The following is a 72,089-nucleotide window of genomic DNA, read 5'->3' as shown; positions in this document are numbered from 1 at the left end:
GGCATTAGCCTAGCTCACAGCAACCTCAAACTCCTGCAATCCTTCTGCCTCAGCCTCCTGAGTAGCCGGGACTACAGGCATGCACCACCATGCCTGGCTAATTTTTTCTATATATTTTTAGTTGTCCAGATAATTTCTTTCTATTTTTGGGGTAGAGACGGGTCTCGCTCTTGCTCAGGCTGGTCTCAAACTCCTGAGCTGAAACGATCTGCCCGCCTCGGCCTCCCAGAGTGCTGGGATTACAGGCATGAGCCACCTCGCCCGGCCCCTCACCACTTTGTGTTATTGCCTCTTTTTGCTAAAAGCCATTTTAACTGGGGTGCAATGATAGCTCATTATAGTTTTGATTTGCATTTCTCTGATGACTAATGTTGTTGAGCATTTTTTCATATGCCTATTGGCCATTTGTATGTCTCCTTTTGAGAAATGTCTATTCAGATATGTTGCCCATTTTTTAATCAGATTATTTGATCTTTTCCTATTGAGTTGTTGGAGCTCCTTATATATTCTAGTTATTAATCCCTTGTCATATAGGTAGTTTGCAAATATTTTCTCCCATTCTGTGGGTTGTCTGTTCACTTGACTATTTCCTTTGCTGTAAGAACTTGTATTTTTAATAAACTACTCAGATATGCTGAGAACCACTGATAGAAGATAATTTAAAATAGTCACTTTACTCTCCAACCAGTTTAAGAAGTAATCTCTGCCTGGTCATAGCTCCCTCTCAGCCCCAGAGGTAATCACTAGCCTAAATTTGGTGTTTATCATTCCCATCCAAATATCTAAACTTTCACCAAATGCATATGTATGTCTGCAATTATCTCCATGTTTGGGGTATTCTCTTCCAGTTTTGTTTTCAAGCTGTTAAAAAATTTAATTGGGAGTCCATTAGGCTGTAATGGCTCTGGTGTCTTAAGTTCCTATATAAGCAAAGTAAGACCCAATCAGAGTAAATGGTCATCACCTAGGAAAATGAAACTTAAGCTTGATTTTTTTTTTTTTTTTTTTGAGCCCTTCCTTTTGCTCTCCCTTTGCTGTGGCAATGGCTCTGGTCATCATCTGTGGCATAAGTATCATGCCCTGTAAACCTATATCTTGCTCTTACCCTACAATCCTATCTTTCTCTCAATAAACCTTATTTTTGTGCTTGCTTAAAAAAAAAGAAAAAGAAAAAGAAAACTTAAGCTTAAACAAACAGAAACCACCAACTAACTTCTGAGTAGGGACTCTCCACTTTAACCAATCAAATATTTTCTTGGTCTTACTTCCCTGGACACTTTATAAAAATTTTCTCCTTGTGCCCTCTTGGTGGAGCTCTGGGCCACTTGCAGTCGGGTGCTGCTTCATGCATGAATGGTTTGTTTGTTTGTTTGTTTATAGAGATGGGGTCTCACTGTGTCACTCAGGCTGGAGTGCAGGGGCATGATCAAAGTTCACTGCAGCCTCAAACTCCTGGATCAAAGGATCCTCCCACTTCAGTCTCTCGAGTAGCTGGGACTACAAGTGTGTGCCACCATGCTTGGCTAATTTTTAAATTTTTTTGTAGAGACAGAGTCTTGCTATGTTGTCCAGGCTGGTCTCAAACTCCTGGGCTCAAGCTATCCTCCTGCCTCAGCCTCCCGAAGTTCTGGGATTACAGGTGCAAGCCACCACGCCCAGCTTCAAATAAACTCTTTAAAATTTTGATGTGCCTGTGTTTACCTTTTAACAAAGCTTATATATTTTCATAGTGATAATCCAATTATAGCTGAATTTTTGGCTTCTCTTTTTAAATTTAATATTATATTATAAACTTCTTTCCATGTTTTCAGATGTGATTCAACAACAATAATTGAAAATACCATACTTATGTTGCCTCACCTCTTTACTAAACCTGTCTTCTCATCTGTGAAATGGAAGTATAATAAAAATAGTAACAACAAGCAGCACAACCACATTTTTGCAGTCTTTATCATATTCTAGGCACTGTCCTAAACACTTTACATATACTAGCATTTAATCTTCATAACCCCATGGGGTAGGCATTATTATTTTATATAGCTAAGGAACTGAAGCACAGAGAGGTTAAATGACTTGTCCAATGTTTATAAGCTAGTAAATGGCAGAGCCAGAAGTCTAACTCAGACAGTCTGGCTCCAGAGTTTATGCTCATAATTGCTAAATAAATAAGATAGTTCGTATAAAACACCTAGTACATTGCCTGGCATATAGTAAGTGCTCAATAAACGCTTGCTATTATTGTTATAATGTATTTGGAAAATCCAACAGAACTAGTATAGGGAATGGCAGGATTTAAAACCTCTAGAAAACAGGATCAGTGAGTGGAAGTTCAGGGAAGCACTTTTGTCTCAGTGGTAGGAGTGCGCTTGTGGGCACTGGCCATGAAGAAGAGGCTGAATGGCCACCTGTCAAGAACTTTGTAGAAGTTTTTGCATCAAGTAGGTGGCTTACCTAGATGACCTCCAAGGCACTTTCCAACTATAGGGTTATATGATTCTAGGCCAGAATCTTTTCTTTTTCCACACAGTAAAGCTTCATTTGTTTTCTTTAATATTGGTTTCAGTTTATAAACTTTGTTGATGTTATTTTCATTTTAGTTATCTGAATCATTTGCCAAGGAGAATGTGACTTTGTAGTTTTCGTAAGTCTTTGTCAGTCCCTCCTGTTGTGATAGTTGATGTGTTACAACACCTATTATAATGACAGGTGCTGGGGAAACTGACATGTAAACATGTAAATTACTGCTCTGTGGTGGGTCAGCCCTCTCTAGCAGCTACCTACAGGGTTACTGTCACTTGGCTAAATATCATTTGGAATCTATTGTCTTTAACTATTTAGAACATGAAGGCCCATGAAATCATCATATGAGGCTTAAAGTTTACTTTTTAAAATTACGGGATCATGATTGTGGATGTGAGTTGATGTCACGTTTATGAAAACATTGTTTTCAAGTGACTCAGGGGAATTCCAGTGAGTTTCCTGCTGGGAAGGGGAATTGCTCCCTTGATGAACTATTAAAATAGTTTTGCTCAAGTTTTGGGAAACTCCACCTGATCTCATGATTTGCCTTCCCTTTGTATTTCAGCCTAGGCAATTATTTGTCCTTAACATTACATCTTGAGCAATCCTTCAGGATAATGCACAATTTTACACATTAACTTTATGCCATTTCTCCAAAAGGGTAATTTAAAGGGCACAGTTGATTCTTTTTTTTTTTTTTTTTTTTTTTTTTGAGACAGAGTCTCGCTTTGTTGCCCAGGCTAGAGTGAGTGCCGTGGCATCAGCTTAGCTCACAGCAACCTCAGACTCCTGGGCTTAAGCGATCCTACTGCCTCAGCCTCCCGGGTAGCTGGGACTACAGGCATGTGCCACCATGCCCGGCTAATTTTTTCTATATATATTTTAGTTGGCCAGATAATTTCTTTCTATTTTTAGTAGAGACGGGGTCTCGCTCTTGCTCAGGCTGGTCTCGAACTCCTGACCTTGAGCGATCCACCCGCCTCGGCCTCCCAGAGTGCTAGGATTACAGGCGTGAGCCACCGCGCCCGGCCTACAGTTGATTCTATTACAAAGATGCTAATGATAGAATTCATACCAAATGTACCAGAATGACTCAGAGAGTCAGTGCTTAGAAAACGATTTCTTCTTGGCTATATGCTTTTGCCTTTGGTCTAATGTTTTACAGTGTTCTGGATGTGTAGTTACTATGGATCCAAATGAACATAGGCATTGGTTTGGGTATCAAACTGTCAACAAACTTGCTATATAAAAATGAGATGTAGTGTCAGAAGGAAGGCCAAAGGCTTTCAAAACAATATTAGAAGATTTAATCTATGATGTAATGGGGAATGAGAAGACCAGCAAGCAGACAGAATTTTAGACATCAGATTCTCCAAAATCTTAAGACAAGGAAGTTGAAATGAGCATTTTTAGATAACCATCACTGAAAAACACAATTTTCCTTATAAGGAAGATAATCTCCTTTTATTTGGTAGTATTTGACTATTTTCAACATTAGTAATAATTGTCTTAAAAGTACTTACATGTTGATTTCTATTTATAAGGGTACTTTCATGCCAACAGCTTATGTATCTATGTACATATCCTGTGTTCAACTTAGAAACACTGTAACTCAAATTTAAAAAATGGGCTGGGCGAGGTGGCTCACGCCTGTAATCCTAGCACTCTGGGAGGCCGAGGCGGGAGGATTGCTTGAGCTCAGGAGTTTGAGACCAGCCTGAGCAAGAGCGAGACCCTGTCTCTACTAAAAATAGAAAGAAATTAGCCAAACAACTAAAAATAGAAAAAAATTAGCTGAGCATCGTGGTGCATGACTGTAGTCCCAGCTCCCCAGGAGGCTGAGGCAGGAGGATGGCTTGAGCCCAGGAGTTTGAGGTTGCTGTGAGCTAGGCTGACGCCACGGCACTCTAGCCCAAGCAAGAGAGTGAGACTTTGTCTCAAAAAAAAAAAAAAATTAAAAAAAAAAATGAACAAATGCCATTTTATTCTAAGTTAAGGTTTGCTTTGTAATCTGACCAACTAATAAACAACTGTGAGCACACATTCGGAGCATTTTGCTCCTGGGAACTTCAAAGAGGGTGGCAAACTGTCAGTAATTACAAGCGTCATTATCCTTGTTATTCATGATGAATTCACTAGGATGAGGGCAGTGCCTCCAGTCACTCAGGAAACGTGAATTAGAACGCTCAAGATGAAAATGAGAACAGTGAAGCAATCAGAGTCACAGCTTTTATAGAATGTAAGTAGCATTACTAAAAGGAACATGTGTTATTTACATACACAAAGTAAACATTGAAAGATTGGCTTAGGCTAAAAATACACAAGGTAAGATCGTAGGATTGGATACTGAAAGAATGATCTCCTATTGTGGGCTTTCAAAGGAGAAAAAATTCTTTTTTATCATGTCTATCTAAGATTAAAGTCAAGTTTTTGTTTTGTTTTTGAGACAGTCTCACACTGTTGCCCGGGCTAGAGTGCCATGGCATCAGCCTCGCTCACAGCAACCTCAAACTCCTGGGCTCAAGTGATCCTCCTGCCTCAGCCTCCCGAGGAGCTGGGACTACAGGCATGCACCACCATGCCCGGCTAATTTTTCTAATTTTAGTAGACACAGGGTCTTGCTCTTGCTCAGGCTGGTCTCAAATTCCTGAGCTCAAGCAATCCTCCAACCTCAGCCTCCCTGAGTGCTAGGATTACAGGTGTAAGCCACCATGCCCTGCCTCTGGTTACTTTATTAAGGTGGCATAAATTCCTCCTACAAATGGACTCTTCCAAAGAGGAGGGAACCTCTTTGCTAAATGCTCACACAACTCAACAAACCACGTAGGTGACTTAATACTCCAATCCAGGGTTAGGAATTTGGGCCTGAATCAAAGGATTTAGAGCTGGAAGGGACTTTAAGGACTTAAAAAAATCCAGCTTTCCCATTTTACACATCAAGAACTGAGATCCTTTGAGAGCCACCGAGCAAATTAGTGGCAGAGAAATGGGACAAGGACGTGAGTGTCTTGACCAGGATTCTTATTATAAATGGAAGAGCAGGTCATTATCTCAGGAGAGCTGGCGGTGCTGCCCCAGACCTGTGCTCGTTCCAACGTGTAGTTACGAAGCGGTCTTGGCAGGAAACATAATTTTAGATGGGGTGATTTGGTGCTTCATATTTAAAGAAATGAATTGTTGTGAGTCTGTCGTGTGCAAACAGTGCCAAACAACTCTCTTCACACTGTTTTATAAAACAATCATACACGCCACAGCTTTTCCTTATTGGGATGTGCCCTTAAGTGAACTGACACACATTTAATCCTTTGTCTTGTATCCATTTGAGTGTCTCACTCACACACTGAAGAAGCTAAACTTGAAATCCTGAATTCTCTGGCCCGTATTTAGAGATAATTCTCTTTCTAGAAGCTATTCTTTATTTCAGCCTTAAGAGTAGACAGCTAGGTGTCTATTTAATGGAAAGACCTATACTTTGTTTTTCCAAGGAATTCTGCCCAATTTACAAAGTGGAAATGCTTGCAGCTCTTTTTTTTTTTTTTTTTTTTTTGAGACAGAGTCTCACTCTGTCGCCCTAGCTAGAGTGCCGTGGCGTCAGCCTAGCTCACAGCAACCTCCAACTCCTGAGCTCAAGCGATCCTCCTGTCTCAGCCTCCCGAGTAGCTGGGACTACAGGCATGCGCCACCATGCCTGGCTAATTTTTCTATTTTTAGTAGAGATGAGTGTCACTCTTGCTCAGGCTGGTCTGGAACTCCTGAGCTCAAGTGATCCTCCCGCCTCAGCCTCCAGAGTGCTAGGATTATAGGCGTGAGCCACCATGCCTGGCCTCAACTCTTTTTTTTATTTGGCTTGATATGTCTTGTGTGGTCACAGTAAAATTACACAAAGCAAAGTTCAGGAAGTAGAAACAGACAAAAAGAAACACTTCATTGTTAGCAAATTACATTGCTTTGGTCCTGCTCTCCACAAATACATAGAGGGACAGATTGTAGATACTGGCTCCATGAAAGTTTGAAAGCAGATGAATTTTTACAAAATTGTGAACCTACTATGTGCCAGGCATTTTTTTTTCATGTTTGTTCTTTCATTCAAGAAAATGCTTTCTGTTCCTCTTTGTTGCTGTCATAAAATCTTATTCATGAGGAAGGATTTGATGTTGGTTATTTATATTTTAGTGTATGAATTTATTTACCCAATAAATATTGCTTTTTAATAATTTTTAGTTTTTAAAAAATTTTGCTTAAAGAAAGTAACTGATGAGATTTTAGGTTGTTTCTCTGTATGTAGTAGATTGCAACCAAGGCCCCAATTCTTTTCCACTCTCTATAGTCCTGTCTTTTGTCATGTACCAAATAAATATTTCTTGACAGCTCTGTGTACCGGACACTATTGCTAGGTGTTTGGATGCAACCAGGAGGAAAAAGTTAGACAAGATCCATGTCTTTATGGCTTAGCCTAGAGAGGGAGACAGTATAATAACACAAATATGTGTTGGATATGATGCGACGGGCGCTGTGAAGGAGAGGTACAAAGTGCTAGCAGAAGGCCAGGCATGGTGGCTCACACCTGTAATCCTAGCACTCTGGGAGGCCAAGGCGGGCGGATTGTTTGAGCTCAGGAGTTCAAGACCAGCCTGAGCAAGAGCGAGACCCCGTCTCTACTAAAAAAACACAAAGAAATTAGCTGGACAACTAAAAATATATATAGAAAAAATTAGCCGGGCATGGTGGTGCATGCCTGTAGTCCCAGCTACTTGGGAGGCAGAGGCAGGAGGATCGCTTGAGCCCGGGAGTCTGAGGTTGCTGTGAGCTAGGCTGATGCCATGGCACTCACTCTAGCCTGGGCAACAGAGTGAGACTCTGTCTCAAAAAAAAAAAAATTTTTTTTTTATAAGATGGGGTCTTGTTATGTTGCCCAGGCTGGTCTCAAACTCCCAAACTCCTGGCCTCAAGGATCCTGCTGCCTCAGGCTCCCAAAATTCTAGTATTACAAGCAGAAGCCACCATGCCTGACCTATAGGATATATATATTTTTTGTCTTTGTTTTTGTTTTTTTTGGAGACAGTGTCTTGCTCTTTTGCCCTGGCTAGAGTGCCATGTGTCAGCCTAGCTCACAGCAACCTCAAACTCCTGGGCGTAAGCAATCCTTCTGCCTCAGCCTCCTGAGTCGCTGGGACTACAGGCATGTGCCACCATGCCCAGCTAATTTTTTCTATATATTTTTAGTTGTCCAGATAATTTCTTTTTATTTTTTTATTAGAGATGGGGGTTTCACTCTTGCTCAGGCTGGTCTCGAACTCCTGACCTCAAGCGATCCTTCTGTCTTGGCCTCCCAAAGTGCTAGGATTACAGGCGTGAGCCACCAGGGCCAGCCTATAGGATATTTTTTATGCTAAATTTCTTTTTGAAAACCTTCCACATCCATGTCTCTGTTCACTGCTAATACCATGCTGTTCAAGAAAGTGTTTTTATATTTACTCTTTATTGATCTAAGGACGCCATAGTCACATGGCTGAATTAGTGAAGTCACATCTGGGGGAAAGTACATAGCATAAATATTATTTTTAATGAAAATTTCAGCTAACAGTATAAGCAGAACAGTTGTCAAGGAATAACGAAATCTTGCAGTCACCCAATCCAGCTTCCCTGCAGTGATCACAAGCCCCTGGTACAAAATGTTTGTGAAACCATCTAGAAAAGATGTCCCTGGTGATATATGTCTTTTTGCTCACAAAATAGTGGACTGGAGTAAGAAATTCGCTCCTTAAAAACAGTGAGGCTAATAAGTTTTGCCTAATAGGCAGGTTTACACTTATGTGTGCCTGCTACATTAGCACATCCCAGCATGGTTATTCTGGCCTTGGCATCTTTAATTCCTGCAGCGGCTGTCTCATCAGCTGTAGTCAGTGTCTTGCTGGGGCAATAACCCCAGAACAATGGTGCTTCATCAGCATTATAGACTGTTCTGGTATCAGATTTTCATTAGTGATGACTTTTGCTAACTCATCAAGGAATTTCTCTGCTGCTTCATGATCAGCAGATGTTTCATCACAACACATCTTTAAAATTGTAATGCTGTGTCTTTTCTTAAATTTCTGCAACCAGCCTGTTGAGTATTCAGCGTTCCCTTCAATTTTGAGTTCATTAGGATAGATCTTGGCTCGTTTCATGATCAGCATACCATTAAGTGGCACGTGCTCACTATAATATCGATGGATCCACTCTTTCAGTACATTACGGAGATCTTCGTTTTTAGTTTTATGCAGTGGTTTTCTGTTTTTCATTAACTTCTGTTCGTAAGACATTTCACACTTACACCGCTGTCCAATTTCTCCAACAGCTTGACTTTCTGGGCTATAAACATAAATGCTTCCTCTTTTTTATGGTTGTTACTCATAGGGATATCTGAAGCCCTTTTTGACATTTTCAACAATGTCTTTACACCACAGAGTAGAGAATAAGCAAAAACACACAGTGAGTAATGCACGCGGGTCTTGGCCCCGCGTGCGGCATTGTGGAGGACCTCCCATTGGTGCATCTGTCCCGCACATGTGCCATTTTATTGCCCTTTGTGGGTGTGCTCGGAAAAGATACGTGACTGCTGACGGGGGCTGGAAGGGTCTTATTTCCCTTGGGGATGCTGTATAAACTAGGTGTTGCGTGCCTGCATTTTGACTGTGATTCATTGCATGAGGTCAGGTGTGGAATTTTCCACTTGTGGAGTCATGTCGGCACTCAAAACCTTTCAGATTTTAGAGCACTTAGGATTTCTGATTTTCAGATTAGGGAGGCTCAACCTGCATCAACATTTTGCATTAGTGTGGTACATTTGTTATAATTGATAAGGCAATATTGTTACAGTATAGTTAACTATAGTTTACATTAGAGTTCACTCTTTGTGTTGTACATTCTATGGGCTTTTAAAAATGTATAATGATGTGCATCCATCATTACAGTATCATACAGAATAGTTTCACTGCCCTAAAAATCCTCTGTGTTCTACCCATTCATCCTTCCCTCCCCACTAAACCCTGACAGCCACTGAATTTTTGTTTTTACTGTCTCCATAGTTTTATCCTTTCCATAATGTCATATAGTTGGAATCATATATAACAGCATGTAGTCTTTTCAAACTGGCTTCTTTGACTTAGCAATATGCATTTAAGGTTCCTCTGTGCCTCTTTGTTCTTGGTAGTGCATTTCTTTTTTACCTCCATCAATGATATTTTAGCATACAGACGTACCACTGTTGGTTCATTTCTTCACCTATTGAAGAATATCTTGATCGTTTCCAAGTTTTGGAAGTTATGAATAAATCTGCTGTAAACATTCATGTGCCAGTTTTTGTGTGGACATTATTTTCAACTCCTTTTAGTAAATATTAAGGAGCATAGTTGCTAGATTGCATGGTAAGTGTATGTTTAGTTTTGTAAGAAACTGCCATACTGTTTTCCAAAGTAGCTGTTCCATCTATTTAGCATTCCCACCAGCAGTGAATGAAAGTTCTTGTTGCTTATAGCACTTCTTAAAATCAATGCATAAGCTATTTGTCTATGAAGAAGAACCATTTGTTACAAATGGAGCAAAGCTCCCACTGCCCCAGCTTATTGACTGTACTTTAATACTCTTTTTCAGCTAATAGAGTTTTACTTTACAGTGAAGGCTCTGCCTGTAGTTAAATTCCTCCAGAATTCTATTGTTTTTTATTTATTTTTTATTTATTTATTTATTTTTTTTGAGACAGAGTCTCACTCTGTTGCCTGGGCTAGAGTGCCGTGGCATCAGCCTAGCTCCAGCAACCTCAAACTCCTGGCTCAAGCAATCCTACTGCCTCAGCCTCCCGAGTAGCTGGAACTACAGGCATGCGCCACCATGCCTGGCTAATTTTTTCTATATATTTTTAGTTGTCCAGATAATTTCTTTCTATTTTTAGTAGAGACGGGGTCTCGCTCTTGCTCAAGCTGGTCTTGGACTCCTGACCTCGATTGATCCTCCCGCCTCAGCCTACCAGAGTGCTAGGATTACAGGCGTGAGCCACCACGCCTGGCCCAGAATTCTATTGTTGATGTTGAATGCTTTGAATTCTTAATGGTAACAATAATCAAGTATTATTTTCTAAGTTTTAATAAATGTATATGTTGCACACCACCACCTAGAATATAAGTGACATTTTGCTATAGCTGTTACACAACAGTAGAATCTCTCACCAGTCAATTTTGTTGCAGGCATAATTCACTTTAGTGTGTAAAACAACTATAAAGGCTTTGAGTGTATTCAGCTGAGTTATTTTTAGGTTCATGCAAAATATTTTGTTAATGTAATTTTCAGATAACTTAGCTACACATTCAAAAGAAAGACAATGAGACCTTTAACATGGTCAGGGCAAAGCTCCCCTGTCCTTCCTTGCACCTATACCTAGGAACTCTCAGACTGTACCACAGAAGCAAATTAATTTAATTATTGACTCCTGAGCTAGAAGGTCTCTCGGCCATAAGCCTGACCCAGTCTAAGGCACATCCTTCGTAGGACACTTGCCCACATCTTCCACAATTCCAGATATTCTAGCTTTACTGAAGAAGCAATGTTCCCCAAATTTTTCTTTTTGAATATATTCTTCCTCAGGCCAAACCAAACTTCTTTATGTGGAATTAGAAAATTATTTCATTGTGTTCTTTTGTTTTGAAAACATCCATGAGCATTTCTTTTAAAATAATTCTTTTTATTTTTTTTTTGGCAGAGTCCCACTTCTATCACCCTGGCTAGAGTGCCATGGCGTCATCCTGGCTCACAGCAACCTCAAACTCCTGGGCTCAAGCAATCCTTCTGCCCCAGTCTCCCAAGTATCTGGGACTACAGGCATGCGCCACCACGCCTGGCTAATTTTTTCTATATATTTTTAGTTGGCCAGCTAATTTCTTCCTATTTTTGAGTAGAGATGGGGTCTCGCTCTTGCTCAGGCTGGTCTCAAACTCCTGAGCTCAAGCGATCCATCCGCGTTGGCCTCCCAGAGTGCTAGGATTACAGGCGTGAGCCACCACGCCCGGCCTCTTCACTTCACTGATTGTTTCTTTTGCTGTGTGGAAGCTTTTTAGCTTGATGTAACCCCATTTGTCTATTTTTGATTTGGTTGCCTGTGCTTTTGGGATCTTGCACAAGAAATGTTTGCCCAGATGTCCTGGAGAATTTCCCCAGTGTTTCCTTCAAGTAGTTTCATAATTTGAGGTCTCAGACTTAAGTCTTTAATCTATTTTGATTTGAATTGTGTGTATGGTAAAAGATCAGGGTCTAGTTTCATTCTTCTGCATATTGTTATCTAGTTTTCCCAGCACCATTTATTGAAGAGACTGTTCTTCCCCCACTGTATGTTCATGGCACCTTTGTCTAATATAAATTCATTATAGATGTGTGGATTTATTTCTGGGTTCTCTATTCTGTTCCATTGGTTTATGTATAATATCCCTTCTTATGCCAGTAGCATACTGATTTGGTTACCATAGCTTTGTAGTATATTTTGAAGTCAGGTAGTGTGATGCCACCAGCTTTGTTCTTTTTGCTTAGGATTTCTGTGGCTATTTGGGGTCTTTTGTGATTCCACACAAATTTAGGATTGTTTTTTCTTTCTTTCTTTCTTTTTCTTTTTTCTTTTTTTTTTTTTTTTTTGAGACAGAGTCTTGCTCTCTTGCGCCAGGTAGAGTGCAGTGGCACCATCATAGCTCACTGCAACCTCAAACTCCTGGGCTCAAGTGATCCTCCTGCCTCAGCCTCCCAGAGTGCTAGGATTACAGGTGTGAGCCACCCTCTGGCGTAGGATTGGTTTTTTTTGTTTGTTTCTGTAAAGAAAGTCATTGGTACTTTGAAAGGTATTGCATTGAATATGCAAGTTTCTTTGAACGGTATTGTCATTTTAATGAATTAATTCTCTAATCCATGAGCATGGAATAGCCTTTCAGTTTTTTGTGTCCTCTTCAATTTCTTTCATCAATATTTTATAGTTTTTCTTATAGATCTTTCACTTCTTTGGTTAAATTGATTCCTAGGCATTTTATATTCTTAGTAGCTATTGTAAATGGGATTACTTTCTTTATTTCTTTTTTAGATTGTTTTCCATTGGTATATATAAAGGCTGCTGATTTTTGTATCCTGCAACTTTACTGAATATTTACTGATAAATCAGTTCCAATGGTTTTTTGGGGACGTCTTTAGGCTATTTTAAGTACAAGATCATGTTGTCCGTGAACAAGGCTAAGTTGACTTCTTCCTTTCCAATTTGGATGTCCTTTATTTCTTTCTCTTGCCTAATTGCTCTGGCTTCCCCTTGCTTTTGTGTCAGTATTCTTAAATGCGCCTTTGTGTTTCTGGCTTTTTCTCTTATTAATATTATTGAACTACATACTTGGAATCCCTTCAAGAACCATCAGAGACAAGAGTTGGCAAACTTTTTCTGTAAAGGACCAGATACTTTAGTCTCTGTCTCAACTACTCAACTCTGCTGTTGTCTGTGAAAGCAGCCATAGACAATACGTAACAGATGGGTGTGGCTATGTTCCAATAAAACTTTCTTTACAAAAGCAGGCTGCAGATCCCTGATGGAGAAGATCACCGAGACTTCTAAAACAAACTAGAATGCAATGTAAAGAGTGCTCTACATTAGCAGTATAAATGTGATAAACAAACTATATTAGCAGTATGACCAACTTGCTCTGAATGAATACAGCATAGGAAATAATTCATTTTGCTTGGGGGAGGTGAATAAGTTTTCCTTTAGGAGGTGACTTTTAGGATTTAAAGAAATCTAGGAGGAAGAAAGGATTTCAAAAAGAGAATTCCAAGTAGTCTGGGCAAAGGATGCAGGCATGAAAGAACATGTCATGTTTGGACAGTTTTGAGCTCTCCTTTTGTGGCTAAAACATGATGTATTTATACGGGAAGACGTGGGGGAAAGTTATGCTGGAGCCAGACTCTGAAAGGCCCAGAGGAACTGGATTTTAGCTGTAGGCAAAGATTGGGACATTGTCAGATCTGTTTAAAAACTAATTCTGGAGGTCCATACCATATGGAGGCTAATTTAGAGTAGGGGAGAGAAGAGGTGGGGAAATGCCTTTTCTATTGTCCAGGTGAGACAGGGTAAGGGCCCGAACTGGGGCAGAGGCTATGGGATGGAGGAGACACTGAGAGGATGAATCGACAGGCAGGTCATGGTGACTCAATGGTTGGTTCCAAAATTCTGAGATGGTCAACTGGTTGGCGGGCATGCCAATTATTTAGCTCTCAGATTTGTTTTCAGACCCATTCCCTGACCTTTCTCTGCTCTGGGGAGCTGACCCCTGCAAACCACATTTCCCAGCTGCCCTGCAAACTGGCTTCTGGTTGGGCACAGCCAGAAAGGAGGAGGGAGGAGAAAAGCCAGGTATCTCTCCTTGACTCCCAGTGTTTTCACCAGCCGTGGCTGAGCCTCCTGTGTACATCCAGCTCCTGCTGTGGTTCAGTGTTCCAACACCCACTGGGTAGCCTTGGCTCTTGGGTGCCATAACACCACCGCCTCTGGGATGCCTCACCTTCCTCTGTTTTCTCTTTCAGTTTTTCTGACACCTTTGTAACCAGTTCCCCAACGTTAAATTCCTTCAACTGAACTATCTGGTGTAGGTTCTGTTTTTCTGAACAGACCCTCACTAGGAGATGTAATGACCTGTAAAAGAGTTGGGCCGTGCAGGAGATGAAGATAGGGAAGGAAGATAATTCAGTTTTGAATCTGTTTCATAGTTTCATATAAGGTGCTTCCTGTGTCTATAATGGCCTTCACTCCTGTGCCCTCTAGTCCATTCTTCACAAAGCTAGTCAGAGTAATTTTATTAAAACCTTAGTAGCTCATATCTTTCCCTGATTAAAATCTTCCAGTGGGGTTGGTGCAGTGGTTCACACCTATAATCCCAGCACTTTGAGAGGCTGAGGCGGGAGGATCACTTCAACCCAGGAATTTGAGACCAGCCTGGCCAACATAGGGAGACTCTATCACTACAAACAGCAAAAAAAATCAGCTGAATGTCATGGCATGCACCTGTAGTCCCAGCTACTCAGGAGGCTGAGTTGGGACGATGGCTGGAGCCCAGGAGTTTGACATTACAGTGAGCTCTGATGACACCACTGCACTCCAGCCTGAGTGACAGAGCAAGGCCCTGTTTCTAAAAAAAAAAATGAAACAAAACCAAACCAAATCCTTCCAGTGGCTTTCCATTGCGACCTAGAATAAAATCTAAACTCCTTACTAGGTATATAAGCCTCTGCCTGAACCTGTCCATCATCCCGCCTCATTTACCCTGTGCAACCACACTCACCCATTTGCTATTCCTCCAACTCACCAACTTCATCTCTGCCTCAGGACCTTTGCACTTTCTGCCCCTTCTGCTGGGAATGCTCTTTCCTCAGATCTCCATGTGTTGTCTTTATGCAGGCCTCTGTGTTTGTGCTACCTCTTCAGAGATACTACCACCATTCATCTCCTTATTCTGATTTGTGTTCTTCTTTCCATATATCACTCTCTGGAGTTATATCCTTTCTTTCTTTTTTTTTTTTTTGTTTGTTTTTGTTTTTTGAGACAGAGTCTTGCTCTGTTGCCCAGGCTAGAGTGAGTCCCGTGGCGTCAGCCTAGCTCACAGTAACCTCAAACTCCTGGGCTTAAGTGATCCTACTGCCTCAGCCTCCCGAGTAGCTGGAACTACAGGCATGTGCCACCATGCCCGGCTAATTTTGTTTTATGTATATATATATATATATATATATATTTTAGTTGGCCAGATAATTTCTTTCTATTTTTAGTAGAGACGGGGTCTCCCTCTTGCTCACGCTGGTCTTGAACTCCTGACCTTGAGCGATCCACCCACCTCGGCCTCCCAGAGTGCTAGGATTACAGGCGTGAGCCACCTCGACCTGCCCTTTCTTTCTTTTTTGAGATGAAGAGTCTCGCTGTGATGTCTAGGCTGGTCTCAAACTCCTGGGCTCAAGCGATCCTCCCACCTCCGCCTCCCAAAGTTCTGGGATTGCAGGTGCACACCACCACTGCCAGCTTCTTTCTTTCTTCTTTAAAGTTTGAGGCCAGACAACTTGCCTTGTTCACCTTTTTATTCTTTCTATTCCTGCACCTAGGACAATATATGGCATATATTAAGGACTGCAAACTATTTGCTGATGAATAAAGGAATAATTTCACCTTTACAAAATGCTATGTAGCAGAGGTGCTTTATATATTTTATTTTTATTACTTTGCTTTTTTATTTTTATTATTTTACTTCCATGATTTCTCTTCCTGAAATACTCTCTCCCATCCTCACTATTCATTTTTCAGAACAGCTGGAGTCCTTTCCTCTCTGAAACCTTCCCTCCCTGCTCTGCACAGGAAATTAGCTGCTCCCTCCTTTGGGTTCTGTTGTACCTCAGAAAGACTGACATTTCATTGCACTTATTTAATATTTATCTCCTCTTCCTAGCTGGAAGTGGAGATAATGAATTTTTCACCTCTACAGCTTCAGTGTCTAGAATAGTGCCTGACACATAGTTTCATTTGATAAGTATTTATTGCATAAATGAATGAGTGATAGATACAGGAGGTTTTCCAGCCCCACATTTCTAGTTGTTTCCATATACCATGAGTCACTGAGAAAGAAATATAGTTTTATATCTGTAAAATAGTGATAAACCAGGTGTGGTGGTGTGTGCCTATAGTTACAGCTATGGGGGAGGCTGAGGCAGGGGGATCACGTGAGCCCAGGAGTTGGAAATTGGAGGTTGCAGTGAGCTATGATGACACCACTGCACTCTACCTGGGGTGACAGAGCAAGACCCTGTCTCAAAAAAAAAAAAAAAAGAATGTTTTTAAGTGCCAAAGGCCTTTTTTTTTTTTTTTTTTTTTTTTGGTCTAAGGCTCTAATTCATGACAGAAAGTTGCTTTTTACTCAAAAGTTCCTCGAAGACAAAGTGATCCATTAGGACACACCTTGAGTGAACCTCGGGGTGAGGGTGGGAGAAGTGGGTGGAACTGGAGGCCTCTATGTGAAACTGATTGTGGTTCCAGAATTTAAAATGAAGGCATCATCACGTGTCAAGCTACCGTCTCCCTTTGTGTCATTCCTGCTGCCCTTTCTGATGGGGATATTACCATAATTTCAGACTTTTTAGTTGAACACTTTAAAAAAAAATCTCAGTTCTGTTAAAGCAGGTATTGATATTTTTGCTAATGCACAGAGCCAACTTTTAAAAGAAACCCAAGTTGACCTTAAAAAATTAAAAAGCGTTAATCACTTGCTTCCCCCAACTCCCTGCCTTTTAAAAATGAGGTATTCTAAGGAAATATGTATGAGCGTCTGGCACGTTAGTTGTTCTTCTCTGTGCTCCCATATTTCTGTTCCTTTTTCTCTCTCTCTCTCTTTTTGATAGCATATTGTATTTAATTGCATGTGTCCACCTCCATCCCCTTCATTAGACTTGCGCTCCTCTGGGGCGGACCTGGTCTCACCCATCTTAGATTCATCAGTGCCTACGAGTGTGACTAGTGAAGAGTTATTTTTCAAAAACTTTTTGTTGGACGAATGAAATGTCATTTTCAGCTCTTAGCCTTTGCTTGGCTTTCAGCCAAACTAGGTAATTTTTAATTCACAATAAGCACTAGCTCTTAATCAGATCAAATCTGCTCAGGCTCACTTTTTTTTTTTTTTTTTTTTTTGAGACAGAGTCTCACTCTGTTGCCCAGGCTAGAGTGAGTGCCGTGGCGTCAGCCTAGCTCACAGCAACCTCAAACTCCTGAACTCAAGCGATCCTCCTGTCTCAGCCTCTCGAGTAGCTGGGACTACAGGCATGCACCACCATGCCCGGCTAATTTTTTCTATATTTTTAGCTGTCCATATAATTTCTTTCTATTTTTAGTAGAGATGGGGTCTCGCTCTTGCTCAGGCTGGTCTCGAACTCCTGAGCTCAAACGATCCGCCCACCTCGGCCTCCCAGAGTGCTAGGATTACAGGCGTGAGCCACCGCGCCCGGCCAGGCTCACTTTTAATAAAAGAAGTACAAATGAAAACTCTACTGAGATACCAATTTTTCATCTATCACATCCTTGCTGGTAGTTGTGTAAACTAATAGCACTTCTAGGGAAGGCGTTTTGACAATATCTATCAAAATTCCAAGGGAACATATCCTTTGGTGTAGCGATTCCAATTCTGGGAGTTTGTCTGATAGTTATTCTCCCACGGGTGCCAACGATATGTGTAAGAACATTCACTGTGGCATTGTGGTAGCAAAATGACATAAATACCCACCTATAGGGGACTAGTCAGGTAAATAACAGTATTTCCATACCAGAGACAATCCACTCCAGAGGAAAGAGACAATGAGGCAGGTGTGTATGTGCGGATGTGGGATGATTGCTAAAATACATGGTTAAGTTAAAAAACAAAAAGATTGGAGACAGTGGGCACAGTATGCTATCATGTACTATTACAAGATGAAAAGACAGAGTTACTTGCATGTGTATGCATAACTATCTCTGGGGAGATTTGTAAACCCTAGTCATATTGGCTGCCTGTGGTTTAGGGAACTGGGTGGATAGGTAACAAGGAGCTGCGGTTTCTATCACTCCCAATACAAACAGTTCTATGTGACCCACTTGTTTAACCCTTTACCATTTCCCCAGTCCTTTTAGGATTAAGTTTTAAATCCTTACCCTGCGCTGCAAGGTGCTTCGTGACAGAACCCCTGCCTGCCTCATCTTCAGTCCCTCTCCCTTTTTGGTTAATCTTCTTTTGTTCCTCAAAGACCACTCTTTCCCATCTCGTGGCCTTTGCAGATGCTGTTCCTCTGCCTGGAATACTGCCCCCCTCCACCTTCACCTGGCTAATTCCTAGGGGTCCTTGAGACATCAACTTGGAGGCCATTTCATCAAAGCGACCTTTACAAATCCCCAGACTAGGGTAGTGCCCTCATGGGTGCTCCCATGGCTTCCAAACTCCTCTTTCAGTAGCAAACACCACAATCGCAATCAATGAATTATTTGCTTGATGTCTGTTTTCCCTGCTAAGCTGCAGGCCGATATCTGTCGTGGTTGCCTCTGTACCTGTGCCTAGCACAAAGCCCCCCACCCGCAACCCCACTGCAAACATTTGTGGGAGGAAGAGAGGAAGGAAGAAGAGCAGGGAGGAAAGATGAAGGTGGGAGGGAGGGAGAAAGCAGGGAAGGCAGCTGGTAAGGGACAAACTACCAGGACTGCAAAGCCGGTGGTCAGGAGATACCCCTGTGTGTGTCTGTTGCCCATTAGTGATTAGTTCATGGGCTTAGCGTTCTTGGATGTACTTGAAAATTATATTGTTAAGTCTGTGAACTTAGAATTTACACTTTGCAGAAATTGGGTATTTGGGGTTTATTTTTTAGTCACAGATTTGTCAAGGCCAATGGACTTTTGTTTTATTTGAGAAATCATGTTATTCTGAATTTTTTTTTGTTAAACCAATGAGGAGCAGTAGCTTTTCACAAAGAAGCAGTGATTTCTATCTCTTATGAGTGGGAAGATGTTTCAATATATATATGTTAGGACTTTAGGCTATTTTTAATATTCCACCTTTTTTTTAACATTTTAAAATGTGAATCAGATATGATCATTTGGTTGTGTTTGGAATGAGATCCTCCAAGGGCCCAGTGAGCTGGCTGTTGTGTCCTCTCTGCTCCAGCCACACTGGCTTCTCCAGCCGAGACCCTCAGCTCCTTGTCCCTTCAGCCCCTGGCACTTACCTCCTCCTGGAACGCTCTGCTCTTTGGGGTCAGCAGCTCAGGAAGGGCTTTCCAGATCCTTCCCTCTGGAGCAGCTCCACCTAGGGACCGGACAGGTTTTGTGGAGGCTGAAATTTATGTAATTTGAGAAAAAGAATACAAAATTATGAATATAAGTCATATAAAAGTGAGCACTTCTTTAGAATAAGAAATCACAAGGTACAAAATAAAAAAGCTGACAAATACCCCAAACATCCGAAAAGCCAGAAAAACAACATGCATTTGTATTAATTAATTGCCTGGCATAATACTTTTTTAACTATAATTTTGGCCACATATTCTTTGATCACCTCCTCATATGAAAATGATTGTGTAATATTTTCTATACAGCAAATAAAATGATAATTCAGTCTGTAGCATATTATCATTGATTGAAAGGTGTTTGTTTGTTTTAAGAGACAGAGTCGTGCTATGTTGCCTGGCCGGTATGCAGTGGCTACTCACAGGCACGATCATGGCACACTCCAGCCTCGAACTCCTGAACCCAAGGGATCCGCCTGCCTCAGCCTCTCCAGTAGCTGATGCTGCCACCTCACCCAGCTGAAAAGTGTTTTTACAATTTGACAGTTTAGAAAATTTGCTTTGGTTTCATTCCTCATTTTTGTTAATGTCATGTTAATTTTTAGATTGCTGTAAAAATTTGAGAAATCTCTATTAAGTTTCTTTATATATGAGCTCTATGACTTTAGGTTGTCAAAGTGTTCTGGTTTTGGTTGTATGGTGTATCTGTGTAGCATGTGCTGGGGTGTCTCTGTGTGTGTGGTGTGGAATGTAGTATGTGCAGGGGTGTGCGTGCGGTATGGTATGTATGATACGGTGTGTCTGTGTGATGTGGGTGTGGGGTGTGTGTGGTGTGTGTGACCTGTGGTGGTGGGGTGTCTACGTCTGTCTGTGTCATGTGTGTATGCACATATACATGAACATTCACCCTGGGGTGTGAGCATCCCTCCTGGGCCCTTGAAAAGGGCCTGTACAGATGAAGAGCTCTGAAACTTAAGCTTCAGGGTGGGCGTGGTTGCTCATGCCTATAATCCCAGAACTTTGGAAGGCCAAGGTGGGAGGATCACTTGAGGCCAGGAGTTCGAGACCAGCCTAGGCAACATAGTGAGACCTCATCTTTACAAAAAATAAAAAAATTAGCCAGGTGTGGTTGTGCATGCCTGTAGTCCCAGCTACATGGGAGGCTGAGGCAGGAGGATCTCTTGAGCTCAGGAATCAGAGTCTGCGGTGAGCTATGATTGTGCCACTGCACTCCAGCCTGGGTGACAGAGCAAGATCCCGTCTTTGTTAAAATAAAAACCAACAAAACTTAAGCTTCATTAGCTTCACAGTAAATCCTACTCTTGTCTTCACTCTCCAATTACTTGTTATCACTCCACTTGGTTTTCATTTCCCTCAGCACTTCACCCAATCTGAGATTGTTTTAGTTATGCATTTGCCCATTTGCAGACTGCCTTCCCCCCCTGCAATGTAAGCTCCCAGGGAGCAGGGCCCTGTGATTCAGGCTGGGCTCCCAGGGCCTCCCACTGTGCTTGCCTAGGAGAGGGGTTCATTAATGCGTTGCATGAGTTAGCGAATGAATGTTAAATGGGCTTTAATGTCAATCTCCAGAATTTGTTCTTGGGATTTATGAATGTCGATTTTTTTCCTAAGAGCCATTTTAATTAAACTTGATTGCATATAAAATGTTATGAGCATTAATTGTACTAATAGGATAATTCTCTGAAACAGTCGTTTTTAATCTGATATTACAATGTGTTCATTTCTTTGACTAGAAATTTTGAAATAGTAAAAGATTTTTTAGAGCTTGTAGGAACCTCAGATCTTTGATAACAGCAGCCTTTAAACGTTCTTGCTCCCTTAGCTTTCATAATAATTTAAAAACAAAACACTTGACACCCTCATACATTTTCAAATTATTAATTTTTTAAGTCATAAATTTAAATTAGCCAAAATAGAATTTCTCACTTAGTGTAAATTGACACTTAAAGAAGCCAATTGTTCTTGCTTTTACCTCTTGTTTCAAAATTAAAAAAGAAAAAAAAGCCAATTTTTTGATGTGCCCAGGCTCTATTATAAAAAAGCCAATTGTATTAATTGAAAGCAAGATACCAAATCAATTTTATTACTGCCTTCATTCCTTTAAAAAATACATTAATGAGGTTGTCTTTAACAGTGGAAAATAACCCTATAATAGTGTTCGGTTTTCTTCCTTAAACTTATTTTTTTTTAGAGATGGGGTCTCACTATGTTGCCTGCCCATTAAAGTTCCAGGCTCTTAAAGTCCCAGGCTGGACTTTAACTCCTGGGCTCAAGAGATCCTCCTGCCTCAACCTTCCAGGTAGCTGGAATTACAGACCTGTACCACTGCACCTGGCTAAACCTGTATTTTCATTCCATTTCTCCTCCTTCTCATAATATCATATATTTTTATGCTCAAAAGTCTTCTATGGGTAGAACCATCAAACTTTTCTGCAACCAAAATGTGTATATACATTTAAATTTAAATTTTTAAATATTTTGGTAATCTCACGTCTCCAAGTCTTAAAAATTTCTTCTGGACTGAGGCATTATAATTACTATTAGTATACACAGATGATCAAAAACAAATGTATGATATATTTTGATATATAATTATGAAATGAACAGTAAAGTTTTATTAGAAATACATGTCTTAATTAGACAGGTGGAACTATTTTTCAATTAGCTTATGTACCCACAGGTGTGTTTCAAGCAGATTAATTGTAGGAAACAGTCTCTCCAAGTGGACATTGATTCCTTTTCAATGACCTCTGTCTGTGTACCCCAGAGGAAAGTCTTGGAGTCACATGGCAGCTGGAACACTATTCATTCTGAACCGATTCCAGAATCAGGTGCAGAGGTGCACTCTTCGCTGGTCACACCACTAGCCCATAGCAGACTTGGAATGGGACCCAGGCATCCTAGGGCCACACACCTTCCCCGGCCCTTCACTCTAACACAAAATTAATGTTTTTCTTTAAAATAAATAAATAAATGAAACTTTCAACTTCAGTTAGCTTGTTAAGCTCCAGCAACTTCAGTAAAGACCAAAATCTGAATAATCTGTAGAGGGAAAGGAGTGTTAAATTCTGAAATCATACCGCACACACTTCTAAAATCTGCAACTTAGTCTTCAGACCTATTTATCCAAGAGGGTTCAGGTCTGACAACTGTAGCAGGATTATCAAGGGCAACCAACACAGTATTTACAAGCAATTGGTATGATCATGATTATTTATGATCACATCCACCAGAGTAAGTAGGTAATACACTCTTTTATAAAAACCAAAATTAAAATACAAATCTGGTGATTCAGTTTCAATTCATTTAGCAAATATTTATTGAGTCTACTGTGTGCCAAGAATACACTGGCTGCTAGAGATTTTGAAATAAATTCTAAACTAATTAGCTTCTTGCAGGAAGTTGTACATCCAGTGATTAAGAGCAGCAGATGCTGGTGCTATCTCTGGCTTAACTCTTGCTCTATCCTTTTTGTTTAAGTGGCTTTAAGCAAGCCTCAGTTTCCTCTTTCGGCAAATGGAAATAATAATATGTAGTGCATTCTCTTAATGTGGGGCTCATGGAGATAGTCATGTAATAAGCACTTAGGAAAGGGTAGTTATTATTAGTATCATCATTTTTATTCCTCCTTCCATTTAGCACCTGAAACGGCATCTGCACATAGGGGTAGACACTCAATAAATGCTACTGAGTAAACAAATGAATGGGTAAATAACAAATAGCAATAAATATTTGAACATGCCACTCCATTTGTAGACAAAGAAATTATATTGTTGGCAGAACAGGTTATTCTCAAAAGCACAGTTTCATTTACAATATTTTGTCCATTCTAATGTTATAAGTCATTTTAAATGTTTCCTCTTCCTTCTGCTATTTAATGGAGTCATGGGTCTCACTTTCAGAAAGCTTTCTGTATATCCAAACATTTTCAGAATTATTGTATGCTCTTTTAAAATCATACCAAATAGTTCCAGGAAATCCAAAAGCTTCCTAGAAACATAATATTCTAGTAGGAAAAACATTTTAGTATGTTCTTTATATTGAGCTGGATTGTATTTTTGACTTAATTATTAAATAGGATATTGGATTATTAAAATTTAGAAGCAAATAAAGCCTAGGAACTGGATCTCAGGCTTGTTAATTAATCACTCCCCCTGGTTCCATTAATCCAGTCCTGAGTGTGCTTGAGGAAATATGGTTTAAAGTTTCCTTCAAAATAAATGTCATTATTCCTAATTATACATCCTTTTACATGCAAAAACATTTAAGCTATTCTTTAGGTTGTAGCAGCACTTTAGATGATGTTGTTACTTTCCATCTCTTATCTTGTTTGGAAACTTAAGCCCAGCTACTGAATTGCACAAGCAGTTAAACAAAAGAATTAGGAATTTGTTTTGTTCTCTTTCCTAGCTCTGTTTTTCATTCCCTGCACGCCTACTCCTGCCCACAAATCCAAGGCTACAGTCTTTCTCTTTAAAACAGATTTCTGCCTACAGTGTACTCGCTAGTTAATTTACTCAGCTCTGATTCATCTTGACAGTCATATGCTTCCGACAGGTGAATACCTCTGGGCAGTCACCTGGAGACACTTTTCTGTAATAATACATGTTTCATGTTGGTACCACCCTTATTTTCCAGGCATATACTGTGACAGATAGAATTCCGGTTTCTTGTCCTATAGACCCTTAAGTTATCTGCACTTTTTTATGTCATCTGCTCATGTGTGTCCTGGCCATTGTTCTCAGTTTTTCTAATCTTCTCAATGTTCCTCCAGATATTTTATTGTCCCTGTGTTGTTTTTTCTCTTCCAGCTTGTAATACAGTAATATGTTGCTCTAGTAATATATTAGTCAAAGATGATTTCTGTGGGGCCATATAAAGTAAATAATGAACTGTGAAACCTGCGGACAAAAATGTGGAAGTTACAGGAGGAAAACTGTTAACCAAGAAGGAATAAGCTCGGGCTGGCTAAATTTAGATAGGTATAGTGTGTCTTTCAGCTTCCCTTTGTCTTTCTTCTTCATTTCTTCCTCCCTACCTGCAATATTCTTTAGCCTCTCAGAGGCTCAGCATTCTCATGTTTGCCATTTCCATTCAGGAAGAAAAGCAGCCTCTGGAAAACAACCTTTGGAGCGGCGGCCACGCTCACCATATTCCTGCCTGTTAAGCCTCTTTCATGGGGTGGCTGCCTGGTGGCCGTTTTTATACTAGATGTCCCACCCCCAGTCATGGTTGATTGGACCAGGAGTCAACATCTGATCCAAACTGCCAATCAGATTCATTATTCACAAATCCTGATTCCTTCTAAAACTTCTAGTTCATGTTTGATTCAAAGCTCTCCCTGTTCCCTCAGCACATACTAGGCTTGTATCTGTTGTGACTCATGCATGATTTTGTGTTTGTATGTGTGAGTGATGGGGTGTGTGCCCTGTTCTCTCACGAGAGCCTGACCTCTTCTATCACACATCCTGCTAGCATGGAGAGAGAGGGGAGAGAAAGGGAAAAGGTGTCTGTCTGCAGAGGTGAAGTTGCAGTTGGCACTGTTATGGAGCTCAATGTCTCTGAGCTATAAGGGTGGAGGCTCTAAAGGGATTCAAACCCGCACAATACCAGGGCCAGGCCTTTGAGAGATCTGGTGAGTCTAAACTGGAAGCCTCCCACCACCTTCCTCTAGGTGCCAGAGCCTCTTTGCCTCCTTCTGTGATAGCGCTTGGTTAGGCTGTGGCCTCCAGTCTTACATATCTGGGGCTTAAGAGGAGGAGCAGGCTTGTGTTCTTTACGTCTGAGGAACTGCGAATTTGAGGGGGTATCAGGTGGCCCCTCTTTTTCCGATCACACCGTTCCACCTTTGGCCTCAATGCTCATTCCTCCACTGGTAGCTTGAGGTAGAGTGGCAAAAGCAGTGCTCATAAGTCACGCAACCAGAGACTGTGATGTAAGGCTTCCCTCTTCCCAAACTCGCCCACCATCTTGGAGAGGTTCGGTTGAGTTCCTCTCCCTCAGCTTTGAACAAGAGGCCAATCCAGGGATGAGAGCCTCTTTTTTTTTTTTTTTTTTTTTTTTTGGAGACAGGGTCTTGCTTTGTTGCTTGGACATGAGGGCAGTGGCTTCATCATAGCTCACTGCAACCTCAAACTCCTGGGCTCAAGTGATCCTCCTGCCACAGCCTCCCACGTAGCTAACACTACAGGTGCATGCCACCACACCCAGCTAATTTTTCTATTTTTTGTAGAAATGGGGGGTGGTCTCACTATGTTGCCTAGGTTGGTCTTGAACTCCTGACCTCAAGCAATCCTCTTGCTTCAGCCTCCCAAAGTGCTAGGATTACAGGAGTGAGTCACCACGCCTGCCTAGAGTCTCTGATTAAACCTTGTCTTTCTCCCCAAAGAGGAAAGCTCTTCCCTTAGACCTTTTCGTGATATTAGCTGACAAACCAGTCTAGTCTGTCCTGGAAGTACAGGAATTTCTAGTTAGCAACTGGGTCCTCTGTATTCCAGCTCTGAGAATTTCATAACTTTTTTCCAATGCAGCGTTAACCTGGTGCTATTCTGGTAACAAGAGGGGCAGAACTAGCTCTCAATCAGGAAGTAGAAGTCAATGTGTGTCTCAAAGGAATGATCTTGAATTCATGGTGTTTTCCTAATACCATCATGTTAGTGCCTTATGTAAGACTCACCCTCTAGTGAAAGCAGACAGTGTTGTGATTTTCCTCCGGCAGAGCTCAGCAGCTTCCATACAGGAAGAGAGAAAGTGTGCAGTGAGATTGCGCCAAGGCTGAGGGACTTTCGGGGAGCGTGTAGCAGAGAAAAAAAGAATAAAGGAGCGAAGGTGCTGCTGGGAAAGTGGTTAAAGTGGTGAGCCACGGATTCCTGGTTGCCAGGTGCTGTGGTTCTCCACCTTCGCTCCATGCTGGAATCAACTGCAGGAGCCATAAAAGCGCTGATGGCTCAGTCCCTCCCCCAGAGCACCTGACGTAATTGATTAGGGTGGTTTAGTCATCCTGAGTCACAAAAGCTCCCCAGGTGATTCTAATATTTAGCTAAGGTTGCAAACCAAAGCTGTATGTCAGGAAAATAAGTGAAGAAAGGGGCTGATAGATTGAAAAGAGAGTAAAAGGCTAAGGGATTGGAGACCTTAGATATAGGAGGACTCACTGAGAGGAAAAAGAGGATGGGGCGGAAGTTGAAGCTGAACTTCAATGCAGGTCCAAAAATGCCTTGGCCAACCTGGCGGTGTTTCTGGAGAGAATATTACCTGTCAGAGCTGTCCCTGTCAGGCCAAAATGCCAGGCTTTTATACCCACGCTTTGCCCAGACATCGGATGCAGGCTGCCCTGGGAAGGGTGTGACCTTGAACAAAGAGCCTGCAGCTTTGACCTTGAAGGAGCTGGAAGCTGGAGGCTGTGGTCACATAACCCACAGACAAGCAACCTATCTTTCTGGAAAGGGGCATTTGCGCGCATGACTCCAGATCGGTGACAAGAAGCAATGGGAAGGTTTTGAACTGAGGAGTGACATGACCTGACTTAATTTTTTTTTTTTTTTTTTTTTTGAGACAGAGTCTAATTCTCTTGCCTGGGCTAGAGTGCTGTGGTGTCAGCCTAACTCACAGCAACCTCAAACTCCTGGGCTCAAGCGATCCTCCTGCCTCAGCCTCCCAAGTAGCTGGGACTACAGGCATGCACCACAATGCCCAGCTAATTTTTTTCTATTTTTAGTTGTTTGGCTAATTTCTTTCTATTTTTTAGTGGAGACGGGGGTCTCACTCTTGCTCAGGCTGGTCTCGAACTCCTGAACTCAAGCAATCCGCCCACCTCGGCCTCCCAGAGTGCTAGGATTACAGGGGTGAGCCACTGTGCCCGGCCCTGACTTAATTTTTAAAAGAATCATTCAGGATACTCTCTGGAGAATAGATCCAAAGGAAGAAGTGGGGACACTGGTAGAAAAACTTACTGTGCAATTACTGGAATTTGTGGAAGTAACTTCCAGTGTGATTACTTACTGGAAGATTGGAGTTGCCACTTTCTAAGATGAAAGATACTGTGAGAAGGGCAAGTCTAAGCAGACAAGGGAAGATCAGACCTTGTTTTCAGAGTCAAGCTGGGCTGCTCCTGGGGGGGGAGGGCCCTGGGAAGATATTTTTATAGAGCAGCTGTCTATTTAAACTATTTATTTATTTTTATTTTTCATGATTTTATAGAGTCGGGGGTCTTGCTATGTTGCTCAGGCTGGTCTTGAACTCCAAGTGATCCTCCCGCCATAGCCTCTCAAAGTGCTGGGATTACAGGAATGAGCATTTAAATAATTTGATTTTAAAATGTATTTTAAAATGTATCTTTAAAAATTCATGGGCCTATGCGAGGTGTAGTGACAGGTCCATGAGGATTTAGAATAATGGGTTGAGAAGAGGCATTTTCTGCTGTCCAGTTAGCACATGCGAAGATTCTTCATAGTATCCAGACTCCATCTGTCCCTATTGAGGAACAGGAACTATCTCTTCTTGTTCTTTGTCACATGTGCTACTTTTGTATCTCCCACTGTGAGAAAAAAGATAGCAATGCTATTATTGCTCACAATGCCATAGTTCTTTGGAACCTGCTTGTATCGAAACAATAGCGGTCTTGTTTCTGTGGCTCTCTCATACCATTTATTTAAAGCTGGCTGCATCATTTCTCCTGATGCTACACCAGCCACGGTGCCACTTCTGAATGCTGGCTTCAGGTGACCCTCTGAGAGGTGGGCGCTGTGCTTTGTAGGTGATGGTCACAAGCGCAAGTCTTACCAAGAATATGTGGGAACATGTCAATAATTCATCTTCCAATAAATTTCTGTTAAATTCACCACTAGCAATTTTGTAATGTAAATGTAGAGGAACACATCTTCGAAGTATGTCTTGAGCTCTTCAGGCCACAGTGAATGTGACCTCTTTGGATGGCAGCCGTGCTCCTGCCTCCCACACACCTCTGGGCAAAGCTAGAGAGAGGCCATCCGTCCCGTGAGGGATGGAGAATGTCCATCTGTCACCTTGCACAACCTAATGCCAACCTGGAGACCACAGCAACACCACATCTGTGAGAGGCTGAGGACATTGACTGGTGTCATGTGTTGGCACTGAAGCCCCCAGAGGATGAGACACAGCCACCCCTAGAGGCTGGCCCAACACGTGCAGGGGAGCCTGTGGGTGCAGAACACCTGTTGCCAGCCCCGTGAGTGCCGCAGGCCACAGGTGGTGCTGCAGTCAGAGCCCCACAGGTGAGAGCCCACACAGGGGCCCACGTATGCTGCTCGAGGCAGGGGCCAGCAGTGGACCTTTGGTGGCCAGAGCCCTGAACTTGTCCTGTGTCTGATGTGAGTCACCTAAACTCGGGGAGTCAGTACTATACTGGGCAGCCCAGTCTCACCAGATTTTGGGACAGAAACACTGTGCCTGCCAGTGGGAGCCATCCTGTCACCAGGGCCCCCTCCTGGAATCAGGGCCAACATGAATTCTGGGGCTTCTTGGGGCACTTGGTCACTCTAGGAGGGTGGTGGAGGTGAAGGACATGGAAAGGGGATGTAGAGGGTCACTGAGCACCCAGAAGGGGACAAACCCCAGGACTGGGTCCCCTGCTGACCAGTCCAGCTTGGGGTGCCCCTCTCAGACGGCACAGCTGGCCCTGGCCAGTCCCAGCCACTGAAAGGGGACTTAGAAAATTTTGAGGGAAGTGCCACTGGCAACCAGATTTGGAGCACCATGCCTGGACAGCCATGCAAAGGGCTGAGGGCCCAGGCTGAGACTGCCGGCTTGGGTCTACAGGCCAGACTGATGTCACATGCCTATGTTCTTCAGAGTGGTCCAGGCGACGGACATAAAACTAGGAGTCATCAAGCTGCCAAGAATGGCTTTATAGAAGGAAAAAATTCTGAGGCTTCTAGTTCCCAAACTCTACTACTTATTCTTAAAATGTGAGAAGCCAGTTCTCTCCCTTCCTAGGTAGATGAAGGACTCTAAACCAAGAGTTACCCGCTTGACGGTTTTTAGAACTTCTACAGCTTAAGCAAACCTATAAAGAACTCTGAGTCCTGAAAATAGAAACAGTTCATAATATGAAAATCCACAGACTCAAATCTCCGTAGCAAACAGTACCTGTGGGGACAAATGACATTTTCATTTTTCAGTGCCAGGCTGAGTCTAGGCTAATAACATTATCCTTGCCCTCTGAACAGTGCTATTTGTTTTAGTCCGCGTCTGTTTAGCCAGGGGAATAATTAATGAACAATTAAGTCTGCTGGCAACACACTGCCATGTGGCACTCAGTAAATATTTATTGACAATGATGAGGCTATTAATTATACCATCAAATTGGAAACAAAATTGTGGAGTTTTTCAGCAAGGCATTAGAGATTTGTCATCCTACACATGAGTAAACCAGAAAAGCAGGGTGATTTACCCTGTTTCACAGGGTGGTGGGGCAAAGCTAGGACTTGTGCCCCAAACTCTTGATTCTAAATGCATTTCTTGCTTTCTCTACTACGTTGCACTAGTATTTTTGAGAAATGGCTGAATTCCATTAAGCTACTTCAGGTGTTTGATACTTCAGCCTTTCCAAAAAAAAAAACAGTAAAATCTCATTAAGTCCAAATAATTGGAAGAATGGCCTGGCTGAACTGAGGAAAATTTTGAACTATTTAAAAAGATATTCAGCTTTTTCCTTTCAAGGCCATGCAATAAACTGGTGCAAATAACCACAGAATGGGGCTAGGTAGAGGTCTTGCTGAACCTGCTTAAAGGAACAATCAGGAATAATTGTAAACTTGCTTTTAAGTGATGACTGCTATAGATATTTTAAGCATTTGGGGAAATACATTTTCATTAAAAGTAAGCTAAATGTTTCCCTTAAACTCATTTTATGTGAAAGTTTACATAGGAAACTTTCACAGATTTAAACACAAACATCAAACCACAAGTTAAAATGATCATGTGCTTGATTTGATGGCATAGAAATGAACTTGCTTTTATGCCAGTGGAGAGATTTGGGAAAACTCTACTTGTTTGGCATGATTTCTGTAACTCACAGCGGCACTAATGATGACATCTGTCTCTCTCACTTTGCATCCTCTATCTATCCAATGCCAACAGAATGCCTCCAGCTGCTTGCAAACCGAAAGCATTTTCTGGCCATTTCTTCCCTTCACCACACTCCCACCAATTTCGCCAAATGATCCTGCACCTCCTGTCACTGTGAGAAGTCTTTGCATTTAGCTGTCTTCAGTTGCTTTCTGTCCGGACACTAAACAGTGATTCCTGAAGATGTTTAGAAATATTGGCCCTTGTTATCTCCAATTCTGTCGTTTAACACCCCTTCGGGGATACTACCCCTGAAGCAGTTACCTCTGGCCTCTCTATTTTTCTCTCTTCGATTTGACTTCTTCCTCCTTTCTTGTCTAAGAGTCAAGGTTGTTGACCTGGCAGGTAACACATGGGAGGTTCCTACTGGCTGAGCGGATGGTATTGACAAATAGCGGAGGCTATTTGGGGACATAGTCTGCGATGCCCTCCAGCCCATCAGTGAGCTCAAGGATGGGGGAAAAGGCCTCTGGGGAAGATGGGGATCTGGTTGGAGACACATAAGGCTTTTCTTATTGGGCAGGTTGTCCTGGATGGGATTCAAAGATCAGTATGTCTTAGGGAAAAAAACTGATCAAAACAGAGGGCTACAGGTACTTCTGCCATTTAATGTTACTGCCTATCTGATGACACAAGTTCAAAGTAAGGCTACGCTCGCGTTCCCTGCTGATGCCCTGCTGCCCCCCTCTGGAGAAGTTGGGAACTGAAGCTTTTGGTCGGTCCTCTTCCAGTTCTTGTCTCCAAAATGGGTCTGCATTGGCTTGGACGTCTTACCCGGAGGGGCTTGGCTACAGTGCCAAGAAGTGTCAGCCATACACCGCAGTTTATTCAGTGAGTTTATGTGGACTCCGAGTGACACCAATCTCTTTATTTTATTTCCTGGCCGGAGGATGACTCCATAGTTTTGTGAACCATCTGTTCTTGTTCCCCCCTCCTTCCACCAAGAGGCTAAGCTAAAGCCATCTTTCTTGGCAGCCTTGGACTAGCAAGAAGTTCTTCCTGACTTGGCATCCTGCCTTAGCAATCTTATCCTTAAAAGGGAGAGTCTGGACTTTTGATCTCCTAAGGGCCTTTGGCTCGGAGTCTTTAAAAAATCTTTACCAGTGAGAAATGCCTATTTAACATAAACAAACTCTTAGGTATTAAATGAGCTTTGTCTTTTTTTTTTTTTTTTTTAATTTTCTCCCCATCCCCTTCAATAGAGATAGATATCATTAAAAGGTTAACTTAAAAACAAGAACACAAAAATGAAAAGCTGCGTTTGCAATACATGTACTGGTTTGGACTTTTAGATCACATTTCTGCAATCCTCTACCTAGCCAGGGAAAGTAACACGTATGCAATTTGCAAAATAGAGTGAAGGCTGGCTGCCGAAATGTGGTTATATACTCATTGTTGTATAGTTAACCTCTACTTCTTTTTAACCAGTTATTTTTAGAAAGCAGATCTACTTAGTAATTGTTATTGAATACTTTTTGATTGGTCACAGCATTGTGATGTCAGATGGAATCTAGTAATTTAGATCAGAGTAGGTTAAGCATATGACACCTCTATGAAGTCACTATGTATATATAAGAAAATTATTTTTATCATTTGCTCATTTGTGTTCCTACTGCAAGCTATTTGTTAATATTTGTGTATATGGAGCAAAGAAAACAGTATGTGTGCTTAAATACACACATATATAGACTCAGAACAATTATATATAAAATACATAGAAACCTGGCCTATAGTAAGCCCTCAATTAATGTTAGCTGTAATTTTTATAATTCTCATTAATATTACCTCCCAAAGGTTCTTTATAGTGTCTTGACTCAGAAGCACTCGAATTCAGACTACTGAATTTCCTGCCCCCCACCCCATCTTTAGTATACATTTCCCCAAATCTTATTCTTACACAACTGGCCACAAGGTAGTTGTTGGACACCCATGACTCTCCTACACTGTTCAAATTGGTTTGCAAAAACCCCAAATAGCAAATCTCACGGGTTGCAAAACACTGACAAATGCTTAATGCCTCACCCTCATTTTTCCTGTCTTTGTCCATGTGCCCTGCTCCTCGCTACTAGCAGAGATGAATTAGCCTTCCTAGCTAATCACAGATTTCCCATGAACCTAGAAATCTTCGTTCGTCTAATAATAATTCTACTCAGGAAACTCAAGGTCTGAGGAGAGCGATTTTCTTCATCCAGAGTATACATGAGACTTCCTACGGATTCCCCTACAGGACAGAATTACTCTACTTATCTCTTTGGAGCTGTCTCTCTTTTAAGGCTCGAAAGACTAGATACACCTCACCTGAAAGGTGAACGTACCGAAACCGGGAGCATGGTACACCCAAAACTATATCTACACGATCATTGGACAGCGACCTTTGGGCCACCCTTGCTGCTGCGCATGCGCCACAACTGCCGCCCGCGTCTGCCTGGAAACCTGGTTCTCTACCTCTGAGCTTTGTCTTTTAATGAACAAGATTTCTGGAAATACAATGAATATGCTTGGAGGAGGGGCTAAATTAAAAAAAAATTTCAAAATATGAAATAGACCACTAGAAGGCAGTGTTGACTATAGTTTAATTGAGAATTTCTTCAATATAGTTCCTTTTCAGGGAAATACTTTTATTTTCTTATTTTTGAGTCTTTAATTTTTAGTTTTTAAATTAATTATTTTTGGGGGAGACAGGGTCTCATTCTGTCACCCGGGCTAGAGTGCAGTGGCATCATCATAGCTCACTGCAAACTCAAACTCCTGGGCTCAAGCAATCCTCCTGCCTCAGCCTCTCCAGTAGCTGGGAATACAGGTGTGCACCACTGTGCCCAGCCTTGAGGGAAATATTTTTTAAATCAATGGATATAAGAATGATTAAACATCACAATATTTTGGTCGCAATAAAGTTCTGAAAAAGAATATTGAAGGGACATGCGGTTTGTGGAGTAATAGAACAGCAAGTCCAGTAAGGTTTCTATCATCTATGAGTGAAAGTTTTAAATATTGAACTTGGTTTGACAATATAAGAGAAATGGTAGATGGCAATGTTGAAGAAAAAAAGTAGAGTTAGTTCTCTGTTATTTCACCTCAGCCATATTCTTCTGAAAGTTGTTCTGGAAATTTCTTTTTCCTTTAAATGCTGACACCTGCTCCTTTAAAATTCTAGCATACTTATGAAGTAGATTATTATTTTGGTAGATAGAGAAATTGAGGTATAAGACTTCATACAAGACTTAGCAAATTATTGAACTAAAATAACAAATTCAACCAAAATGGTCTCATTGTTCTTCTTTTTTAATAGCTGGAAAAAAATTACAATTTAAAAATAGCTCAACCAATCCAAGAATGTTTAGAAAGCAGCTTGAACTCTTTTCTACTACACTGAGGGTAGCCATGCTTATTCTGATAGTCTTGTATCTTCAGGATTGAGCTCTCATAGGAGAGCAGATATTAAATAAGCAGGTAAAAATATCACAGTTTTCAATCTAGGAACCCCGGCTAGATTTGGAGAATCTACTTTTTTCTTATTATACTTTTTTTTTAAGCTACAAAGTAACACAAGTTCACCTTCCTCAGCCTTATGGACTGGATGGATTAGGTGGATCCAGTTTTGACCAGGATGGAGAGGGCTGAAGCAACAATCTCTTCTTCCTCCCTATTGTTCTATGTTTCTTAGTGGTAGAAATGGGTCAGGAAATAGAAGAACTCTGAGACTCTGGGCTTTAGACATATTGATCAGGTCCCATATGACTAATCTTCTTATAAGAATAAACTTAAGTAGGATGGTCCCCATATCTGAAGTGTCCCATAGCAATGTTTTTCAAACTGTGGGCCAAAACCCATTAATAGATCATAAAACTCAATTTGAAGGGTCTCAATCAGCATGTTTTATTAATGAAATAGGATGGAAAGGAATAGAACAGAAAAATACAAGAATGGACCACACTTAATTTCATTGGTTATATGCTATATGTTTTCCTGTGTCATTATATAAATTGTGTTTCTTACTAACAGTCATGTTCAAAAGAGCTTGGAGGCCACTTTCCATAGCACTTTATCTGCCCCTGGCTGGTTGCCGAGTCATTTATGACAGTTCCTGTCCTGTCCCCCTTGCTAGCCTACCAACTTCTTGAAGTGAGATTAATGTCTGAATTACTTTTCCTTTGCTGCAGTGATTTCCATAATGCCTTATACATGGTGGATGCTTAGTAAACCTGTTTAAGATTACTTGGTACTTATTTTGCCTCTAAGTAAATTTCTAACACATACTTTTAAAGCTGTCAAGTGCTATTTGTAAGTCTATTTCCTCTAGCTAATACCAATTATATGTGTAGGCTGGCATTAACACAAGCACTACCTTTTAACTATTTTTTCCTTATTCGTATAGAAACTGTGGCCCAAACATCAAGGTAGTCACCAAAAATAGGTTCCATTGAGGCTACTCTGCAGATCTGATTTTTTGTTTTTCAAAGAGCTCTTTCAGCTGCTGCTCAGTTGTGGCTTCTTTCTGCTGCATCAGCTCGGCTGTTCCTTTGGTCACTCCCCAGGCATCTGGCTTTGACATTGAAGGGTTGTATGGCCTGCCTGAGGCTATCCGAAGATTCTCCCAGTATTCTTTCCTGGCCCTGCGTGAACAAGACACACAACATCAGACTCCTCTCCTCGTGTCTGTCTTTGTGTCATGGAGCCATCACACACTATTAATCTGGACTAAAACTCCCCACCCCTAGAACATGTAGATCTAAAATTACTTTGAATTTCTTCTTTTAATATATGTATCAGGATAACTTACAATAGGGTTACTTTCTATTCTATGTACGCTACCTGTCCACTTTCACCAGCTGAGTCCACTTGCGTTGCTCTTCCCCAAAGCCTCGATTGCTTCTGCACCTCTGACTCTGCAGACTGTGCCTTCTAGTTCAAACTCCAGCACTCCTGGCATCCTTCCTGGCAAGGCTTCCTCACAAGGCTATTACAACTCGCTAACTTGCAAATCTAACCTCCCTGGGCTGCTTGAGACCCTCCAGGCTCCTCGCTGCCTTTGGGATGAGCTCCTACATAGCTCCTGAGCATGAATAAAAGGCCTTCTCCTCCTCCTGGAATGTGTCTTCCATCAAATTCTGTCTCTGGTATTCTCAAACTTTTAGTTTAGCAATACATCATTCTCTTTCAACTTCTCAGTGCCTTCGGCAGGCTGTTTCTTTTTCTTTGGCAACTTAATTCCTCTTCCAAAATTCAGCTCAGGTGTCAGCTTTCTTAGAAATCCTTCACTAACCTGGCTCTGCCTTTTGCCCCATCTGAGCCATGAGCTCAGACCCCGCACACCTGTGCGTATCTTCATCCTTGAACTTACTATACCTGTTTATCTCTCTGCCTACTAGATTGCTAGCTCTTTGAGGACAGGGCTGTACCTTGTTCAGCTTGCTACCTCAGGATCCACAACAGAGTCTTGATAGATAGTCATGCCCAGTTAATGTGTGTTGAACAGAGCAGAACTGCTCCCTCTGCTCAGAGCACCCATCCTCCATCCCCTTTCTCCACCTGGTGGAAGCCTGCTTAGCCTTCAAAACCCAGCCCTCAAAACTCTTCTTCCAAAATATCTTTCTATTAGGCAGCAATAGTCATTCGCTTCTCTTGTTACTTTTCTATTTATGTCTCTACTAAAGCAGCTACCACAGTGTAACACATTGGCTTTCTTACCCATTTTCCCCAGTATATTATGAGAGTCCCTAAGCCAGGAACCATTTCTATAAATTTTATGTCAGTGCCCTGTTCAGTGCCTGACATAAAATTTGTTTGTTTATTATTAATCTGCCCCCCACCCACGAATATAAGCTCTCAGGGCAAAGACTTTGCCTATCTTATTTACCATTGCTTTCCCAGCTCTGAAAATCATGCTTGACACAGAACAGACACTTCATTAGTATTTGTTATACTTATACTTAACCCTTAAAAATAAATGCAATTCAATGTTAGTATCCACCACATGGATGATGCTTTACTAGAGCATCAAATCACTTTTAACTGTCATGTACATTATTTACATTCTATATTCTTAAAGCTTCCTCCTGAAATCACCCCATAAGTATGTTTTATAAACATCTCTGAGAGAATTTAAGGAAAATGACTGATTCTTCATCATCACAGAGCAAATTAGTTATACTCCTTTTAGTGGCCTCACTTGGACATATTCATAATCTAATTGAGTTTGGGTTAGTAAATGTGGCTTCAAGGTCCTTACCTTGCTCTAATCCAGGGTTTGGTGTGCATGTCCAAACCACTTCCCCAGCTGCCATGTTTTTCAGATGCCAAAGGCAAAAATCCCCTTTCCGGGGCCAGCTCCTCTGCGATTGCCCTGATGTGGTAGGGCTCGAATCCACAGCACCCGCCAATGTACCTGACCCCCAGGTTGTAAGCCTCCCTGGCATACTTGTGAATATCCCATCTGGTTGCAACTCTGGGCTCCAGTCCTGTAATAAATGGTATTATGCCATTTTGCATTATGAATTCTTTTTATAAAAAATTCAAGATAAATAGCTATAGGTATGTAATTTTCAATAAATGAATTATGTAAGTTGTCAATATTCAATTCTTAAACTTTTGAAACTACTAGCTACCTTGCATTTATATGTCCAGTTTTACATGTTATGGTATCCGGACTTTACGATGGTTCCCACTGATCCCTGCCTCTGATGCTCTCACCCTGTGCAGTCCCCTTCTGCATCATAACGGGTGGCCTCTGAGATCAATAGACTATGGCAGAAGGAATGGCATGTGACTCCAGAGGAAAGGTTATTAAAAAAAGTATAACCTGGCCGGGCGCGGTGGCTCACGCCTGTAATCCTAGCACTCTGGGAGGCCGAGGCGGGTGGATTGCTCAAGGTCAGGAGTTCGAGACCAGCCTGAGCGAGACCCCGTCTCTACTAAAAATAGAAAGACATTATATGGACACCTAAAAATCTATATAGAAAAAATTAGCCGGGCATAGTGGCGCATGCCTGTAGTCCCAGCTACTCGGGAGGCTGAGGCAGTAGGATCGCTTGAGCCCAGGAGTCTGAGGTTGCTGTGAGCTAAGCTGACGCCACGGCACTCACTCTAGCCTGGGCAACAAAGTGAGACTCTGTCTCAAAAAAAAAAAAAAAAAAAAAAAAAAAAAAAAAAAAGTATAACCTGCCTTGTTCTTTCTTCCCCCCTGGGGGAAGCCAGCTGCCATGTTGTAAGAACACTCCAGCGTCATAACGGGGAGGCCCGTGAGCTGAGTTACTGAGGCCTCCAGTCAGCAGACAGCCAGAAATGGACACCGATGGCAAACAGCCAACTGTTAATACGTGAGCTTGGAAGCAGATCCCTCAGCTCCCATCAGGCCTTCGGATGACTACAGCCCCGGCCACTATCTGGACTGCAACCTCTTAAGAGACTCTGAACCAAATTACTCAGCGAAGCTGTTCTTGAATTCTTGACCCACAGAAACTGTGAGATAATAAACTTTCGTTTTTTTAAGCCACTCAGTTTTGCAGTAATATGTTACACAGCAATAAATAACACAAATGCCTTGCCACTCTTCCTCCATGGTTCTTCCAGAGTGATTATATTTTACAATATCTCATGGTGTCCATAGAACATAGAATATGGTACAACGACCCTAGAGCAGAATAGGAGGCCAGCCGTGCTCTGCCCTGCTGACCATTCTGGCTCTATTTTCAAGGTGGACTCACCCCCACTTCCCAAACATGCTGAGTAGCTTTATCCCCCTGCCTAGCTTGCAAGTATTACCTCACTTCATCTGCTTCGTCCCGGTGTTAAAATTTGTTAAATAGCCATGCAGTGATGGTATTTTGCTTCCACCCCCCAAACTCTGGAGTATCTGAGTAACATTCCAAATTGGAGAAAAGGACCTTGGAGGTGACTGGTCTACCCTTCCTATTTTTCCAGTGAGAAAGTTGAGCTCTAGAGGAGCTCAAGGATTTTCCTAACTCAGCAGTGAGGCTGGAACCAGAACCAAATCCCCGCTGGAGGGCATCCTTTTCAACAGCAGAAAAGTAGGACCCATGAGTTGTCTATTTAGATGCTGATTGACCTCTGGTTTTACATTTAAGTTCACAGGTGTTTTTTGCTAGATGGTCTCATCTTTTCCTTCTGCTACTGTGCAGTATCAAGGCTTTTTGGCTGCAGGGACAGAAACTAAGGGCAAGAGATGAGATGTGCAGCCATCTCTTTACTGTGACAAAACTTCTCTGGCTGTAGATTTATTTGGAATTTATCAAAGATATCGAGACTACTCACAAAAGGTCTGTCTTACCAAAGGGGAATTCAGGGAGATCGATGAATCCCTGTTTGTTGCAGTCAGGAGTGTGGTAGGCCAAGGGCTGGCTCATCAGGTGAGCTTTCAGTCCGGCAGCCTCCAAGCCTTCTTTCATGAGCTTCACCGTCTGCAAACTAATCGTGGGGTCAAAATGGCAGTTCACACCCACGATGGAGGCTCCTGCAAGCGGTAAGAACACGTTAGCTTTAGGGATGCACCAGATTCCAGCAGGCTCAACTCTCCTTCCTTACTCAGGAAGCTTTTATTAGAAATGATGGATTGCAAGTACAACACTGGGTCCTCACTCTCCCCAAACTATCTTGCCTTTGAGCAAGAACGATCACCACCAGGCAGGAAGTGCTTTCTGTGAAAAGTGCTTCGAAGAGTCTGGTATAATTGAAGTGTCATTTATGAACACTTGGCTGTCCATCTTTTCTCAAAAAAAAAAAATCATTATTCGAGTTTTTTTCTTTTTACTTCAAATGTTAGTAGTCCATTTTTCAGTGTTTGACATTTTGTTGCAAGCACAATGATTTTTCAACACTCCCAGCTGCTAGACTGCACCTGTGTTTACCATACTGCTTACTTGAGGTATAAATAAATGTTCCTTTCACCAGGCCGGTTTAGTAATTTCACTATCCTTTTTCAGAAGTGTGTTTTTTCCGAAGAAATTTTAGGTCTAGACTTAATAGTTTGGGGGAAAAAAAAATCTCAAAAATACTTTGACTTCAGCTACTCAATGTGGTTAACAGCCTATCAATCATTTTATTAATAACAAGCGTTTCATTTACATTTTAGCCTCCCAAGACTCACAACTATATGGGATTGTCTTCCTGAAGCTTTCTTGTAAAATTTGTTGCTGTGAAGTTTGATTTAGTGAGAACAAAACATGTTTTAGAAACCTCATTTTTTACAAAATTATTTTACAAGATGGAATCTTGCTATGTTGCCAGGCTGGAGTGCAGTGGTGTGATCATAGCTCACTGCAGCCCTGAACTCCTGGCCTCAAGCAATCCTCTCACCTTGGCCTCCAGTGTACTGGGATTAACAGGCATGAGCCACTGCACGTGGCTGAAACCTCATTTTTTTTCAAAAGCTTTCTTTATAGTCATTATGTTCTTAATTATATCTGGACCAAAGATGATTTATCATGGCAAACGTTAGACATGATCCTCCAGAAGATTTGAGGAGGCAATGTGACATTATAATTCTTTTATTCTATCCTCTCAAAATGGGAGGAATTCTCAAGTAGGCCTTTTATTCTTTTTTTTTTTAATTTTAAAAATTGTGGTAAAATATGTATTACATAAAATTGGCCATTTTAACCATTTTATGTGGCATTAATTGCATTTACAATATTGTGTAACCATCACCACTATTCTTATCAAAATTTTTCATCACCCCAAAGAGAAACTCTGTACCCATTAAGCAATAACTCCCTATTCCTTCTCCCCCTAGCTCCTGGTAACCTCTAATCTAATCCTGCAGTCCCCAACCCTTGGGCCAAGGCCTGTTATGGACTGGGCCGCAGAACTCCACCACCTCTCCCAGCACTGCCCCCACCTCTATCCTGGGGGCGGGGGGCGGGGGAGACACAGCAGGAAGTGAGCTGTGGGTGAGTGAGTGAAGCTTAGTCTATACAGCCACTCCCCATTGCTTGCATCACTGCCTGAGCTCCACCTCTGCCCCTAACCCCTGTCCCATGGAAAAAATTGTCTTCCATGAAACCAGTCCCTGGTGTCAAAAAGGTTGGGGACTGCTGCCCTAATCTACTTTCTGTCTCTGTGGACTTCCCCATTCTATTAATTGATATTTCATATAAGTGAAATCATATATTTGCCCTTTTGTGACTGGCTTACTTAGCATGATGTTTCCAACGTTCATCCCTATTGTGGCATGTTTGAGAACTTCATTGCTTTTTATGGCTGAATGATATTCCATTGTATGGAGATACTGCATTTTGTTTATCCATTTATCTGTTGATAGACTCTTGGATTGTTTCCACCTCCAAGAAGGACATTTTTGATGGACTCATGGCCCAGGATTTTGTATCTTGGATACAGGATAGCAAGAACAAGGGCAGGAGAGATTCTTTCTGGATGCAATGAGAGACCCCAACATTGAGCTCCCAGGAGCTGCAGAGCTGATGCCACAACCTGTGGCATCCAGTGTTGAGTGGCAGGTGTCTCAGCAGTCCTCACTAGGCTGTGCCTGCACTTTGTTCTCCATTCTTGTTCCACACAGGCCGAATTCCCTGTCTTTCCTCTGAAACAGCTTTTGTCAAAGTTGCCAACGACTCAATCTTGCCACATCCAGCAGCTGCTTCTCTGTCCTCATCTTACTTGATGTCTCAGCAGCACTTAACCTACTGGGCCACTTGCCACTTCCCTGCTCATGGACACTCCCCTTCTTTTGGCTTCTGAGACTTTCCACACACTCTCCCACTGTTGTTCCTCCCTCCCTGGCTGCTGTTTTTTTAACGTTCTGTGCTGGCTCCCCTTCAAGGCTACAACTCTCAACTGGAGAGTCCCCGGAGCCCACTGAGTCATCTCCATTTACACTCCTTTTCAGTCCCGGGGCTTTCAATACGATCGACATCTGGATCTCTCCCAATATTTCTCTCTCCAACCCTGATCTTCCCATTGGGTTCCACACTTGCATATTCAACAGCTTACTCTATATCCTCACTTAGATCTTGAATACCTTTGTTGTTGTTGTTTTAAATGTTGTGCTACCAGAGTTTCTCTTTCCTTGCTTAACTTACTACACTAATGAATTAATCAACCACTGGCTGTTTATTGGATGTCTGTTAGGTGTAAGTCTCCTTGCAAGGGGTTATACAGGAATATAAATATAAGACATAGTCCCTGACATCAAGGATTTTACAATTTAGCACAGGGTTTCCTAAGGTTTGGTCTATGAAAATAAGGTTCTATGATCAATTAAGTTAGGAAATAGCTATTTACTACAACCCCATCTGGGAGACTGACAATATATATGGACATATCAAAGATTTTGATAAGGTTCACCGTAAAGATACCTGCTTCACTTGGTTTAACGCTGTATTTTCTAAATGTATTTGACCATGAGAACCCTATTAACATTCTTAAAGATTGGCATATGTAGACTAGGACATTTCAAATGAGTGGTATAAATAGTAAGTGTAGTTGCTGAGATGAGGAGGTGATCATTTGGGGTAGGGATGATTATGCAAGGATACACGGAGGTAGAATTTGAACTAAACATTGGAAAATGGACTAGGTTTATTAGACAGATTTTTATTTTATTTTATTTTATTTTTTTGAGACAGGGTCGTGCTTTGTCTGCTGGGCTGGAGTGCAGTGGTATCATCATAGCTCACTGCAACCTCAAACTCCTGGGCTCAAGCTATGCTCCTGCCTCAGCCTCCCAAGTAGCTGGGACTACAGGCACACACCTCCATGCCCATCTAAGTTTTCTTTCTTTCTTTTTTTTTTTTTTTGTGACATGGTCTCACTCTTGCTCAGTCTGATCTCGTACTCATGGCCTCAAGCGGTCCTCCCACCTCAGCCTTCTAAAGTGCTAGGATTACAGGCATGAGCCACCCCACCTGGCTGACAGATATTGATTAAGGATCTATAATGTGCTAGGCACAGGGTATCAGTATGCAATCAAACATAGTCTCTGCCTTATGGATCTTATAATCTAGTGAGGGAGTCAGAGGTTAAACAGATAAATGAGATAAGTGAGAAATGCAATGAAGGGTTTAAACAGGGTACAGCAATATCAAAACTTCGGTCACCTATGCTGAACAGAATGAGGGAAGGCATAGAAGCAGGCCAAGCATCCATGCCAGTTAACAATGGGGATGATGAAGGCCTCCTCTGATGGTTTTGAAAAATGTTAACTTGCCTCTCCCTCCATTTTTATATTTTCCATCAAAAATTAGGATTATTGGTCAGGCACGGTGGCTCACGCCTATAATCCTAGCACTCGAGAGGCCAAGGTGGGAGGATCACTAGAGGTCAGGAGTTTGAGAACAGCCTGAGCAAGAGTGAGACTCTATCTCTACTAAAAATAGAAAAAAATAGCTGGGCATGGTGGTGTGTGCCTGTAGTCCCAGCTACACGGGAGGCTGAGGCAGGAGGATTGCTTGAGCCCAGGAGTTTGAGGTTGCTGCGAGCTAGGCTGATGCCATGGTACTCGAGCCCAGGCAAAGGAGCAAGGAAAAAAAGGAAAAAATTAGGATTATCCAATTTCATTCCTAAATCTAAATATTTGTTATTGTTAATGACAAACATGAAGGTGATTTTAATGAAAAATCAGGAGTTGGATAAAAATCAGAAATTAAACTGGCCAGGTGCAGTGGCTCACGCCTGTAATCCTCACACTCTGGGAGGCCAAGGTGGGAGGATCACTTGAGGTCAGGAGTTTGAGACCAGCCTGAGCAGGAGTGAGACCTCATCTCTACTAAAAATAGAAAAATTAGCCAGGTGTGGTGGCGTGTGTGTCTGTAGTCCCAGCTACTCGGGTGGCTGAGATGGGAAGATTTTAAGCCCAGGAATTGGAGGTTGCCGTGAGCTAGGCTGACGCCACGGCACTCTAGCCTGAGCAACAGAGCGAGACTCTGTCTAAAAAAACATACATAAATAAAAAAAAAAAAGAAATTAAACAAATAGCCAGTCAAAATTTCTTATTACTCTTCCACTGACTCTGAGTTATTCCTTGGTTTTAAAACGAGGCAGGTTTGTTCGGTTTTTTTTTTTTTTTTTTTTGAGACAGGGTCTCACTCTGTTGCCCAGGCTAGAGTGCTGTGGCATCAGCCTAGCTCCCAGCAACCTCAAACTCCTGGGCTCAAGTGATTCTCCTGCCTCAGCCTCCCGAGTAGCTGGGACTACAGGCATCCACCACGCCCAGCTAATTTTTTCTATTTTTAGTAGAGACAGGGTCTCACTCTTGCTCAGGCTGGTCTCGAACTCGTGAGCTCAAACCATCTGCCCACCTCGGCCTCCCACAGTGCTAGGATTACAGGTGTGAGCCACCGCACCCGGCCTAATGAGGCAGTTTTGAAAATAGTCTGTGAGTTTCTCCTAATTGAAACGAGACCTAATATTAGGAATGGAAATTATATAAAAATATATATTAGGTTGGTATTTTATATTAAATGATTTTCTGATTTATTACACCAATTACAAAAAGCAAAGCATACTAGTAATTTATGAGAATGAAAAGCTGACTGACAAAGAGGGCAACTAACTTTGAAGTTATTAATGTTTAAAGACCTCATTTCCAGGTGTTAAGCTTCCAGCATAGGTCTGGTTACGCCTTTCAAAAGGTTGGGGTGTGTTTATGTGTGTGTGTGTATGTGTGTCTGTGTATTTTTAAAGCTTTTTTCCTTTGAGACTCAATAATGGTATTAATATTATTAAAAAAGCAAATTAATGGTTTTCTTGTTAACAAAATAGTATATGCTGATTCATGGATGGATGTGCATTGGTATGTTATTTTAAGACCCACTCATTGCAAACAGACCAATGTCTATCATCACCTGCTTTCACCAGGCGCACTGCACACTCCCCAGGGGCCACTCCGTGCAAATCTCCTTCTGGGCCAATGCACATAGTCGCTGCCACTGGTTTGCCAGATACTTTCAAAGCTTCAACTGCCCACACAGCTTCTTCAACATGTTCAAAATACTGAAATAAGTTGAAATGAGGGTAAATGTAACCTTGTTTCTCCCAAAACAATCTGAAATTTTATCCCATTGCTTAATAACTTAATTATCATTAGATAAGTGTTTTTCAAACTTGGAGTGGTGACCCATTAGCATTTTTTAAACAGAATAGAGTAGAATGGAGATTTCTTACTGTGAATTGCAGTCAAAAAGCTTGGAAAACACTATATTTGATTAACAGAGTCAAGTTTAGCAGAAGCCCTAAATTGGAAAAAAATTTCAAAAACTAAATGTTACTATTGTTATACCAGTTATGATTGGCACCTAATCCCACACAGTCCTTACAAAAGCAAAAGGTAGAGAAAATGTACTCAGTGTATTTGTCTTATCTTTGATTACCTCTGCGATCAAGAAGTCCACATTCTTCTTCACAAAGACGTCTAGCTGTTGCTGAAATATTTTTTTAACTTCGATTTCACTCTTGCAGCTCAGGTACGAGGGTGTCTGACTCACACCTCCTGCTACCAATGCATCTCCCTCGTCAGCCACTTCCCGGGCAATGTCACAAGCAGCTTCATTGACTTTCCGTCCCTAAATTGAGTGAATACATTGATACATTAAACTTTTCATGTGAAATCGAAACAAAATTATTATTCAAACATCTACATCTCAGATATGTGTTTACAGTAGTGATTTTATTCCAGAAAATGACAGTTATGAAATAGTTCAATGCTTTACCAAGTTGAGCAGTTTGCAATAACAACACTAATAATAGTGATAATAACAATAAATCTAATGGTAGTATCTAGAACATTACATTATTCCAAAGATGTGTGAGATGGTAAAAAATTTTTACATAAAAGGATATGATCTGGTATCTTCCAAAGCCTAAATTGCATTTAGAAGAATACCTATCAAATAGTGGTGGTGATAATTTGCTTTTATGATTAATAAGATAAAAATTCAATTTAAATACAGAATGCTTGGCCGGTCGAGGTGGCTCACGCCTGTAATCCTAGCACTCTGGGAGGCCGAGGCGGGTGGATCGCTCAAGGTCAGGAGTTCGAGACCAGCCTGAGCAATGAGCGAGACCTCGTCTCTACTAAAAATAGAAAGAAATTATCTGGCCAACTAAAATATATATAGAAAAAAAAATTAGCCGGGCATGGTGGCGCATGCCTGTAGTCCCAGCTACTCGGGAGGCTGAGGCAGTAGGATTGCTTAAGCCCAGGCGTTTGAGGTTGCTGTGAGCTAGGCTGACGCCACGGCACTCACTCTAGCCTGGGCAACAAAGCGACACTCTGTCTCAAAAATAAATAAATAAATAAATAAATACAGAATGCTTGACTTTTTTTGTCATGCATTTTCTCAGCTAACAGATAAATGGATAACTAGTAAGTTCTTTTCTAATTATTTAGATATTAAAAGTTGATTGTTATCCTTGAAAAAAAATCCTCCCCCCAAAAAACCTAGCACTGTAGACTCATGGAATTTTAGAACTTCCTTTTCATTTTAGAGATGAAGAAATCTCAGCCCTGATGGGGTAACTGGTTTGCCCAACATCACAAAGTAGATCATGGCTGAGTCAGGCACTATTCCAGGTTTACTGACTCTTTGTGCCTATAATCTTTTCTCTGAAGTTATGCCACATTAAAAAAATATAAGGATGTAAGAATTTGTAAGGATGCCCACTTTACTCAGCAACTTAGTCAAGAGAGGAGGAGAACAATTAATTATTAAATACTTCTTCTTTAATCTGCTTCATTAAATGCCTTTCTGTTAATCTGGGAGACTCCTAGCTAAAACCTAAGGCTGTTATTCACATCTCTCCATTTTGTATTACTAGAAATAAAACAAAACTCTGAGACTCAACATTTTTTTCTAGGAGAGCGTTAGCGATAGATAACATGTGTGTCTACAATGACCTTCTAAGAGTTCCACGGATAGTTTTACTCACGGATATCTTCTCTAACACATAGTTGCCCCTGTTCTCCAGCTTGTCTTCACTTGCATAGAAGGTGAAAGTCTGCATGACGTTCGATCCAGCTCTGAGGAACTCTCGATGAAGCTGGCGAACTGGGAGATTGAATGGGGAGAGGTATAATTTCTATCAGTTTATAACCCTTGATGTTTTCAAATGGCTCTCGGATAAACAACCATGAAAATAACTACTGAAATTTCTGGTTGCTTGATGTTCGCACATCTTGGGGGTTAATGAGAGATAGATCTGAAGTCCCGTGGCAACTCCTGCAAACCTCCTACGACCGTATGGATAGGTGGTCAGAGGGGGTGCTCACATTCCTGTATTTGTTCATCATGTTCATTGTTTTACTTTGTTCATCTTTCATTGACTGTATTTGTGGAAGGCACTCACAGACACAAGGATGAACAATCCATTGTCCTGTTCTTGGAAAATTTCATAATCTGTCCAGAAATAACTGACTGCAGCAAGGTGTGCTTGGGCTATGCTGGAAAAGAGATAATTTCTACCAAGGACATGGGGTGAAGGGGTGAGGGAGGTCCCACAGAGGAGGAATCATTTGAGCTGCACTTTGAAGAATTCAGCATTATCAGCAGGCAGAGAAGGCGAGGAAGGACATTCCCTACAGAGGGAACAGCCTGAGCAAAGACAACGAAGCAGGAACAGGCGTGGCATTTGGGGGAGTGACAAGTAGTCTGAATGGCTGAGGTTGAGGTTTTGGGGAAATAGGTACAGTTTTAAGCAATTGAGTGATGTGATTCCTGTGATTTTGAAAGATAATTCTTGTAACAAAGTGGAATAAGAAATGGAGCAAGGTTCTCAAACACAGGTCCGTGGATGAATACCAAGTGGCAAAGTATTTCCCCAGCTGCAGGAAGTATAGTGGGAATTTTTTTCCATATAGCTAAATGTATTCAATTAAAAAAAATATCCTTTGCTCTAAAATAGTGGTCCAAAGCCTGGTTGCTTATTAGATCCTCAGCAAGTTTGTTAAAAATGATAGAATCTAGGGTCAATCCACAGATATTCTAATTTAATTGGTTTGAGAGTGGCATTTTTTTAAAGAGTTCTCCAACTGATCCTTGTTTTCAGCATTGTCGAGAACTGCCATTCTATGATGGTGGAAAAAATACTCATTTTATAAAATGATAGCGAGACCAGGATGGTGTTTGTTTTTGTTAGGGAAATTAACTGGGCAAAGTAAGAAATCGGCAATCCTATATAGGGCCCTGAAATTTATTTTGAAATTTCAGAGGCCTATAAAATCCAAAGGTCTGGAGAAGCAACTATATCAGAGGCTAGAAAATTACTAGGACACTGGAGTTCTTAACCTTTCATGGATTTAGACTGGAGACGAGTTTGTATCCCAGGTGCCTGGAATATAGAAACCTCGGTTTTCTTTTTTAAATGGACAAATAAGTGAGGAAAAAAAGTTTTTAAATTTTTAGAAAATGGTATTTTAAGCTTGAAGCCAAACCTTTTCCATGATTTTTAAAATCTTGGAAACTTTAGTTCTCAGGAGACCTTAAAAGCACGCCTAAATTAGTGAGTTTCAAACTTAGTAACAGAACCAATTAAAAATGTCTTAAGGGAGTCCCATACATCAACTAGATAAACCCAGAGCTGCTATGGTTGGAGAGGGGGAAGGGCCTACAGACTAGGTTTCTGGGCATTAGGATGAAACGGTTTATAGCCAGGAAGTCCACCCATGTGGACTTGGATGGATTTCCAGAGATTCCACCAAAAAACCCTGGAAAGGTATGCAAATTGTACGTTTTACAGTGCAGAAGGTCTATAAATTTTATCAGATTTTTCCAGAGGGCAATGACCCCAAACAGTTGAAGACGACTCCTCACTCTTTTTTTTTTTTTTTTTCTTGAGACAGAGTCTTGCTCTGTCACCAGGGCTAGAGTGCAGTGGCGTCATCATAGCTCACAACAACCTCAAACTCCTGGGTTCAAGCAATCCTCCTGCCTCAGCCTCCCTAGTAGCTGGGACTTCAGAGACATACCACGATGCCCAGCTATTTTTTTTCTATTTTTAGTAGAGATGGAGTCTTGCTATCCTCCCACTTTGGCCTCCTGGAGTGCTAGCATTACAGGTGTGAGCCACCGTGCAGACCAACTCCTCACTCTTAATTTGGTTATTCCATTGTGCTTCTTAAAAACTGCAATGCTTCCCTAAGTATGACCCAACTTAGAATCACCTGGGGGCAAGTGTTTTAACCGCAGGTCCCCCAAACTCCTCCAGACCCTAGAACCTGAATTCATTGCTAAAGTCAATGCTGCTCTCTTGAGTGCAAGAACCACAACTTTGGGCATAAACTTTAGCAGAAGAGTTAGGCTGATTATTGCTGGATATCCTTTGAACTGCTATTTCCTGTTTTTCCTCATCATAAGTTTCCTAGATTCATCCTCTAACCAATAATAGCATGTGACTGGTCCCTGTGACACAATGACACCACTTATACTAATTAATTACCTTCATTTTATGGCCTTAAACTCCTCATTAGTTTTATTTTAACATCACAGAGGCAAAATGCACATTATTACATGGTTATATCTGTACAGTGCATAGTTAAGTATTAGCCTTATAGATTTACCTTGAGAAATGCAAGTTTTTGAAATTCTACAGCAAACTCTAAAAGGTCAAATAAAATTCTACAGCATTTCTTTAGTGGAATAATATGTTTGCAGCAAAATCATTTGGGAGCAAAATGTCACCTGAGCTAACATGAAAGTATTTATAATTATATCTCAATTAGTGAGGGTAGTCATATCTTTTGATGCAAAAAAAAAGTATTAATGTGTTTGATAATGGGGGTGTTTCAGGGCCCAAATAGAGTGTTACATGAGATATAGCACATGCAGTGTATTAACTTTGTAAAATCCCCAAACTTCTGAATTCCAAGACACATTTGGCCCCAAACTGATTTGGATAAGGGATTTCAGGCCTGTAGCATAACCTTCTCTTTCTTGCTGCCTCTAGCACTAAAATGTCAGGCCCACGCAATGTTTCAAATGAAGTCCAGCTTGCAGGAAAATTCTTCAGGGTCGTATCAATACTATTAATAGCTACCGTTCAGTCTAAGCTACCAAAGCACTTGCAGATACATATTTGCATTAAAAGCATGGAAACTGATCACAACTTTCATTCACAGCTTGAAGATTTTAAACACCTTTCCCCTCTCTGACTCCTCAAGGGTCAATACAGCCACTGGCCTCTGAGGATGGTCCTAAGAAGATATGTTACAGGAGATTTGTCTTTTCTGATGTATCCTGTAGTCTGCTGTGGTTGACAGAATTTGAGCTGGGTGCGGGCAGAGTCAAATATGTGGGATTTCAGTCTGTAGCAGAAGGGATTAAATCTAATGACTCAGTGTCACGGAGTTTTCATTAATTCTTGAAATGTATGGAGCTCCCACAAGAAAAAGTAGAGCAAATGCTCAATATCCCTAAATAAGCTCAAAATACTCAGGACACAGATGGCCACGAGATAAAATGTGCTGTTTTTGCACTAGTAAAATTGAAGAAAATATCAGAGCGATTACTCTTGAGCTCCCCTAACACATAATCTTTTTATAAAATGTGACTTACAAAATTGAAACTTGTGGTTTAAATAAAAGTCCTATTTTGTCTACATGGCAGGGTTTGGGCAAGAGTAGTTTACCATTAGTATCAATTTGGTCCAAGAAATATTATATTCTGAGTTTAACATGGTAAGCAGACCACAAGAAGCAAATCATAGGTATATTTGAAATCCTCCCTCTAGGTTCTTAATTGATTATTTCATTGTGTTCCTTAAAACACTTAAGTGCAGTATTTCATAAAGTGTGCTTCACTTCACACTCACCTGGGGACAATGATTATAAACTCAGTTTCCTGTAGCCCCCCACAGACCTAATGAACCCAAATTTCTGTAAGTGGGGCCTAGGAATCTAAATTTTTTTTTTTTTTTTTTTTTTGAGACAGAGTCTCACTCTGTTGCCCAGGTTAGAGTGCCATGGCATCAGCCTAGCTCACAGCAACCTCAAACTCCTGGGCTCAAGTGATCCTCCTGCCTCAGCCTCCTGAGTAGCTGGGACTATAGGTATGCACCACCGTGCCCAGCTAATTTTTAAAAATTTTTTGTAGAGACAAGGTCTTGCTATGGCTGGTCTCAAACGGCTGGTCTCAAGCGATCCTCCTGTCTTGGCCTCCCAAAGTGCTGGGATTATAGGCGTGAGCCAGCACACCTGGCCAGGATTGTCTCTTAAAAGCACTTTCTAATAAAACTCCTGTACACAAGTCTCCACTTCAGAATTTGTCTCCTGGGTGGCCCAACCTGCAACAGTTGGAGCCAGGACCAGTTCTAGGAAACAACTCTGAAAGCGTCATTTTGGAGCTGGATTTCCCTCCAGCCAGTGGATAGTGAGCACCCACCCATCACTTGTGGTAGCAGAACTGCTAGCTCCTCAAATGCTCTAGGGGTGCAACTGTTAAAAGCATTCCCCTCTGGTGCAAGGTTGGGGGCGGGCCGTCCTTGGAAGGGAATGCACTAGCAGATGCAGTATCTCAGATGTTTGAGAGGTTCAGGGGAAGAAGCAAATATAAGGACTCTGGAATCAGATGGCTATTGTGGGGTAGCATCAATGCAATGGAGTAAGACAATGCAAGGCTAACGGTGAATTATCCCCAACTTAAGACAAAGTATGAAAGTCTGAGGGTCTCCTGGGTGGCACATAAAGAGACTCATCTCCTGCAGCTAGAGAGCAGAATGAGCTGAAGATTTGGCCCAGGACTGAGTTATATAGGAGCAGAGCTCTCAACCAGGCAAGCCTGCTATGCCACAGTCAGGGCTCTGATTAGGAAGAACTGGGACCCTGAGGCTGGGGGTGAAGACATATGGGTGGATTCACCCAAGAACCTTGAACATCCAGATCCCCCCTGAACTCTCTGAGCCTGCAGAAATGGCCCATTCCTCCCTTTTCAGAGATCAATGCTTCCCTCCAGCTGAGGACCCTGCCTTGCCTTAGAAGATAGCATTTACCCCCTCAGGCTCTATCCCACTTACCCTCCTGGTGATAAAAGATTCCTAGTCAAAAAAGTAAAATGAGAATAAGATATATGGGTGCAGGTGCAGAATAGGTAGATAATTGAATTTACATAGGGCTGGGGTAGAATACTATGAATTTAACTAGTTGGTAAATATACAGTGGAGGTCGAGCTTATCTGCAAGACAGTGATTATGATGTGGTGCCTATAGTGGGTGAGGAGCAAAGGCCAGACACATGGGGGAGAATGGATAATAAATACTAAACTGACCTGGACAAAGGACTGAGAAGTCTTGATGAGGTTGAAGGGTGGGAGTGCTACGGAGAATGTGTAGAAAAGATAGGAGGTGGTCAGAGAGCGGGGAGCTCTAGTAATGGCAAAGTCTATGAGTGGGTTGCTGACCAGGTGGAAGAAAAGTTCCCTGGAGGTGAGGAGGAGATCAAGGCACTCCCAGGCAAAGTGCTGGGGTTGGATGGATCCTGTGCATGGAAGTCGAAGTCACCTAGACTGGTGAGAGAGGGAGGAGCAGAGAAGGCGGCAGTCAGCTAGGTTCCAGACTACTCTAGAGTGAGGGGCAGGGGTTCCAGACTCATCTAGAGTGAGGGGCAGGGACTAGGAGGTAGATAGCTAACAGCACCAAGGAGGGCCACTGTGCTTATCCAACGTGTGAATCTACACTCATGTACCTACCACAGTGCCCAGCAGGCAGTAACACGGATTTGGAAAATGTTGCATGAACTTACCCATTTGATGATATATTCCTAGACTTGGGTCAACATAGTGCCTTTTATGAGAATGTGGAATAGAGCTCTGCACCAACCTGCTTCTGGGTGCTCCACAGCGGCTTCTGGGGTCCAGGGGCCTGCCTTTACATAGCCCCTCTTCTCCAGCGCGAAGACAAAGCCTCCATCTCCAATCACAACCTCTCCGGCATTTAAACGTTCTAGGATGCCCTAAAATTACAGATAAGGGGGAAAAAGGAGATACTTGAGTTTTAAAGATAATTTTCCATTTTTATTACTTTTGCTAACATATTCTTGAGAGGTATGATTACTTTACAATTTTCAGAAAAATACAAGTATATACATTTTTTTAAATACATAAATTCATGGCTACCTATAAGGCAAACAACCACAATGCTCATATCAATATAATGAAAACTTGTGTATATGTGCTGGGAGCGAAGGTGTCTTTCAGAACACATTAAAGAGTGTTTGAAGAATACTGTGGGAAGATGTTATGTTTGAAAAAGATTCTACCACAAAGGTGGCCAAATCACTTAAAGAATTCTACCTTTGATGTTAAAATTCAGTTTCCACATAGGTAACTATGTTACAAAGTCTAGGAACTTATGAGTATGCACATTCTGCACTCTATGACAAGAACAGGAAAGAGACCGGTAAATAAAGTATTTGTAAATGAATTTCCAGCCCAATCTCCACACCTATTCCATTTACATTACTATGTATTAATCATCCTGCTGTTAATGTTCAACAGATAATTTTGAAATATTTTTAAAGGCTTTTGTGAACTACAAAGTAATTTTCTAGTATAACCATTTTTTTTTGTAATTTCAAAGAATCAAAGACTTTAAAAATAAAAGGTACCTTCCATTCAATTTAGGTCTCTCTCTCTGATTTTAACAAATGAGGAATTATACAAGGTCTTGAGTAATTTACACAAGTTCTCCCAGATGGGGATCTGACTCTTTCATTCTTAAATGATATCTAGATTGGATTTTAGATGAGTGTAGGGGGTGGGACAGTCCTGAAAAAACTGTAAAGGAATAACTTGGGATGTACTTACCTATTGTGTTTCATTTACCACCAATAACGTGGATAAAACAAATGCTGATATAACAAGCATTACATAAATCTGTAAGAGGCATTCATACAGAGTATTTTACATCCTAATTCCTTGCCACCTTCTTAGAGCCTCCCTCATTTTAATCCTCTTTCCCTCTGCTGCCCCTTCCCCATGCCATTTGGACAGCCCGGGCTCAGAAAGAGGAAATTGACATTTTTACCTTAGAGCAGTGGGAGGGGTATTGCTCCCTAATACACCTTTCAGATCAAAAAATTTTCAAGCCTGAAAGTCTATAAGATAACAAGCAAATACAAAAATATAGAATGGCTCACATATAATTTTAAGACCCAATATTTGTCATGATTACAATGTATCTAAATGCTACATCTTAAAACTACAACTTTGCTTATTATGACCCAATTAACAACAACAACAACAACAACATATATATGTGTATTTGTATGTGTCGGGGTGTGTGTGTACTGCTGCCAGTGTAGTTATATCAAAAACATGAGAAAGGGTCACATACATGAGATATGACTTGCTACTAACTTGCATTTGGGTGAAATCGTTCATGATATTCTGGCAGTTAGCAGCTCTCATTGAACTTGTGTGTTTTTAAACTTTAGTACCACAACATTTTAAAACATGGTACAGCTAAAAAGCTGATATTTGGTGGTGGGGTGGGTGGCGGCAATTCGATTACCATGCTGTTCATAAATTTTCTGAGCAATTTCATCTAGAAATACTATCTCTTAGATTCTATTGCATGTTTTAATCACCTGGACTTCAGGATTTTCTGTCCCTAAACAGATTTTTTTAAAAAGTGGAATGTGCTATAAAAAAAGATATTGTTTTGCAAAAATGTTACAAAATGGTATGCATAATATCAGCCCATTTTTGTTTAAAAAGTACATATTTGCCTAGACAACAAACCAGCAGAATATATATTAAAATTTAGCAGGCACTGTTCTTTCTGCTTTTCCTAGTTGTTTATAATGAACATGTGTTAGCTTTGTAACATATATTTTAATTTTAAACTCAAATGTGGAGACATGTTGTTGTCAATGTTTTAGCACTGACATATACATGGAAACAAGGTACTGAGGAAACATTTTTTTCATTTTATGACCATCTGTTGCTTAGATAATCCTTTTTTTTTTTTTTTTTTTGAGACAGAGTCTCACTCTGTTGCCCGGGCTAGAGTGAGTGCTGTGGCGTCAGCCTAGCTCACAGCAACCTCAAACTCCTGAGCTCAAGGGATCCTCCTGTCTCAGCCTCCCGAGTAGCTGGGACTACAGGCATGCACCACCATGCCCGGCTAATTTTTTCTATATATATTTTTAGCTGTCTATATAATTTCTTTCTACTTTTTTAGTAGAGATGGGGTCTCGCTCTTGCTCAGGCTGGTCTCGAACTCCTGAGCTCAAACAATCCGCCCACCTCGGCCTCCCAGAGTGCTAGGATTACAGGCGTGAGCCACCGCGCCCGGCCTCTATATATTTTTAGTTGTCCCGCTAATTCTTTCTATTTCTTTAGTAGAGACAGGGGTCTCGATCTTGCTCAGGCTGGTCTCAAACTCCTAAGCTCAAACGATCCGCCCGTCTGGGGCTCCCAGAGTGCTAGGATTACAGGCCTGAGCCACCGCGCCCGGCCTAGATAATCCTTTAAAGATAATTCTTTAAAATGTTAAATTTGCTAAGTATGAGTTTGGGGAATGGGTTAGAATCCATAGCTATGTGAATACCACCCCCACAACACACACACAAATTAAATCTCTATAGGAATCATCCTTTCCTGTCTACACGGACTACTCATTTAGTGCATTCATGGATTGGCAGAAATTCTTAACCTACTTTAACTGGTGACCGCCTATAATCGCTTGCCATCTCAACACTTCACGCCATCAACACGTATCCATTAATGCTGCATGGCATTTAAAATATTTAACTGAATTAACCTTTTCTCTTGTGTAGAGGTCTTTTGGATTTGGGGGTCACCTAGGGTGGTTTCCCAGCAGGGTGGGCACTGAGGATGAGAGGTGGACCCACCCTTGCAGTCCTTACAGCCAGAGGATACAGTGGGCCTGGCCCCCTCCGCCCCACCACTTCCTAGGGGCCTCTGTCGCCCAGGGCCTGGAGCTGGGAGTTTTGGTACCAAAAGGTCAAGTATATTCCCTCCTCCCTCCATCCTTTTCTCTCTTCCCACGCCTCCAACCACACTCCCCCGCAGTCAGTCCATCCATCCACCCATTTCCCAGACTAGAGGAAGGCCGACCGTCTTGTCTGAAGACAGATGTCCCAACAAACCGCTGGGATGGCCAAGAGATGGACTTGTTGTTAATCAGGAGCTGGAACTGCTGGGTTTGGGTTTTTTTTTTTTTGATACACAGTCTCACTCTGTTTCCCGGGCTAGAGTGCCGTGGCGTCAGCCTAGCTCACAGCAACCTCAAACTCCTGGGCTCAAGCGATCCTCCTGCCTCAGCCTCCCGAGTAGCTGAGACAACAGGCATGCGCCACCACGCCCGGCTAATTTTTTTCTACATATTTTTAGTTGGCCTGCTAATTTCTTTCTATTTTTTAGTAGAGACGGGGGGGTGGGGTCTCGCTCTTGCTCAGGCTGGTCTCGAACTCCTGACCTCGAGTGATCCACGCGCCTCAGCCTCCCAGAGTGCTAGGATTACAGGCGTGAGCGACCACGCCCGGCCAAGGGTTTTAAAATCTTATTAACAGCCTTTCCTCAGTATCTTACAGTCACTCTGCCCATTTTTTTCTTAAACTGTGTTTTTGAGGCTCGCATGGTGCATTTTTCTGGAGAGCGCGGAAACAAATAGCAGGTGAAAACCTACCATCGCCCAACCAACGCCTGGGCCTTCGGCGCAGCTGGCGGGCGCCGCGAGAACCTGGCGCCGAGGTGGCCCCGAGACGCAGCTGCGCGGGTCCCGGCGCGGGGCGGGAAACGGTCAGAGCCGGCGCCGCGCGCTCCTCCCCACCGGGCCAGCGCGGGGCGCAGACAGGGCTCGCGGCGCAGACACGGAGCATCCCCGCGCGCTGAGGGGCGCCACCTGTGCCACCGCCGTGGGGGCGGGAACGCGCCTGTGGGGCTAGGAGCAGCATGTCTGGGGGAGTTTTCTGGTCTTGGGGTGCGGTACACAGAAAGTGTTGGGGGTCTCAGAGCTCTGGGGACGCCCTCGCGTCGGGGGTAGCTCAGAGGGTGCCTCTGGGTGGGAGGCAAGGATTACATAGAGAGCTCTAGGGGGCACTCTGGTCCAAAGCGGGCCGGGAGTGGAGGGGCGAGAGGCGCGCTGGACGTGGGCAGGAGTGGGGGTGCTCAGAGGAGCGTTGGGGTCCTGCAGAAGTCGTGGAAGCACATCTCGGTCGGAGGTGGGGTAGGAGGATGCTGGGTCCACAGCGGGGCTCCAGGGGCCCCTCTGCGCGCCCAGGCTGCGGTACAGAGCTGGTGGGCCGGGACGGAGAGCGCCCTCGGGTCCGCTGGCGACTCACCTTCTTGGCCTTTTTGCCCCCAACGGGTGCCATCTTCGTGGTGTCCAAAAGGTAGTCAGCACGGGATGCAACCGACGAGGCGAGCCTTCTCCCTGCGACGCCCGGAGCTGCCCGGCGGTGGCTGCCGACCTCTTTATACCCGCTGCTCGGCGCGGGGAGGGTCTCCCACCCTCGGCGCGGGCCAACGCGGGCCTCGGGCGGGGAACACGCCCACCAGCCTTTGTTCAGGCCAACAGCTTGTTGGGAACCCGCCCTGCGAAGATGATCGAGATTGTTTTCCCAAATGGGTGGAAACATCAAGAAGTCAAATAAGGAGAGAAAAAGGTTGCATTCAGGTTTCAAACCTACCTGCGCGCCGTCCCTTTTAGCCCCTCAAGGGTCTCCGACCCTGATCATCCCGCCACAGAGGCCCTTAACAATTCCGTTCAGTACCCAAATATTTGTCAAAGGCCAAGGATTCAAGATTATGGAATGAGGAGGCAACGTCCTGGAAGAAACTTCAGCCGGAAGTGTGATTTCCTGTGTAATACACGCACATCCAGTATAACGGGGCACAAATAAGACATTTTTCTCTTTCTTTCTTTCTTTTCTTTTCTTGCAGAACCAGGACACCTGCAAAAACAAGGCATTTGTAAAAGAGCCTATACTAATCCTGAATAGGAGGTATGTTCAAAATGACCTTCTACCCTTACATCCAAACATGCCTTGCAGTTTTTGATAATGCGGTAGTTTCTAATAAGAATATCTCTGTAATATTTAACCAAGAGAGGCTTTTAACGTTTATATCTGCAATTAGAAATGTACTTTGAACACTTCAAAATTCAGCGTGAAAGCTATGTATACAAGCATACAGACGTTAGAGGAACTAGAAGGAAATACAGATGTTAATGGCAGTTATCTATTGATAGTGAAATTAGGGCTTTAAAAAAAATTTTTTTTTTTTTAGTTTCAGCATATTATGGGGATACAAATATTTAGTTTATGTATAAAGGCTTTTTTTTTATTCTTCATGTTTTACTGTATTTTCCAAAATAGTTGTACAATGAGACAACATATTGATTTTGTAATAATGAAAACATTTCTTTAAAAAAATGTACAGCATGATATTAAATAGAATATAGAACAACTAAATAGTCTGAAACAGTTCAGAACCTTTTACTCAAATAAAAGCACACAAAAAAATTCTGAATGTGGATCAACAACCTCCATTTCAACATATGCAGAGAAGGAAATTACTGTAGCAAATCATGAATTAATACAAATTTAGTTGCCAAAGTGATGTGTGCTTGAGATACAACTGGAAAGTAGAAAAGTCCTTCCTTTTGCTTCAGAAAAGTATGTCAAGTGTAAAATGGAAAAAAATGAAAAGATGAAAGGATACACTGTAACTCAAATAATCTTTTGCTTTCTACCCCCAACCCTCAACTCCTATCCGGGGTCAGCAAGAATGAGGCAGGAGATACTGTCATCCTTCACAGTACCTAGATTTTTTTTTTTTTTTTTTACCATGACAGCTTTGGAGTATTAATATTAACCTGGTAAAATACTAGTGAGATGAACAGATTCAGAGCAGCGCCGCTGTGTCTGCCCGGAGCAGCTGCACTGGTGGGTACCAGGCACCAGGGGGCGGTATCAGGGCTGTGACAGTCAGTAAAGGCTGAAAGCAGACATTCTCTATTGCACAGTTGTGTCAAAATTTGTCAAAACTTGGAAGACATTTTCAAATAATAGCATTAAATTTAAAAATGAATTGTGAATTTTTAATAGGCAATAAAGCCACATGGCAAACATTTTTAAAAGTCTTTCCCCAGCTGCTGTTCCAATTCAAGTCCCCTCTCTGGAGGTAACCACTATTAATTATTAACTGTTATCCTTCCAGAGGAATTCTATGCATATCTAAGTATATATATGTATATAAAAGGATTTGTAATTGAATGCAGGGAATTTTCATTTTTTAAGCTCTTATCCACCCTGATTTATAGGCAACTGTCAAAATATTTTGTTTTTCCTCAGCCTCTCAGGTTGTTGTCCTAACTCTCCCACACCCTCACCCCAAAGTAGGTCCATTAAAAAAAAAAACACTCACCTACCATTTCCATAATAGATAATAATATCCACTGTTCACCAAGTGCTTACTATGTGCCAGCCACTAATCAAGCCTTTTACGTACAGAATATTTACTCCTCACAACTCTGGGAGGTAGGCACCCCCTCTTTGTTCTCAACAACCCCAAAGTCAGGGAGTTACAGTGAGCTCTGATGTTCCTTTGTTTTAACTTGATTACTCTGTAAAAAAAAAAAAAAAAAAAAATGAAGTTCCCTTGCCCCATTCCCAAAAAACTAAAAGTCTGCTTGGATACCACTGAGGAAGTGAGTTCTGTAATAAGTGGATATTATTATCTATTATGAAATGGTAGGTGAATAAGTTTTTTTTTAAATGGACCTACTTTGGGGTGGAGGGGTTGGGAGAGTTAGGACAAAAAACTCAGAGGCCAAGGAAAAACAAAAATATTTCAACAGCTGCCTATAAATCATTTTAGAAAAGATGGGAGTGGATAAGTGTTCTTGGAAGGCTGCCCATGGTCTCTGATCTCTGCTAGAGCAATGAGATGAGAGAGGTCATAAGACTGAAGTCGTTGGCCTTGTACAAAGATGCTGGGGTTTGAAAATAAATCCCGAAGGGGAAGGGGGTGGTTAGAGTTGGAGATCTATCCCCTTAGTTTTATAATCTTAAAAAAGAAGTTATTGTTCTGTCTCCAGGTAGTACTTTGCTCTATTATAATTCTATTTATTCATTCAACAAACATTTATAAAGTAGCATATTTTTTTTAAGAGATAGGGTTTCACTCTGTCACCCAGACTGGCGTGCAGTCATGTCATCATAGCTCACTGCAGCCTCGAGCTCTTGGGCTCAAGAGATCCCCCACCTCAGCCTACCGAGTAGCTAGGACTACAGGTGTGATCCACCATGCCTGGCTAACTTAAAAAAATATACTTTTTGCAGAAACTGGGGTCTTGCTATGTTACTCAGGCAGGTCTTGAACTCTTAGCCTCACGCAATCCTCCCACCCCAGCCTCCCAAAGAGTTGGGATTACAGAAGTGAGCCGTTGCGCTTGACCTTAAGCACCATTAATACAATATTTCAAACACTATGCTTGGTGCTGTAGGGGAAGAATATCTCCCCACCCTCCTTTTTTTCCTAAAGAGGAGATTGACATCATCTAAGTGCTAAAATATCCCTTTTATCAATATGTAGGCGGGAAAATGTTACGACTTTTCATTTTCTTTTCAATTGGGATCGCCTTTAAAATGAAGCTGACTTTTCATAGGCCTTTTTATTTTTTTTATTTATTTATTTTATTTATTTTATTTTTATTTTTATTTTTTTTTGAGACAGAGTCTCACTCTGTTGCCCAGGCTAGAGTGAGTGCCGTGGCGTCAGCCTAGCTCACAGCAACCTCAAACTCCTGAGCTCAAGCTATCCTCCTGTCTCAGCCTCCCGAGTAGCTGGGACTACAGGCATGCACCACCATGCCCGGCTAATTTTTTCTATATATATTTTTAGCTGTCCATATAGCTATTTTTAGTAGAGAAGGGGTCTCGCTCTTACTCAGGCTGGCCTTGAACTCCTGACCTTGAGCGATCCACCCGCCTCGGCCTCCCAGAGTGCTAGGATTACAGGCGTGAGCCACTGCGCCCGGCCCATAGGCCTTTTTAGACCAACAATGTTTCATTTAGCCTTAAACCATTGAGGATGTTTCATGTTTAACACTATGTTAATGAGGTTTTATGTTTTAACACCGTGTTTAATGATGTTTTATGTTTTAACACTGTACGGAACAGTGTTTGCAAACTGGGGACATGGAAACAGAGCCAACCTCTGTGTTTCCTTTGGGCAAGGCCCCTAAGAGTCTCATGCTCTACCGACTGAGCTAGCCAGGCGTCTTGGGCCAGTGATTTTTAAAAATTGAATGCAAATTGCTTTATGTAGAGCATCCATCCTTCCTGTTTGCTAGTCTGTACCACATCCAGGTGCCCTACACTGTGTTGGTTCACATAGTTACCTTACCTGGCAGGCATTTGGGTTTTGAACCTCTGCTGTAATTAGAAGGTATATTTGGGGTTATCAAATATATGTTCCCTCAGTTTGCCCCCAAACTGAAGGTTTCACTTGCCTTATATTTTCCTACTGCTACTAACCTCAGTTATTTTTCATTACCACTACCTGGGATCACAATAAAATGATGTTGGGAGTGGATTTCCCTTCTAAAACTCTCTCCTCCAAGTGCACAGGTTTTCCTTGGTTTATCTGTGCTGAGCATTCCATTCCTTCTGTCTACTGCCATGAATGACCACACGCAAGCATTTGTCCCAACACGCCAGGCATATCCACATCACACAATTACTCCCCTTTAAAGGGCCTTGGTTTCTTCATATGTAAAATTAGAAGTTGAAGGTAGCTGACTTTTCAGCTTTGTTTTTGCAATTGGCTTGGCATAAATTTCGAGCACAAAACAGCCTTTTCCCAGAGTGCTTTCTTTGCCGTCCCGTTGCAGTCAGCTAACCCTCCTTCGGCCTGGCTCTGACGATGCCGCTGATGCCTCCATCTTCTGTGCTGGGCTGCCCAGGGTTTCCTTCCACCACAGGTGAAAACGCTTCCCTCAGGGCTCACTGATTGGCTGGCGTGGCTAGCATCTCTGGGCTTTCCACAGAGGAGTCCTCCAGCCAATGTTCCTGCTAATTCTGGACACCTCTCAGCGTGGCAATTGCATCCTCAGTTCTCTTTCTAGCTCTGAAATCCCCTCTCTTCTGCCTTTCCTTTAACGCTTTCTAACAGGATAATTAGTCTGTCACATGCCCTTCTGCTGCTTTTCTTGAAAAAAGCAGATAACAATAACTTTATGAACACTTACTATGTGGAGTTGGCTGTGCTGAGCCCTTTGTAAGCATTATGTAATCTTCACAATAACCCCACGAGGCAGGGACTTTGCAACCGGATTTCACTGATGGCAATGCTGAGCCATGCAGAGGTCAAGTGAGAACTTTCCCAAGATCATGTCAATAGTACGCGCAGAGCCGTGGGGCTACTTCAGCCCAGGCCGGATAAAGCCAGAGACCACACTCTTTAGAGCTACTCTTTACTTCCTTTTCAGTAAATTGTTTTTCTAAAACACTTCCCAAACCTTTTATAACTTCATCCAACTCATGACCCTTCCCACTCCCCTGGCCCAACACAGAAGTCCCTTCTCCTGGTCAGGAGAAATTCAGATTTACCAGAATACCATCAGCTACCAACGGAAAACAGTCTGCCCTGTCCAGGCTGCCACCCACTGAATACACCATGACTTTTGGATTGTGTGTAATCCCTGGGTTGTTTGGTCATTCTGAAACTCTGTTGTTTTAGATGAGTATTGGAAGAGGAAGGCACCAAGTTCCTGGAATAGCCACTCAAATCTTGGTTTTCCTCATCATTGTGAGCTGCTGAAAGATGAACTAAGACATCTGTTACCTCTTTGAATGAGAAGAGGCTGCAGTGGAGGCTGAGATCCCCTTTGTCATAGGGGGCTGGTACACAGTGTCTGTGTGGTCCCTCTGCTCCAGCACGTAGTTCTCGATCTGGGAGTCTAGACCAGTGACTTGGTCTAGACTCTGCCGAGGAAATATGCAGCAGGGTGGTGGGTGTGTGATGTGGCAAGGGAGAGATGGTGACATAAAGAAAAGATCAACAGCAGCTCAGGGAAAATCTGGTTTCTGACCCAGGGAAACTTAGACACCAGCACCACACTGAAGAGCTTACATTTGACAGGAAACTCACTACCACGTTGGAAACAAAGTTCCCTCCCCCCCAAAAAAAACCCACGCTGTTTTCTTATTTCCATTTCCTATTTGTTTGCACAGAATTGTTTTACTAGTTAGCTGGCTCTGAAGAGGATTTACTGAGAGCTGTTATTGTGGTGCTGACAGCAGAAATCTTCGTCTATGCAAAGCATTTCTTTGGAGTGGGCTGCTACATGACTTGACTTTAAGATTGTTACCAGTACACAGTCCTCTGTTGACTAGCAAAGTAGTAACACATGCCAGAGTACCACATTGTCATCCCAACAGCTTCTGAACCTCAAGAATATAGGAATGTATATTTTTTTTCAAGTTAACACATGCCTTTAAGAACCCCAAGTATTAAAAAAGGATATACATAAAAATAGGGTTCTCTCTCTTTTTTTTTTTTTTTTTTTTGAGACAGGGTCTTGCTCTGTCACCCAGGCTAGAGTGCAGTGGTGTCATAGTTCACTGCAACCTCAAATTCCTGGGCTCCAATGACAGTCCTGGTGCAGCCTCCCTAGTAGCTGAGACTACAAGCATGCACCAGGACACCTGGCTAATTTTTTTATTTTTATTTTTTTTTTGCAGAGACGGGTTTTGCTCTTGTGCAGGCTGGGGTTCTCTTTAACTTGCATTTTTCTAGTTTCAACTTTTTTGGTGTTTATAACCTATCCCAGCTTAAAAACTTTCTGAAAAAAGTTAGTACTTCCAAAACCCAGCTTCCAGTGATACCCTACACACCCACTGGAATAACTAAAATTAAAAATTTGAAATGTTGGGGACAATGGGGAGCAACTGGAACTCTCACCACTGCCGGAAGGAGTGCAAATTGGTACAACTGTTTAGAAAAAATGTTTGACAGTATCTATTAGAGCTGCACATATCAGTATCGAACAAGTCCACTCCTACGTGAAAATGTATACAAATATTCCCCCAAAAGACATGTGAAAGAATGTTCAAAGCCTCCCATTCATAAATGGCCCCAACTGGGAACTACTCAGACACCCATCAACAATAGAATGGATAAATTGTGGCATATTCACACAATGGAGTGCTATACTCAATGAGAGTGAATGACATAACTACCATATGAATGAATCTCATATAGTGCTCAGTAAAACAAGGCAGATACAAAAGTGCAATACTACAAAATTACATTTATATGATATACAAAACATGCAATACTAAGCTATGCTATTAGAAGTCAGAATATTGATCATCCTAGGGGACAGGAGAGTGACAAGAAGGGATTGAGGTGGTGGTGATGTTCTTTTTTTTATTTTAGTGCTATGTACATGACAGTGTTCAGTTTATGAATAGTCATTGAGTTGTACATTTATAACTTTTATACTTTTTGTATATATTGTACTCCAATAAGAAATTAAAATTAAAATTAAAATGGCATAAAACAGCTTTTGGCCTTTTGTGGATTCTGGGACAGGCCCAATAAATTATATAAACTAAAATAAACTAGTTAGATTCTGAATACAGTTACCTCACTGGTGGTAAGGAATGATTTAGGCAGACAATGTTAACAATGAATTATAAAAGTAATCCATTTTGAAATATAAATTCAGTACTTTGCATATATATGATATCCAAAATTTAAAAGGTCATTAATTATTAGTGAGATTAACTATACAAACATGATCTAGAATAAACAGTAAAAAGGAAAAATTAAAATGCTATTTCAGGTTGTCAGTTTCATTTTATTTTTAAGTGGCTGTTAGAGGCAGCATTGCATAATGTATAGATCCATTTTTAAAAGTTAATCTTATTTTAATTAATTAGTTAATTGATTAAAATAGGTAAGATAGTCATGTGATTTAAAATTCAAAAGTTAAAAAAGGGCAATATGTCCCTAAGGCATCCAATTTCCCTAGTCGATTAAGTTCCAGCTCTTTTGTGTCCATTTAGAAATATTTTGTGCATGTACAACAAAGATGTATAAACATTCTTTACCCCGCATTTAACCAAGCGATATTGCACTATAAACACTGCCTACATCTTGCTTTTTTTTATTTACAACATATCTTCAAAATCATTTCCTATCAATACACAAAGAGCTTCCTCTTTTTTTTAATGGTTTAAGAACATTCTGTTATATAGATATACTAGAATGTATAACTTGTCCCTACCAATGGACAATAACATTATTTCCATGCTTTGTTCCTTCAAATAAGGCCGGAATGAATGAATAACTTTTCACATACATTATTTCATGTATTGGAATAAATATCTACCTGGTAAATCTGGAAGACAAGTTAACTTTGTATTGTCAGATATTCATTTTCTTTCTCTACTGGGTCATTTTTGTTTTGAACTTAGAATGATCAAAAGTGAGTTTTAGAGTGACAAGTTATAATGATTTCAGGTAGGAGAGATTCATTCATTCATTCCTTCAGTAAGCCCTACTTAATGTCAGACACTATTCTCTGTAGCAGGCAGAAGAGATAAGATTTCTTGTTGTCTAGGGTGCGTGGGGAGGTGGAGAGAGGAGACAGACAATACACAACATAAATAAATAAATTATAGTCATGTGCCAATTAACATTTTGATCAATAATGGACTGCATATGCAATCGTGATCCCATAGGATTTTTTTTTTTTTGAGACAGAGTTTCACTTTGTTGCCCAGGCTAGAGTGTGTGCCGTGGCGTCAGCCTAGCTCACAGCAACCTCAAACTCCTGGGCTCAAGCGATCCTCCTGCCTCAGCCTCCCGAGTAGCTGGGACTACAGGCATGCGCCACTATGCCCGGCTAATTTTTCTATATATATATTTTTAGTTGTCCATATAATTTTTTTCTATTTTTAGTAGAGACGGGGTCTCGCTCTTGCTCAGGCTGGTCTCGAACTTGAGCGATCCACCCGCCTCGGCCTCCCAGAGTGCTAGGATTACACCATAGGATTTTAATAGGGCAGAAAAATTCCAATTGCCTAGTGATGTTAGCCATTGTTATGTTGTATTGCAACGCATTACTCATGTTTGTGGTGATGCTGGTGTACTAAACAAGTCCACTGTGCTGCTAGTCATATAAAAGTATAGCACATACAATTGTGTACAGTACACAATACTTGCTAATGATAATAAATTACTATGTTACTGGTTTATGTCTTTACTATTAATATATTTTTATCGTTATTTTAGAATATATTCCTCCTTCTACTTATGGAAGAAAAGTTAACTGTAAAAGAGCCTCAGGCAGGTCCTTCAGGAGGTATTCCTGAAGTATTGTTATCATAGGAGATGACAGTTCCATGCATGTTATTGCCCCTGAAGACCTTCCAGGTAGTGGAAGACAGTGACATTGACGATCATGACCCTGTGTTGGCGTAGGCTAATGTGTGTGTTTGTGTCACAGTTTTTAACAAAAAAGTTTAAAAATAAAATAATTTAAAAATAGAAAAAAGCAGCTGGGTGCAGTGGCTCACGCCTGTAATCCTAGCAATCTGGGAGGCTGAGGAGGGAGGATTGCTTGAGCTCAGAAGTTTGAGACCAGTCTGAGCAAGAGGGAGACCACATCTCTACTGAAAATAGAAAAAATTAGCCAGGTGTTATGGCACATGCCTGTAGTCCCAGCTACTCGGGAGACTGAGGCAAGAGGATCACTTGAGCCCAAGAGATTGAGGCGGCAGTGAGCTATGATGACACCACGGCACTCTAGCCTGGGTGACAGCGCAAGACTGGGTACCCTCCCCACAGCCAAAAAAAAAAAAAAAAAAGAAAAGATAAAAGCTTATAGAATAAGGATATAAAGAAAATATTTTTAAACAGCTATACAATGTGTTGTGTTTTAAGCTAAATGTTATTACAAGAGTCTAAAAGTTACATTAATTACCTAATTCAGTGAGTCGATCAAACTTCACCTTCTCCCATCTGTATTAGGAACCTTCCTCAGGTAGCATACAGGTAGTGGGAAATAAAACCCCAAGCCCAGCCATGAGGGGCAAGAATGAAGTGATTTCGGGGTGGCGTCTGCTGCAGCACTCATATTTATCCTCATCTCCCTCCAGGACTGGCTCCAGGCTTCTCCGCTCAGAAGCTGGCAAGTGACAGCTGGGCGTTCAGCATTGCCTCCTCGGTGGCTACACTGGTCTCAGCTCCTATCAATGTTACCTGGCATGTTACTTCTTAACCTTGTCTTTTTATGATCTAGTCTCAAACCAGCACCCAGAGCAGACTTTAAAATGTGAGTCAGTTGAATATGGGCTGTACTTAGTGACTGGCTTCCAAAGAGCAGACAATGGAAAAGGAAAAATACTAACTTTATAGTGGAGAAACCTGGCAGGCTCACCTTACCCAGGTGACCAAGGTTAACATCAGGTAGATATCCTGTGGTCCTAATAAAATGTGGTATTCTTTCCCAAAATCCACAACCCCAGCCTAATCATGAGGAAAACAGGCAAATCTAAACTGAGGAACATTCTACAAAATACCTGATCAGTATTCCTCAAAACTATCAAGGTCATGAAAACCCAAGAAAGACAGAAACTGTCAGAGACAGGAGCCAAAGAAACATAAAGGCAATGTGATATCCTGGACTGGATTCTGAAGCAGGAAAAGTAACGGGAAAACTGGTGAAAACCTTTTAAAGTCTGGAGTTTAGTGAATAGAATATGCTAATGTTGGTTTCTTAGTTTTGAGAAATGTACCGTAGTAACGTAAGATGATGACATCAGAGGAACTCCTGAGGACAGTGCTGTCAGCGCCAGGTGAGTCTTAGCTGCAGGTGAAGTTCAGTCAGAGGTGGTGGAGGGGATGGGACATGGGCACCAGAGCTGTCTGCTCTATGTCGGGGTTCCCAACCTATGGTGAGTTGTATAATTATTTCATTGTATATTACAATATAATAATAATAATGGAAATAAAGTGCACAATAAATGTAATGTACTTGAATCATCCTGAAACCTCCCCTGCCCCATCCATGGAAAAATTGTCTTCCATGAAAATGGTCCTTGGTGCCAAAAAGTTTGGGGAACCACTGCCTATATGATGAATTGTCATATACAAAATGGCAGGCATTGCTGTGGCTTGAAATTCTGGTCTGAAACCCCCTACAAGGTCAAAATAGGGAACCAATTCTGGAGGCTTACTGCTATTCACTTATTAATATTTGTATAAGGCCCCAAATTTGTTTGTATTAACATCTCTGTGAGATATTCTAGGCAGATATTATTCTCCTAATTTTTTTTATTGTGGTGAGATATATAGCATAAAATTTACCATTGTAACAATTTTTTAAGTGTACATTTCAGTGGCATTAAGTACATTTCATTGTTGTGCAACCATCACCACCATCCATCTCCAGAATTTTTTTCATTTTCCCAAACTGAAACATCATACCCATGAAATATGTAGCAATAACTCCTCAATCTCCCTCTTCCCAGACCCTGGCAACCATTTTGCTTTCTGTCTCCTTAATTTTTAGTACTCTGATGCTATGGTTTGAATGCATTCCCTCCAAAATTCATGTGTTGGAAACCTAATCCCCTATACGACAGTGTTGGGCAATGTGGTCTTTTGGGAGGTGTTTAGGTCATGAGGTTCTGCCCTCACGAATAGATTAATGCCATTATAAACAGGCTTCCCCAAAATTCATTAATTCACTCATTCACTCACTCACCCTGCATCATAAACAGACTCGATATAGGGAGTTTGACCCTTTTTTGACCTTCCATTTCTGCCATTTGAGGACACAGCACTCCCCTGGAAGTTGCAGCATTAAGGTGCCATCTTGGAAGCAGAGAGAAGCCCTTACCAGACAGCCAAATCTGCCAGTGCCTTGACTTCGGACTTTCCAGCCCTCAGAACTGTGAGAAATAGATTTCTGTTCTTTGTAAATTACCAAGTTTCAAGTATTTTGTTATAATATCACAAAATTGACTAAGATATCTAGATATTCTTTTTTTTTTTTTTTTTTTTTTTTGAGACAGGTTCTATTGCCCAGGCTAGAGTGCAGTGGCACCATCATTGTTCATAGCAACCTCAAACTCCTGGGCTCAAGTGATCCTCCTGCCTCAGCCTCTCAAAGTGCTGGGATTACAGACGTGAGCCACTGCACCCGGCTGGTGGATAGTCTATATAAGTGAAATCAGATAGTATAGTATTTGTTCTTTTATGACTGGCTTATTTCACTTACCATAAAGTCTTCATGGTTCATCCTTGTTGTATCATGTGTCAGAATTTCCTTCCTTTTTAAGACTGAATATTATTTCATTGTGTATATATACCACATTTTGTTTATCCATCCATCTGTTGATGGATACTTAGGTTGCTTCTTTAATGCTACTATGAACATGGGTGTGTAAGTATCTGTTTGAGTCCTGCTTTCAATTTTTTGGGGTATATATCCAGAAGTAGAATTGCTACATCATAATTCTATTTTTAATTTTATAAGGAATTGCCTTACTCTTTTCCATAACAGCTGCACCATGTTACATTTCCACCAACAGTACCCAAGGGTTCCAATTTCTCCACGTCCTCTCCAAGACTTGTTATTTTCTGCTTTTTTTTTTTGAATAACAGTCATCTAATGGGTGTGAGTTGACATCTCATTGTGGTTTTGATTTGCATTTCTCTAATGATTACTAATGTTGAGCATCTTTTCTTATGCTTGTTGGCTGTTTATATCTCTTCTTTGGAGAAATATTTATTCAAGTCCTTTGCCCATTTTTGCAGTGGGTTGTTTATTTCTTTTGTTGTTGAGTTGTAGGTGTTATTTATATATTCTGGGTATTAACCCCTAATGAGATATATGATTTACAAATATTTTCTCCTATTCTGTGGATTACCTTTTCTCCTGACTCTTTTTTGTTTGTTTGTTTGTTTGTTTGTTTTTATATATTGGGGCTTCAAGTGATTTAGTAGGACTTGTCAGGATCATAAATATCTTTATTAGAGCCAGTGGGACTTGAACATGGGTGTTCCTACTCTTTACCTAATCTCCTTTTTTTACTATGCACTTTATTTCCTTAACATCTGGTCACATCAACATAAAGAATAGTTTTTCCCATGGCAATTGATATGGAATAGGCAAAGTACCAAGTAACAGAATTTGAAGCGGTCCTTTGCAAGACCCAGGCTCTTGCTGCTATTCCCACTTCGTCCCCCTCCCCCATCTTCCAGTGTGGCGATGCTTATGGAGATACAGAACTCACCTGGGTGCCTTTAATGACCTTAATTAATTAAATTTATTTTCAGTGTTATATCCTTCTTCAAATGTTCTATTCTGTTCTTCAAAATGTTTCTAAGAAGCAGAACATGTTTTCCAAAGGCTGTTATATTTACATTAACAACTTCTCACTGTTTTACACGGATAGCCCTTGGGTTTTTCTACCACATTTTGAAGAAGAGACTCTTTTATTAGATGACCACAGGCCCTTCAGTGAGGACGTCAACTTTCCCTGCTCTCCAAATTAATCCTAAAGCACCAACGCTAGTAAATGCACGCCACTGCCCGGTATCGTGCCTGACACATAAATTTTTGTCAAATGAATGCCACGATGCCACACACAAAAAAGAGAGGTTTTGTAGGGAAAGCAGGCCCAGATATTTGATTTAGCCAGGAAAAAGGAGCAGTATTTCTGCGCCGTGGCCGCTGTGGAAATTGGTTTTGTTCTTCTCATTCTTCATGTCTGAGGCTGTGGGATACAGCTCTCCCGGAAGTGGGAAGAAATAAATGTCTCTGGAATGCAGCAAGCGAAGGAGCCTCTCTAGCTGGATATTGAAAGGAGCAAAAACTTAGACCCCTTTGACCAAAGCATCCTGCTCCACGACCGTATTGTAGAAGGCTCCAAAAAAGGCTTCTTGGAAAAACAATGACACTATTTAGCCTTTCAACATGATTTCTTTTTCAACAATGACCTTCAGTAAATTGTTGAACTTCCCTCAGCTTCTGTTTTCTCACATCAACAATTGTGGAATTGAACCAGAAAAGATCTCCTAGGGCTTCAAAATACTATATATCTATTTTACTATAAAGAAAGAAAAATCTGAAAAAATAAATCAAGCAGGTCTAATAGTTAAATGTAGATACTCTATTTTTTTGTTGTTGTTGTTGAGACAGAATTTCATTCTGTTGCCCGGGCTAGAGTGAGTGCCATGGCGTCAGTCTAGTTCACAGCAACCTCAAACTCCTGGGCTTAAGCAATCCTCCTGCCTCAGCCTCCCGAGTAGCTGGGACTATAGGCATGTGCCACCATGCCCAGATCATATTTTCTATATATTTTTGGTTGTCTGTCTAATTTATTTCTATTTTTAGTAGAGACAGGATCTCGCTCTTGCTCAGGCTGACCTCAAACTCCTGAGCTCAAACAATCCACCTGCCTCAGCCTCCCAGAGTGCTAGGATTACAGGCGTGAACCACCACACCAGGCCTAAATACTCTATTTTAAATCAAATTCTCCTGGTCATTAAAATTTCTGGAAAACTTAAATGGATTCCTACTTCCCCTGCTCATTTTTTATTTCAGTTATCTCTGATTTGTATTCTCAGCTTATGAACTCAAATATGTATTAAATATGATATATATCTCCTATTATTGCATATGTTTGATTCTTATGTAATAATATCATTGAGGTATTTCTAGTCAATTGAACATTAGATTTCTGTTTGTTCATGTGGTCATGCTGTCTGCTGCCTACCAACCTTTGAATGGCCTTCCTATGTTTGGGGGAGGATTTTCCCATTAGGAGATCTGCATTCCCAACCTAGAAGCCCCAAACTCACTTTCCCAGCTTTCCTAACAGCTAGGATGTAGCAGGCCTGTGACTTAGGTCGCATTAATCAGACGCATGAACTTGAGACTCTGAGTGAGAAGCAGTGTGATAAAGCAGAGACGAACCAGAGGAGAACCCCTTTCCTGGCAGGGCTGCGGTGGAGACACAGCGATGGAAGATTATCCTCGTATCTAGTGTGAGCAGGGCGGGTTGCAGTGTCAGTGCCCAGCAGCATCTGTGTGGTCACCTGTAGACTGGTTTGGGTGTGGTTTATTCACATTAGCCTGACTCTGGCCCTCCTGGAGTTTCTATGAACTTCTGAATAAACTTTAATAAATCCCCTTCCTGCTTAAACTAGACAGAGTGGGCTCTGTTGCTGGCAAACAAGATCATTGAATAGTAGAGTTCATTTCCCAAATAATCTCTTATGCATCTAGGATCTAAGTATTTACTTTCCAAAGCAAAAAATAATCTTCTATTTGTATGTTCTTTGTTTTTTTTTGTTTGTTTGTTTGTTTGTTTGTTTGTTTTTGAGACAGCGTCTCACTCTGTTGCCCAGCCTATAGTGCTGTGGCATCAGTCTAGCTCATAGCAACCTCAAATTCCTGGGCTCAAGTGATCCTACTGCCTCAGCCTTCCGAGGGCTACAGGGACATGCCACCATGCATGGCTAAGTTTTCTATTTTTAGTAGAGATGCTCTTGCTCAGGCTGGTCTCAAACTCTTGACCTCAAGCGATCCTCCCACCTCAGCCTCCCAGAGTGCTAGGATTACAGGCATGAGCGACCACAGCCGGCCTAGCTGTATGTTCTTAA

General features: G+C 41.6%; 1 protein-coding gene across 2 annotated transcripts; it reads right to left on the bottom strand.

The window, feature by feature from the left end:
- Window positions 1–33,734: 33,734 nt before the first annotated feature.
- On the bottom strand, window positions 33,735–56,847 carry BHMT (betaine--homocysteine S-methyltransferase). 2 transcript variants are annotated; one of them, XM_069492416.1, is made up of 8 exons: window positions 56,738–56,847; window positions 52,249–52,381; window positions 46,372–46,490; window positions 44,814–45,005; window positions 44,289–44,436; window positions 38,759–38,941; window positions 36,701–36,929; window positions 33,735–35,084 (listed from the first exon to the last, which is right to left on the bottom strand). In XM_069492416.1, the coding sequence occupies exons 1-8, from the start codon at window positions 56,768–56,770 to the stop codon at window positions 34,898–34,900; spliced, it is 1,224 nt and encodes a 407-aa protein (XP_069348517.1). In that variant the 5' UTR covers window positions 56,771–56,847; the 3' UTR covers window positions 33,735–34,897. The 2 variants fall into 2 exon arrangements, with proteins under 2 accessions (XP_069348517.1, XP_069348518.1); XM_069492417.1 differs by having other exon boundaries at window positions 34,308–35,084; window positions 46,390–46,490; window positions 56,738–56,845.
- Window positions 56,848–72,089: the final 15,242 nt, after the last annotated feature.

Source organism: Eulemur rufifrons, chromosome 17 (assembly GCF_041146395.1).
Source record: "Eulemur rufifrons isolate Redbay chromosome 17, OSU_ERuf_1, whole genome shotgun sequence".
Lineage (NCBI taxonomy): Eukaryota > Metazoa > Chordata > Mammalia > Primates > Lemuridae > Eulemur > Eulemur rufifrons.
Note: the sequence above shows the minus strand (reverse complement) of the source record. Positions and strands in the feature narration are given on the sequence as shown.

Excerpts from the sequence above, each read along its gene's own strand:
- BHMT (XM_069492416.1), bottom strand. The coding sequence starts at position 56,770 with ATGGCACCCGTTGGGGGCAAAAAGGCCAAGAAG. Across the intron at positions 52,382-56,737 it reads GGGGCAAAAAGGCCAAGAAG|GGCATCCTAGAACGTTTAAA; the intron begins GTGAGTCGCCAG and ends CTGTAATTTTAG. Across the intron at positions 38,942-44,288 it reads AGTGCGCCTGGTGAAAGCAG|GAGCCTCCATCGTGGGTGTG; the intron begins GTGATGATAGAC and ends TACCGCTTGCAG.